We start from the raw sequence: 70,187 nt of genomic DNA, 5'->3' as shown, positions 1-70,187 counted from the left end.
TCAGCATTGAAGACAGGCCTGAAGATGATTAGGGGCAGGGTTAGACTGCTAACACCTGCTCTATTAGGTGACGTTAATTTGTAATCTTGTTTCCAGCTTTCCTTTGCATTTTAATCCTTCTTTGTCAAGAACAAATTTCAAGCTATCCTGTTTCCCAATGATCACGTTCGAAATGGGAGGTCTGGATTAATCTCCGACCAGCATTGGCCTATGTATCAGTGCTCAGCCGCTTGCTTTAACCAGGCTGTGTTGTCCTAGGCTTGCTCCTACAAATATGATGTGACTCAACACTCATGTCAGGCCCTGGGCTAGGCACCGAGGACACTCAAGACACAGTCCTTAGCCGGGCACAGTGGCTTACGCCTGTAATCCAGCACTTTGGGAGGCCAAGGGGGACGGATCACCTAAGGTCAGGAATTTGAGACTAGCCTGACCAACATGGAGAAACCCCGTCTCTACTAAAAATACAAAATTAGCTGGGTGTAGTGGCGCATGCCTATAATCCCAGCTTCTCCGGAAGGCTGAGGCAGAGAATCGCTTGAACCCAGGAGGTGGAGATTGCAGTGAGCCGAGATTGCTCAGTTGCACTCCAGCTTAGGCAACAAGAACGAAACTCTGTCTCAAACAAACAAACAGTCCTTGCTGTCTTGTAACCAGAGGCAGGAAGAGCCTATTTCTCAGGAGTGGCTTGTCATGGCCAAGGGATCCATCCTGGAAAGCTTCCTGGAGGAGGCGGTAGCTGAGTGGAGCCTTGCACATGGTAAGTGCTCACTAGTGTCAGCTGCTGTTGTTATTCCCAGTAGGAATAAGAGGGGAGAAGCTCTGATCACCATGCAAGTGGGAAGAGCATCTCCTTCAGAGGGAACAGCATTCGAGAAAAGGCAAGGAGTTCTCGCCCAGCCAATGGGGGGTGGGGCAGGGAGTTGGTGGTCAGCGATGGGAAGTGGGGGGAGGTGAAGAGGCTGGAAAGAGAAGCAGAGGGCTAACCCTGCTTTGGTTCTTAAAACAAAAGGTTTTTTTTTTCTTTTTTTTTTTTAGGTGGGGACAGGAGTTGTGCGCATTTGGGAAACCGCTCTGGCAGCGGCCCAGCCCCGGGGGAGGAGGCTGCAGTTAGGGAGGCCACTATTTGGGCAAGGGGAAGTGTGGCCATGGGGAGGGGAGGAGACCAGGCTGAATTACAGGGAAGGTTTTAGGAAGGACAGCCAGGACTTGTACATCTGCTGGCCCCAGGGCCCTGGCTCATGCTCAGGATGGACAGATGCAGAAGGGGTGCCCCAGGTCAGCCTTGGTTTGCGGCTGAGGCCCTGTGCAACTGGGCTTAGTGGGGTGGCCACTGGAATATCCTGCAGGACACTCCTATGCTGCTGTCACGGAGGGACCTGATGGTGGGAGGCTGCAGGGGGATCCTGGTAGTGGTTGCTTCATACGGGCATCCTGTTTCCCAGCAAAGATGGATCAAGGACTATGGAGCCCGCAATTGTGGGGCTGCCCTCCACACCAGAGTGAAGAGCCGGAGGGGCCTGGTGGAAATGTGCAGGGCATGTCACACCCACACCTAAGGAAAGGGCCCAGTCCTACAGCACCAGCAACCAAGCAGTTAAAAGTATTCTGTGGCTCCCAGGGTCACAGAGTGGAGCCTTCCCCAGAGTCAGGAGCCTGGATTCAGGGTCATTGTCCCTGCAGAGCTCAGAGCCCAGATTCTCCCTGCCCCACCTCACTCTCTTTGGGATTGATTGCTCAGCAAAGACAAAAAGGCGGCGGTCCTCCATGGACCAAAGCCCCTGAGCCAGGGCCCATCCCCCAACAGTGGTGTTCCTGCTATAACAGGTCCCTGCCGGGTAGGATAAGAAACAATCTGTTCGCTCTTCCTAGAGTACTGACCGGTAATACCATATTCAAAAGCCTTTAAAAAAGCAAATCCTCAGTGAAGTTACAATTATTCTCCTGGGAGTACACCAAGGGAATTATTAGAGATGTATGACAAAGATGTTCATAGCAGCAGGTGTGTAAATCACCTAGACAGCCAATCATCATGAGTGAGGTAAAGAAGTTACATATGGGACATCTGAACAACGGATTCTTCTGCAGTCATTTAAGTGTGATCTAGAAATATTTAAAGAGGAGGTGAGTGGTTTGCTGCATATTAGTGAAAGTGCAGAGAGTAAAACGTGACATATGACCACGGTGATTTCAAATATGTATTACAAAAAGACAAGAAAGGCTGGACAAATATCCACCTGAATGTCAGCTGTGTTTCTCTGAGCTGGGCTTCTATCTATTTGTTATGGTCTCAGAGATGCTTTCCCATGTTTGCAAATTTGCAGATGATGAACATATATCATCTATGTTTGCAAAAGGAATCAGTCGTGTGTGTGTGTATATGTGTGTGTGTATGTGTGTGTATCTCAATGGCACAGAAATAAAAGGCCAAGTTAAAGATGCATAATGACTCACTGCTTCCCCAAAGCAAGTTTTCTCTCTCCCAGCTTGGAAATTATTACGGAAAATGCCAGATGTGTGAGGCCTGGCTTGGTTGGACCCTGTTTGTCCAGAGCTGGGCTCCCCAGAAGGGCCATCCCCAACCACCTAGGCACAGTCACCTAGGAGGAGCTGGTTACGTGTGCAGGCCTTGTTCCATGCAAGCATTCTTGGGACCAGAATCTAAGAAATATCTTTTTTTTTTCCCCTCCAGAAATGTCTTTGTGTGTATGTAGCAAAACATACATAACAAAATTTACCATTTACCATTTCAGTAGCATTAAGTACATCCACATTGCTGGGCAACCATCACCATGATCTGTCTCCACAACTTTTTCATCATCCCAGACTGAAACTCCATACCTATTAAATAATAACCCCTCGGTCTCTGCTCTCCCCAGTGCCCAATAAGCACTGCTTTACTTCTGACTCTGTGAATTTGACTACTCTCGGGACGTCGTACAGGTGGAATCGTACACTACGTGCCCTTTCGTGTCTGGCTTACTTCACTGCACGTCATGTTTTCAAGGTTTATCCACGTCATATCATGTGTCACAACTTCATTCCTTTTGAAAGCTGCGTAATATCCCATTATATATAATAATTATAAATATTATATATATAATATATCACCTTTTCTTTCTCCATTCATCTACCTGTGGACACTGGGGCTGTTTCTACCTTTTGTCTATTATGCATAATGCTGCTTCTTTTTTGTACCAAAAGTGTACAAATATGTGTTAGTGTTCCTGTCTTCAATTATGGGGGTATATACTTAGGAGTGGAATTGCTGGGTCCTGTAGTAGTTCTGTGTTTACATTTTTGAGGAACTCTCATACTGTTTTCCACAGCAGGTGCACAATTTTACATTCACATTCCCACTAACAAAGCTAACATTTCCACCAACAGGGCTAATTTTTACATCTTTTGTAAAGACGAGTTCTCACTAAGTTGTCCAGGCTGATCTCCAGCTTGTTTTTTTTTGTTTGTTTGTTTGTTTAGATAGAGTTTCACTCTTATTGCCCAAGATGGAGTGTAATGGCACGATCTCGGCTCACTGCAACCTCTACCTCCCGAGTTTAAGCAATTCTTCTGCCTCAGCCTTCCGAGTAGCTGGGATTACAGGCGCCCGCCACCACGCCTGGCTAATTTTTGTATTTTTAGTAGAGACAGGGTTTCTCCATGTTGGCCAGGCTAGTCTCAAACTCCCGACCTCAGGTAGTCCGCCCGCCTCAGCCTTGGTCTTGAGCTCTTGAGCTCAAGCAATCCTCCTGCCTTGGCTTCTTAAAGTGTTGGAATTACAGGGGTGAACCACCACGCCCACCAGGAGTTCTTTATATATTCTGCAAATGAGAGATATTTTTTGTATATACAGTACTGGAGTTTAAACCAATTGTTAAAATACTAATTCATTACTTTTTAAATTTGGAAAACATAAAAAGGGAGGCACAAGAAGCATTCGTGTTTATATGCTTTGACTCAGCAGTTCCACATCTAGGGATTGGATATGCACAGATTTAGCTGCAAGAATGTTTATCGTAAAAGAAAGAAGTAAGGAAGAGATGAAACGGGAAATAACATCAATATCCAATAATCTCACATGGGTTAAATAGAATACAGCCCCGCTGTGTATGATCACAAACAATGCTGTGAATGAACACTAAATGATGTGTGACATTTAGAATGTAGCCACGGTTACAAAGACAAAGTTGCAAAGCAATATTTAGAGCATGATCCATTTTTTTTGTCTCAACAAATGCATAATTGCGTAAAAAGAAGGAATGTCAAATGTTAACAATGGTGATCTCGTGTGAGGGAATCTCAGGCTACTTTTTTTTCTTTGTATTTTTTGTTGTTGTTGTTTTTGAGACGGAGTATCGCTCTGCCGCCCAGGCTGGAGTGCAGTGGCCGAATCTCAGCTCACTGCAAGCTCCGCCTCCCAGGTTTACGCCATTCTCCTGCCTCAGCCTCCCGAGTAGCTGGGACTACAGGCGCCCGCCACCTCGCCCGGCTAGTTTTTTTTTTGTATTTTTAGCAGAGACGGGGTTTCACCGTGTTCGCCAGGATGGTCTCGATCTGCTGACCTTGTGATCCGCCCGTCTCGGCCTCCCAAAGTGCTGGGATTACAGGCTTGAGCCACCGCGCCCGGCCTTCTTTGTATTTTTTACCAATTTTCCAAATTTCATGCAATAAGCCACAAGCGTATATACAATGTTATCCCGATTATGTAAATATCTACATATTTAGATAAAAAGATACTCCAGGTCAATATTTTGCTTGGTGACTAGGAAAGGTTTCTCCTTTTCTTTCTTTGTACTCGCCTACGTTTTACAAATTCTCCACCGTCTGGTGGTTTTACCTCGTTTAGGGAGGGGAAAAATATAGGAAAAGTAGTTAAACTTTAAAGTGGAGATCCAATTTGCGCGAAAGCTCGGAATCAGCCCCGCGGCCAGCAGCCGCACGGAGGAACCGCCCAGACCCCGCCCCGGCCCAGCTAGGCCCCGCCCCACAGCCACGGCCAGCCTAGCCTTACCCTGAGCTTTCTGAGCGGGCCGCGCAGAGGCCCCGCCCAGGCCCCGCCCGCTCGACAGCCACGCAACATCCGCACAGCCCGCGGCCTGGGATCTAGGAGACGGCCACCCAGAGGCCCCGCCCTTGGCGCGTAGAGGCCCGGCCCCAGACTTGGCCCCGCCCCCTCGGCTGCGGCGCTACGTCAGCACGGCCCTCCGCACCCTCGCTTGGGCTTCCGGAACAGGCCGCGCCAAGGCCCCGCCCCGCGGCCGCACCAGGCCTCGCCCCTTTGGCTACGGCACTGCGTCCGCGCCGCACGTCGCGCCCTCGTCCTGGCTTCCGGGGCGGGACGGAAGAGCGGGCGGGACCTTCCAGTCCAAGGCGCCGCAGCTTCCGCCCGGGAGGGGCGCTGATCCCGAACGAGGTTGTGCGAGCTTCCTGCGATGGTTTTTTGCTGTCCCCGTTCAGCCCCAGGTGCGCGGGACGTCGAAGCCAGACAGCCGGGAGGCGGAGATGAAAGGGGCCGCGCGTGCCAGGCCCTGCTGCAGCCCCCGAGAGGTCGGAGGCGCGGAGCCAGGGCTGACCCTGTGCGCACTGGGTCGGGGGCCAGCCCGCGTCTCAGCCTGCGCTGGACGCACCACCCGGGCAGAAAAGTGACATCAGAACCTTAGGCTCCGTTGTCAACTACGGTTACTGATGTCACCCGTTTGCACAGGGAGGAAGGTGTGACCTAGCGAGGCGTCCTCTTGTCCTAGTCAGGGTCTGCTCTGGGTGGGAGGGATTGTAGGACCCTCTCTCTACTGGCTGTCACAGCCTAAGCTGGTGAACTGTTTCTAGCCAGAGTGCCTCTTCGGTGAAGTCTAAAGCCACGAGATGACAACGGCAGCTGCCGTGTATTGAAAAGCACGTGCCAGGCCATCCTGGACTTACCGGTAAATGTGTTATCTCAGTAATCCTGGCAGCTGTATTAACGTGCATGCCAGCCCCTTTCACAGATGAGGGGCTGAGGTCAGAGAAGCAGCTTGCCAGAGGCCCTGGAGGGCAAAGGGGCACAGCCTAGATTTGGACCCAGATCCCTGATTCTGAATCTCAGCGGTTAGCCTGTGCACGGACCCGGCATCCTGTGATAATAGTTTCCCTTCAATAGGTGTAGCTGCCTGTCAGCTCCGTTGGTTACCTTAGCTCACTGCTGCCTCCTCGAGTTGGAAGACCCGCTTACCCATAGCTAAGCCCCTCTCCCAACTCTGAAGGTGCTCAGCATCCCTGAGCTTGACCCAAGTTCCCTGGAAATTCCCACCCACCTGTTACCCCAGATCTCCCAATACTCTGCCTCCCTTTGCTTGAGGTGGGAAAGGATGCCCTCTGCCCAGGATCTGAATGGCCGGTGTGCAGCGCCAAGCCTGCTGGGCCTATGGTGGCAGGGCTGCAAGTACACGACAGAACACACCCAGGGTGCTCACAGTGTCAAGCCAGCCCCCAGAGTGCTCACATAGTGTCAAGCCAGCCCCCAGGGTGCCGAGGCTGCCTCTCCCCTCTGTACCCCGCCCTCCCTTGTAATGCAGAGGCCGAAAGTCTTGGCTTTCCAGGTAGGTAGATGCTGGACGTCAGCAGCAGACAGGGCACCCCAGCACAATGAGCCCGCAGCAGTCCAGACTTTCTAGCCTCCAAGTGTACCTCAGAGCGGAAGCTGCGCATTTGATTTTTTTTTTGGCTCCATATTAAAGAACAAAGCATGGGAACTGGACAGGCCCCTCTGTAAACAGAAAACACATGTTTTCTGAGAGAATGGGCACTTCCTCTCCTGGTTTCATCTCCCATGGACAGAGGTCTCCTTAGGCCTGCTGACTTCAAGACCAGGGAGGCTGCAGACAGAGGGCTGAGAGGAGGTGATTCTTCTTTGCTCAACTCGCCTTCTTGAATGGGGGCAAAGACAAGTGCTAGAGGTCTGCTTGGCAGTGGGGTGTGGTCTGAGGAGGGAGGCCCCTCAGAGACCTGAACAGGAAGTGGGGGTCTGGACCATTTGTGTCCTCCAAGCACACTGGAATCATTTAGGGTTCTACCCGAACTAGCTCCAGGTGAACGTGTGTTCTTTGGAGCCTGCTAGCCACAAATGGGCAGAGACCTCTAACTCAGATGAGAAGCCTGTGTCTGCAAAGAATGGGCATTCTGGGACTGAGTACCCACTGCTGTGTGGCCTTGGGCAAGTTTCTTAACCTCTCTGGGCCTCACATTTCTCATCTGTAAAAGCAGGATAACAGTAGTTATTTAGGATTAAATAAGATCATGGAAAATGCCCCATTGGACACATAACTAGGAGCTAATTAATAAGTGAGCAAAATCAAATATTGTCTCTGTTTCAATGCTGAGCTATTGTAGAGTGGCCCGAGAATCCTCTACAGACTCCCAGGGTGCCCGTACTCCAAAGAGCACCTCCTCTTCCCCTGCCTTCTGTTGAGCACAGCCACTCCCAGGCGGCTGTGACACCTTTCTGGAAGCAGCCATCTTGCGGACAGATCATCCCTTTGAATCTCCCCAGCAGCCTGAACTTTGTCCTTGAGGGGAGATTTGATTTGGGGAAATCATCAGACATCCTTTAAGAAAAGTCTGCTGGGCCGGGCGCGGTGGCTCAAGCCTGTAATCCCAGCACTTTGGGAGGCCGAGGCGGGTGGATCACGAGGTCAGGAGATCGAGACCATCCTGGCTAACATGGTGAAACCCCGTCTCTACTAAAAATACAAAAAACTAGCCGGGCGTGGTGGCGGGCGCCTGTAGTCCCAGCTACTCGGAGGCTGAGGCAGGAGAATGGCGTGAACCTGGGAGGCGGAGCTTGCAGTGAGCCGAGATCGCGCCACTGCACTCCAGCCTGGGTGACACAGCGCGAGACTCCGTCTCAAAAAAAAAAAAAAAAAAAAAAAAAAAAAGAAAAGTCTGCTGAATGGATGCTCAGAAGCCAAGCCAGGGCCTCCTGTCCGGGTCAGTCTGGCCTCATGTGCTGAAGGCAGTATATAAAGGATCTGGACTGGATCATCACCACTGGTTTTGGTGGGTGTGAGCAACGTGTCCGTGTGTGTGTGTGTGTGTGTGTATGAAAACAGAGATATTCACACACACTCCTGAGCTCAGTGGACGAACCAAACCAAAGCCTGCCTAATGAACATGAGGCTGCCTTTCATCTCTCAGCCCACAACTTGATTTTCATGGAAATTTCTCTGTGTGGGAAAATTACAAGCATTTCTGAATACAGGCAAGTGTGTGAGAGTGCGGCAGCATGTTGTCCTGGAATACTGGGATTTAGAGGTTGGGTTCCCCCAGTCTGTTCCTAACCAGCTGTGTGGCCTCTGGCTCCTTTCTTCACCCCCTAGCCCTTGGTTTCCGCATCTTAAGTGCTCCAGGAGGGAAACACACAGGCTGTGCCCACATGCGTGGGCATTCACAGCACGTGCTGGTGACATTGCTTATTAAAACACTGTAAACATTAATTGGCAGTCACAAAGTTCTAGTCACAATAGCAGACATTTTTAAAAATCAGAAACAGGCCAGGCACAGTGGCTCACGCCTGTAATCTCAGCACTTTGGGAGGCCGAGGTGGATCACTTGAGCCTGGGAGGCGGAGGTTGCAGTGAGCCAACCTTGCACCACTGCACTCCAGCCTGGGTGACAGTGAGACCCTGTCTGAAAAAACAAACAAAGAAACAACAGAAACAATTCAATTGTCCATCGGTAGATGAGTGGGTAAACAAATATCAATAGGCGTATGATAAAATATCACAAAGCAGTAAAAAGGAATGAGCCATTGATAGACGCAACAACATAGATATCAGGATCCCGAGCAAGAGTTCATACTCCATGAGTTTTAAATTTTTAAAAAAAATAAATTAAAACTGATCTACAGTGGTTGGATTCAGATTGCTGGCTGCCAGGGAGTCAGAGACTGCCTGCAAGGGGCTCCAGGGAACGTTTTGTGGTGATATTTCTTTCTTGATCTTGGATATGTAACACGGTTGCATACATTTGTCAAAACTCATCAAACAGTAGAGGTGAAAGGGATTTTGCTGCATGGAACTTAGACTTCAATAAGGTGCATTTCAAAAATTAACTGGTATTTATATTTTATTTTTCAAATCTTGTAGAAAATAATAGACATAAAATGCTCACAACATATTCAACAAAGACTGTAAAATAACCTATAGTATGATCTAATGATTATATATACATGAATATTTGTATTTATAACTTACGGTCCATTCATATAGATATGTGTACACACACACACACACGTATGCATGCGCACATATGCACACATACAGTTTGGAAAATATAGCAGAAGGACTTTCAAACAAATGCACTCAGTAATTACCTCATGGGTAATTGTTTTCTTTTTAGTTTTCAATTCTAAATATTCTCTTAGTTTTTTCTTAATTCTAAATACCCTTTTAGGGTGTTTTTTTTTTTTTCTGTAATGAACACTTTTTTTGTGGAAGAGGAGTCCTTTTTGCTTGCTATATTTTTCTTCTTTGTTAATTGACAAATAATTGTATATATTCAGGGGTATAATATGTATATGATAACACTTTTCTTTTTATAAACAAAGAAGAACACACATATCTCTTTTTTTTTTTTTTTTTTTTCCAGCTGCAGCAGGCCAGAGACATAAGACATGGGGCTGGGCCCCAGGACAGGGTGGTGAGGACCTCCCGGTTCCCACGAAAAGCAACCGCCTGGCAAGGCTGGAGCAGACAAAGAGGGAGTGAGGGGGTGTGGCTCACTCCCCAAGTTTTTTGGCTCAGCTTCAGTGCTGGGTCATTCTTGGGGACTGCTATACCCACTGGGCACTGCAGAACTTCTGGTGCTTGTGGCAAAGGGGAGTCAGGAGGAGCCCTGTCCCTGGACCAGACCTTCCTGTTTGGGGTACTGGGACCCAGTGGCCCTGTGCACCTTTCCTGAAGCTTCTGGGCCCCCAGTGATCGAATGCAGAGTGGGCTGGGGAGTCACAGACTCTGCTTCCTGCCTTCATCCTCCGTTCCAGGTTCCTGTGCATTCGTGGGCCCATCCACCTGGCTGGGCTTGGCTAGGCTGTGACCTTCTCTGAGGACAGGGCTCTGCCTGCATTTGGAGCTGCTGGGACCTCAGTGTCACCCCCCACTCTCGCCAGCTGGCCTCACAAAGGTGCCCAGGAGGAGACCTGATTGCCGGCTCCTTTCCCCTCCCTGGCTGAGCAGATTCTACAACAGCCTGTGGAAATTAAAATAAGAGCCTAAAACTGTCAAAAAAAATTTTTTAACCAAGTCACAAATGGGAAAGCTGAGGCGGCAGCAGGTTAAGGACACGTTGTGATGTAGCGTTCTCTCCCGGTGCTTTCGTACTGTAAACATCACAGTCCACGGTCCCTGTGAACAGGCAGCCACAGAGACTGGGTTTAGAGTTGCCGGGGGAAGGCTGCATCCAAAGTGTGGCCAGCTCAGAACTATTCCACCACATGGGGGGTCATTAGTTCTGCTCAGTTCTGTGGGGCCTCACTAGTGTTTCCATTTAAAAATAAGTCAAGGTAAAAGAAAAAGTTTTAAAATCTAACAGTCATGTATCTATTTCTGTAATTGTAAAGAAATACACTGTCCTGTGACGGCTGGAGGCTCTGGAGCAGAGGACCTAGGAGACAATGTTTTCTTTTTCCTTTTTTTTTTTTTCCTGAATTTTCCAAACCATCTATAACAGTGTGTATTGCTTTTATAATGGGAGGAGATAAAATAGACTTACATTAAAAATAAAGTGCACCTGAGCCTACATGTCAAATGTGATAATCAAAGGCACTTTCTATTTATCAAATACCTGGTTCATGCCACATCTCCTGCTAGGCCCTCCCAGCATGCTGGCTCCTCAGAACACCCTGCAGGTGGGAGCTGGCAGCCGGGTCGCCGAGGCAGCACTCAGCACCCACGTGGCAGAGCCAAGGCTGGACAGGGATGACTCCAACTCCCAGGATTGTATTATGCTTATAACGACTTCCTGCCTGTTTGTATTTAAGACAAGGTCTCTCACTGTAGCCTTGACCTCCCGGGCTTGAGCAGTCCTCCCACCTCAGCCTCTGGAGTAGCTGGGAGTTACAGGTGCACACCACCATGCTTGGCTAATTTTTGTATATTTTGCAGAGACAGGGTTTCACTGTGTTGCCCAGGCTGGTCTGGAATTCCTGGGCTCATGTGATCCACCAGCCTCAGCCTCCCAAAGTGCCAGGATTATAGGCGTGAGCCACAACATCCAGCCCCTGTCTCTTTTTTTTTTTTTTTTTTTTTTTTTTTGAGACGGAGTCTCGCTCTGTCGCCCAGGCTGGAGTGCAGTGGCCGGATCTCAGCTCACTGCAAGCTCCGCCTCCCGGGTTTACGCCATTCTCCTGCCTCAGCCTCCCGAGTAGCTGGGACTACAGGCGCCCGCCACCTCGCCCGGCTAGTTTTTTGTATTTTTTAGTAGAGGCGGGGTTTCACCGTGTTAGCCAGGATGGTCTCGATCTCCCGACCTCGTGATCCACCCGTCTCGGCCTCCCAAAGTGCTGGGATTACAGGCTTGAGCCACCGCGCCCGGCCCGGCCCCTGTCTCTTAAAGGTGAACATTTTCCCTAAATACAATGATGTTCAGTTCAAGTATTTGTATCTTACTTACATAGAATATGGAATTATTTCTGTAAACAGAATTTAGTAAAAAATATAAAAATCAGCCAGATGTGTTGGCTTACGCCTGTAATCCCAGCACTTTGGGAGGCCAAGGTGGGCGGATCACAAGGTCAGGAGATAGAGACCACCCTGGCCAACATGGTGAAACCCTGACTCTACTAAAAATATAAAAATTAACTGGGCATGGTGGTGTGCACCTGTAGTCCCAGCTACTTGGGACGCTGAGGCAGGAGAATCGCTTGAACCCGGGAGGCGGAGGTTGCAGTGAACCAAGATCGCGCCACTGCGTCACTGCACTCCATCCTGGTGACAGAGTGAGACTCTGTCTTAAAAAAAAAAAAATATATATATATATATATATATATAAAACTCATAGATTTTTACCTTATTTTACCTTATGACACTGTTGACCAACAGCCAAAGTCAGGATTGGTTATGTAATTCTCAGAGCCCAGAACAAAATGAAAATATGGGTTCCCTTGTTCAAGAATGACTGAGAATTTTAAGATCGGGGACAGCCAAACATTGAGTGTAGGGCCCTTCTGCACACGGACCCTCTACCACGGGGTAGGCCACAAGGCCCACAAAGTCAGCCCTGGACAAGTTATTGATGGTGTATGATAGAACTAAGGTGACAGTTCCCTTTGAGACACACTCTAATCATCAGTGACCACCAGTCAGAAAACAAATGGGCTTAAGCTGCAGGAAGATGAGCCATTCCCAAGGCATTTTCCAATCTGAAAAATAGCGGTCGCAGCTCAGGAATGGAGTTCCGGGTGAGGATGCAGCGGGAGACACAGCCAGGCTTCCCTCCCCAGGAAAGGGCCAGGCCCTGCATAGGAGCTTTCGTGAAAAACCAGGGAGGCTGCAGATTCTCTGGAAATATCAACACGCTGGTGCCACACCTCGATAGAGCTTCCGTCACTCTGCCGTGGAGGGTGCGAGGCTGACCGTCCTAGGCCTTGGGGAGAAATCATGACAGCTGATGCCAGTGCTTGTTACTAGGAAAACACAGTAAGAACCTTCATCCCTAAATGTTTATACCTACTATGTACTCACAAAAATTTTAAAAAAGGATTTACTATGAAAATGTAAAGTATCTCATTAATCTTTATCTTGATCATATGTTGAACTGATAATATTTTGGATATATTGGTTTAAATAAAATATATTAATTTAAAAAAAAAACAAAAAAAAGACAAGGAAAAAAAAAAAGACTTCATCCTGCTGCCTCTGGGAAAGGATCTTGGGTTCATTGGCAGGTAAACGTTCCCCCAAAGGAGGTCCGCTATGAATGCTGGAAACGAACCGTCAGCTGACAAGCATCTGCAGCTCTGAAAACAAGGGCTCCACGCATTGTCCCCGCCAGTGCCCCACCAGCCCACCCCCATCACCTCTATGTCCTCAGCCCCACGTCAGGTTCTGGAAGTTTCCAGGGGAGTGGGCAGTACCCTCAGGGGCTCTTGGGGTGAGGCCTCTTCCATGAATCACATGTGGAAGCCCGGGACCAACCTCAGAGAGGATCATGTCTGAGAAGTCGTCTGAGGGGAAAATATCCACTTAAGAGAGTGGTTCTCCAGGCCTTTGGGGACAAAGGACAAATATTCCTCCCACCCCAATCCCCAACAGGCTCCTTGTTCATTTTTCTTTAAAAAACAAGAAAACAAATCCCCATTCTCCCCAGCCTGAAACAGTGCTCTGGAGGAGCTGCCCTGGCCCCGAGTGTCTTCTCCATAAACACGTCTGGCGAGGAAGGACGGACAACGGCCTCAGGCCCAGCTGGCAGCCAGAAGATCTATGCCTCCCAGCGCCTCCAGGGCCCTTGCAGTCTCGAGAGAGGTGGCTTGGCCACTTTTGCAGATTCCCAGGCCTGGGGCCACTCAGTTGCCTCCCCCAGCCCAGGTGTGCCACAGGACCCTGGCCTCGGAGAGTCTGAAGCCAGGCAGGGAGAAGAGGGTAGAAAATGGTGGTGCTGGGGAGCTGGGCTGTGGGAGTTGGGCTGTGGGAGCTGGGCCAGGCCAGCAAATCATCCCCGAAGGTGGAGAACTGCCGGCTGAGGGCACCGTGGGCCTGGGTCCAGGGCCCAGCGTGGAACCCCTTCTCCTGGAGCACCAGGGGTCACAACAGTCCCTCCACTCCACGATCACGGGTGACCCACGGCCGGGTGCTTTCGGGACGAGACAAAGACAGCGTGTTCCTCCAAGCCCCTGCCTGCTGCTCCGTCACTGGCCATGGTCTGCGTGCCAACAACCTTTTAGGAAGCATCTTGTGCCCACCCTCACCACCCCGCAAAAAACCTGTGTCCAAACACTTGGCAGTGGGCTTCAAACACTCAGGTGCCCCGAGGAGGCGCCGGGAGATGAGCCCAGAGCGCTGACTGGCGAAGGCCCCAGCAGGACTGGGCCGTGGGACTTGCTTGTTTACCTCTTAAGAGAAAAACACAACGAAAAAAGCTTCTGGGTAGAATTGGAAGTTCTGGGGCTCTCGGCGCCTCGGCCTCCGCGCGGTTCTCTTCCTCCCCTCCCCGGCCTGCTTTTCCTCCTTCTTTCCCTCTTTGTTGCCAACCTCAGAGCCGCGGCTGAAACCCAGCCCAGCGTCCGCGAAGCCCGGAAACTTCCAGCTCCGCGACTGTGCAGAAAGTTGGGGGGCGCGGCCGGGGTGACAGCAGCGTCTCGGGAGCGGCCGCGGCGGCCACCCGGGACCTCGGCCTCCTGCGCCTCCCGCTGCCCCAGCCGCGACCGGGGACCTCGGGCAGCCCGCGGGCCGGACGTGAACTTGACCGTCGCTGTGCCCGCCTGGACCGCGGCGCGCTCGGGACGATCTGGTAAGCGCTACCCCTCCCGCCCTCGCCCGGCGGCGCTGGGGTCCGGGTCGGGGTCCGTGGCTCGACCACGAGGGCGTGTCCGGGGCGGCGGGCGCCAGGGCTCCTCGGCCGCTGCACGGGAGCGCACGGCTGAGCCCGAGGCCCGGCCCGGTGAAGTCAGCCCCCAGCCTTCCAAACAAAGACTCGGAAAGTTGGGAAGGGAATCGTTCCCGACATTTTCCCTCCCCTCGGGCTCTGGGTTGCGGCCATCAGGGCTCCTAAAAGGGAAAGGAGAGCTCTCTGGTTTTCTCCTGGTGTTTTCTTCCCTGCGCTTTGCCCCCAACCTTTGGCTGGAGGGAAGGAGGAGGGGGCATGGACGCCCCTCGGGTCCTCAGGTGTTGACCCTCCAAGGTCAAGCTGCCCAGGGACACCACAGGAGGTAAGGGCCTGTGGGATGAGGGACCCCCGACAGCACAAGGAGGCAAGCCCCTCACGGCTGCAATGCTTGGGTCCTGGGGCTCAGATAGAAGTTGCTCCTGATCCCCCCCACCCTCCGTACCATTCTGAGTGACTTCTCTTAGCCGTCCTGGGTGACCCTTCTGAGCAAGACACCCTGGTCACCAACTGTCCTGTTGGCTCTGCTTGGGGCAACCACAGTGCCAAGTGAGCCTGGCAGGTGCTGGGTCACAGGACAGCCATGGATAGGGCCTGGGGAGGAGGAGAAGCCGGGGCCCTGTAGGGCCTGTTCCTTGGGGAGCAGGTGGGGGACTCTGCTGCCGCCCCAATTCCTGCCTGCGACAGGCCCAGCCCATACCTCCAGCTAGCTTCTCTGCATGCCCCTCTGTCTGCCTGAGACAAGGCCTCTGTCCCCGTGAGGGTTCTGATCCCTGGGGGGCACTCCTGGAGTAGAAACCTACCCCACCAGTGGGCGGTGGCAAAGCCCTGGAAACTCACAGAGCTGTCCTGGGCCTGGGCCTCCACAAGCCTCCCAGTTTGATCAGGTGCCCCCAACCACAGCAGGGACCACCTATCAGGTCTTGCTACCCGCGGTGGCCAGGTCCTCAGCCTTCCAGAGACCGTTGCTAACTTGCCTCCATCCCCGGGTGCCTACGCTCCCAAAGTCCTCCTTAGGGGAGCACTCAAGCCAAGAGGGCTGGCCAACCAGAGCCTGAGCGGGTCACCCCACCGTGTCCCTGGACTCTCTGGCAGGGCTGTCACAGGGCAGCCTGCAGGCGTCAGCTGGGGCACAGAGGGGGTTTGCAGTGATGGCAGGGGACGGAGTGCTCAGTCAGCTCCAGCCTGTTGCTACCATGAGGATAAGGGCTGGGGCTGTCCGAGCTTCTGACTTCGGAAGAAATCCAGATTTGTACATGAAATGTCCAAAATTTGAACACATTGCAGGACAGCGGAAACACTGTCGGATCGAACCCAACCCATGCCCCCACCCCAAGTTTGCAACTCCTGTGGATGCCTGAACTGGTTAGTATTCAAAGGAAGGCAGATTTCTTAGTGACCCTGGCCCCAGCCTGAGATTTGAGCAGGAGGCCCCGTGGATCTGGGGAGCAGGGAGGCAGGAGAGTTTGTATCTTACAGATCCAGCACCATGGGGAGGGTCGGCCTCCACAGGCATGAGCTGTCCAGGTAACTAACCCTTGCTTGAGCCCATTTAAAGTTAAAATCTCCCTGAAATGAGGAACCTGACCTGCTCCATCCCCAAACCCTTTGGGGGAGCTTTTATGTCCATTCAATCAGGGTATAATGAAGGAAAGACAGGATGCAGAGAGTGAACTTGAACTTGGACTTTCTTCATGTCCCAGGCAGTGGAGCCGCAGCATGTCGAAAAGCCTGGGCTTATAGGGCAGTTCTGCACTGAGGCAGGCCTGCCTCCGCCTGCCAGCGCTACCTCATTCTAGCTGGGTAACCTCACCTCTCTAGGCCTCAGTTTCCTCATTCATAAAAGGAGCTTAATAAGAGCCGGCAGAACTCACACCTGTAACCCCAGCACTTTGGGAGGCCAAGGCAGACAGATCATGAGGTCAGGAGTTCGAGACCAGCCTGGCCAACATGGTGAAACCCCGTCTCTACTAAAACTACAACAATTAGCCAGGTGTGGTGGCACACACCTGTAGTCCCAGCTACTCAGAAGCCTGAGGCAGGAGAATCGCTTGAACCCGGGAGGCGGAGGTTGCAGTGAGCCGAGGTTGTGCCACTGCACTCCAGCCTGGGTGACAGAGCAAGACTCTGTCTAAAAAAAAAAAAAAAAAGAGTAAAAAAAGAGTTCTATCTCAGTCGCATTGTTGGGAGAATGGTGACAATCCCTGTGAACATGGAGCACTCCGCTAGCACACGGCAGGCACTCAGCATCAGTGGCTGCTGGCTTCTCTCACACATCACCTACTTCTGGGCAGCTCAGGAATTTCTCTCCTGCATCTCATGTCAACTTTGCATCGCTTGCCTCACCACCTTCTGGTGCTTGTTTCCATACCCTAAAGGAAACACTCACTGAACACCTCCCCCACACCTATACTCCTGTATGGAGTACTAGGCACAGAGAGGTAAGATGACAAGGTCCTGCCTTAGAAGCTGCCAGATGCCCTGTGCAGTGACACCCTCAGGTGAGCTTCTCTAGGCTAATGCCAGAGAAGGTGTTTCCTGTGCAGCCTTTGTTGAATGCCTCCAGAGACAGGCAGCTCACCACCTATCTGGCAGTGTGGCTGTAGAAGCTGTAGGACAGGGTCACCCAGGCATCCTTGAGCCTTAACTGGTAGAAAGAGATGCAGGGCAGGTCCACAGACAGTGCCCCTGAGTCAGAGGCACCTGGTTTTACTGGAGAAAACACATACCTCATAAGAAATTTCTGAAAATTTGGTGAGGTGTACAGAAAGATTTCAGTCTCCAGAAAAAGCACTGCAAATGCTCATGCATGTTTTTACAGAACAGAGCCCTGTTTCCTCTTTTTGCCGACAGCCCATTTAGCAATGCCAGGGCTGTGCTGGTGACCACACCCACTTCCTAACAAGGCAGCCACTGTCCCAGGGGACAGCCAATATATGCTTTGATTTTCCGAGGTTAGTGTCCTTGGGCCCCTGATTTTGGAAAGCCTGGACAAAATATAAGGAGTCACTGCATGGAAAATAAACCTACTCCAGAGAGCTGGCTGCTGTATTCAGGAAACTGGAGAGAAAGGTCAAGGTGTTCTGAGGCCCCAGGGTTCCTCGCCAGGATCGGCTATAGAGTTTGCAGGAGCCGGGTAAGGTGAGAATGTGGCGCCCTGGTTTGAAAATGCCTGAGAGTTACAAGATGGTGACGATGGTGCGCATTAAAATGAGCTTGGGGCCCTTCCGAGTGCAGGGCCTTCCTAAGCTCAGGGCCCCGTGCAGTGGTACGGGTCACAAACCCACAAAGCCAGCCCTGCCCCTCACACGTGTTCGTGCCACATGCTGAGGCCCAGGGAGGGACCAAAGGCAGCTTCAGTGAAGGAGTACAACTCCTCGTCTTTGCCATTCTTTTTTTTTTTTTTTTTTTGCCATCATTGATGTTCCACGCTAATTTTAGAACACTTTGAGTCCTCACAAAAGAAAAACATTTTTCAATCACCTATGAAACCACACTCAGAGATAGCCACTGGAAAGGCCTCACCCAGATTCTGCCAAAACTTTTTTTTTTTTTTTTTTTTTTTTGAGATGGAGTCTCGTTCTGTCGCCCAGACTGGAGTGCAGTGGTGCAATCTCGGCTCACTGCAACCTCTCCTTCCTGGGTTCAAGCGATTCTCCTGACTCAGTCTCCCAGGTGGCTGGGACTACAGGCGCCCACCATCACGCCTGGCTAATTTTGGTATTTTTAGTAGAGATGGGGTTTCACTATGTTGGCCAGACTGGTCTCGAATTCCTGACCTCAGGTGATCCACCTGCCTCAGCTTTCCACAGTACTGGGATTACAGATGTGAGCCACTGCACCTAGTCTGTCAAAACATATTTTAAGCAAAATTAGCATCTTATTAGGTGTATCATTTTATCTTCTGCTTGTTTCATTAATACTTTATCACAATATTTTCCTAAGTCAGAAGATACAGTCCTGCAAATGAATTTTGATGACTATTTAGCATTCCACTGGACAGAAGTCCTTAACTAACCCTTATTATCAGGCCGTTGGGTTCTTCCCAGTTATTTCCAGTTTTCCCCATTATAGGCAACACTTCCAGAACATTTGTCTGCACTTTGCTGATTACCTCCAGCTTTAGTGGTGGGACTCCCAGTTAAGTCATTAGGGGTGACATTTTGGCTCCAGAACCCTCTTGGGGTGGTCTCTGAAGACCAAGTACCTCAGCCCCCATGCCTCATGCAGTGATGATCCCACACCACAGCCCTGGCATCTTTCTTTTTCTTTCTTTTTTTTTTCTTTTTTTTTTGAGATAGAGTCTTACTGTCATCCAGGGCTGGAGTGCAGTGGCACTACCTCAGCTCACTGCAACCTCTGCCTCCCGGGTTCAAGTGATTCTCCTGCCTCAGCCTCCGAAGTAGCTGGGACTGCAGGCACGTGCCACCATGCCCGGCTAATTTTTTGTATTTTTAGTAGAGACACGTTTTACCATGTTAGCCAGGATAGTCTCGATCTCCTGACCTTGTGATCTATCCACCTCAGCCTCCCAAAGTGCTGGGATTACAGGCATGAGCCACCGCACCCGGCCCTGACTTTCAAGAGAAAAACCTGACTTTTCCCACAACTGACTTGACTGGCAGCGTAGGCAAAGACTCGAAGTGAGTCTGGAGCGCTGACTGCCTGCCCTGCACTGGCTGTGTTGATCGCCATCTGTGAGGTGCTACCTTCATCCCCAGGTACAGACAAGGACCCCAGGCTCAATGGGCTGAGGCACTGGCCCAGGGAAACTCCCTGCCGCCCTTATTGTGAGGAGGACACATTTGTGACTCTGAAGCAGAAAGGACCCTTTGTCCTGCCAAACCATGGGCAGGATTCGGGGGTCCACATGTGGCTGCTCGGGTGGCCTGACCACTGAGCCTGTCAGGCCGGGGTTGGGAGGAGGACACTAGCCTGGTGCCTGCTCACAGGGAGCACTCAACAAACAGCAGCAGGAGGAAGAGGAGAGGACGGGGCAGCAGCAGCAGGAGGGGAGGCTCTGCGGGCATCTCCCAGCTGGCGAAGGCTCCTGAGAGCAGGGATCAGGTCTGCGGCCCCAGGGCCAGCCCAGCAGGGGAGCAAGGTGTGTGAACACATCGACGAGGGCTGTGTCCTTCTTCCCCTTCACAGGCAGCTGGGCATGTCCGGGCCAGAGGGGAGGGCCTGTTAGTTTCCTGTGGCAGCCATGTAACAACTTCTGGCTGACTTAGTGGCTTAAGCAACACACATTTATTACCTTACAGTCAAGGGGGTCAGATGTCTGAGGTGGGGCTCCCAGGGCTAAAATCCAGGTGTTGGCAGGGCTAGTTCCTCCTGGAACTCCAGGGGAAAAATCCATACCTTGCCTTTTCTGGCCTCTGGCGGCACCTGCTCCTTGGCTCCTCCTCCCTTCTTCCATCTTTAAAGCCAGCAGCGTCCCCTCGTTCTGTCTCTGACCACAGCAGGGAAGGAGTCTCTGCTTTTAAGGTTTCGTGTGACTAGACTGGGTGCACGTGGCTAATCCAGGCTACCCTCCCACTGCAGATTTTTAACTCAATCACACACCTGCAAAGTCCCTTTGGTCTAGTGCGGTAACACTTTCCCAGGTTCCAGGGATTAGGGCTCGGACATCTTGGGGACATTATTCTGCCCAGCAAAGGTGGTATCAGGGAGTCTGAGCATCTGAACCTCCCCAGGGGACTGAAGGAATGCCTGCAGTGTCCTCTTCCCCGTCCTCAGCAGCTGTGAGTCCAGAACAGAGGCCATCTACAAGGTCACACCTGGAGAGATCCAGGGAAACTGAGGTCACAGAGGTCTTGCCCAGGACCCCAGGCCAAGTCCTGTGTTGTCTTCCACAGATGTCCCCCTTCCCCACCACCCTGTAATGCACTGGCCAGGGGGTGGCAGCGTTTTGGCCTGGAGGGACACCAGCCTGAGGACTCTGCGGAGCTCTGGGCCTAGGGGGAAGGCGGGAGGGACTGTCATCTATTGGGTGACTTCCCCACACCAGGGGCCGCTTTACGGAGGTTACCTTTTCACCCCCCAAGTCCCATGGGAAGTACAGATTTGTTTCCTCAGTGCAGATTTGTTTCCTCATCTCATAGGTAAGGAAGTTGAGGCCCTCAAAGGGTCAGTGGCTTGTCCGTGGAGAAGAGTCTGGTCCTCCCAAGAAGCCTGTGGCTGGTGGAGAAGCGGGTGTGAATGGGCTGTCCTATGAGCAGGAGGGTGGGTGTGCGGTGATGTCGGCGTGGTCCCTGTGGAGCCCTGTGCACAGGCCTGTGCATCCGCTGACAGGCAGCCGAGAAGACCTGCAGTCACATCGCTGATGGTAAAGCTGTAGCAACAGGCTCAGAGAGGTGTGTTAGTTTTCCCAGAGACACACAGCTCTCTGGAAGAGTGCCATCCTCTGAGCTCCTTTGCCTGGTGTTTTGCATCCCTTGCCCCATGGGCACATGTAGGAGCAGAGTTCCTTGGGGTTCGATCTGTGGGGTGGTTTGTGAGGGGGACTGTGTCATCCATTGTGGAACAGACTTAGCTGCCTCTCTGTAAAACATTTTTGCCTGACGTGAATTCTCTCCCTTGACTGGGGGCCAGCACAGTGCATAGTAGGGTGGTTAAGAGCCCTGGGTTTGGGCTGAGTACAGTAGCTCATACCTGTAATTCCAGCACACTGGGAGACCGAGGCAGGAAGACATGAGCCCAGGAGTTTGAGACCAACCTGAGCAACAAAAGTTAAACAAAAAAGAAATTAGCTGGGCGTGGTGGCACATGCCTGTAGTCCCAGCTACTTAGGTGGCTGAGGCAGGAGGATAACTTGAGCCTGAGAGGTTGAGGCTGCAGTGAGCTATGATCATACCACTGCACTCCAGCAGGGGCAACAGAGCAAGACCCCATCTCAAAAAAAAAGAAAAGAAAAGCCTTGGGACGGGCGCTGGGTTGCTCTTAAATCCCAGGGCCCCCACTTTGGTGTGATCTCAGGTATGCTCCTGACCGCTCTGTGCCCGAGTTCCCCCAGCTGTAAAGGGGGGTGATAATAATGCTGCCCAGACCCCAGAGGACACCGAGGAGGCTCTTGCTGGGCAACTGGTCCTGCCCCAGAGCCCTTCCACTCCACGCACCCCTGCGTACACTCAAGGGCAGATGGGCCCCCCACAACCAAGCCAGGCCTGGTGGCCCTAGGACACTCTTGGTCACAAGATTTCAGATTATTTTCTCAGCAAATTTCTGACCACTGTCCTGGGGCCTCAGCAGGGGCAGAGCTGCATGGTCCTGGGTCTATCTGGACTTGTTCTGGCTCCAACTTCAGCCCACCACAAGGACAAGGGTTCTGGGAACTCAGGCAGGCTCTCTGCCAACCAGGAGCCACTCTTGCTCGCCTGGACCCCACGGGGCAGGAATAGTGGGCATTCATATCATTCCCATTTTGCAGCCAGGCAGACCGAGACCCAGAGAGGCCAGATAACCTGCCTCAGGTCACACAGTTGGCAAAGGATAGGGCCAAACCTTGGTGATGGCCAGACTCTAAATCCAGGGCCACTTCTTGCCTTAGGAATATAGTCTTCCCTGGCACTCACTTAGCCAAGAATCTTTCTAGAAGGGGGGCAGGCCTTCCTGCCCCATTCCCGGAACAGGCCGGCTGCTTTCAGGGCCAGAAGAGCCATGGAACAGCCCTTTGGAGGAGGAGGCTTGTGAGAATGTGTAGGGGTCGCAGAGCCTCCCCAGGCAGGGCAGCACTGCAGCTTGCATGTGGCAGGGGTGTGGGGTGAAGCTGTGCAGGGCAAAGGACAAGTCAGTCGCCACTGGAAGTGCCCTACTCGGGGGCCTCGGTGTGTCTCTTTCCCCAGCACTGGCATGGCACATTTTGACCTGAGCAATGGTGAGCTGCCCGGAATATGAACAGGAGGAAGACAACCTTCCCCAGGCAGCATGTGAGGCTGGGGTGGCACTCGACACAGGATGGCAGCAAAGGGCATGCCGCCCTCCAGGCCGAGGGTCTCGGGAGCCTCCCTTCCCAACCCCTGCTGTGGCCTCTCCCTCAGGCCTGGCATGGGAGGAGTTAAGCAGCCGCGGGCACCTTGGCACATTACGCTGCCCAGAGTGTCCGGCTCCCCACCCCCACTGCTTTTCTTCCTTTTTGCCTTTTTCCTTCTTAATTAATCATACGCTGCTGCCCAATTTAAATATGGAAATGCCCAGGCCGAGGCGATGCAATTATTCATGAGGGCCGGGCGGCTGTCCGGGGCTCTCGGGCTGTGGGGAGTACCGTGGCATCGCCTCGGTTCTGATGTGTGTGAAATTATGTGCACAAAAGGCGCCTCCTTATCTGGGTGTGTGAACTAAATAAATAAATAAGGGCTTTTGTTTGTTTGCCGGCTCCTGCACATGGCTGCTGGGACTCAAGCGCTCATGTTGTCTGCGCCTCTGTGGGACTCGGGAGACAGGAGGCAGGGGAGGCCCCCGCAGGCCGGCCTGGGGCTGGGGGCTGGGGGCCGGGGGCCGGCCACCAGGCACCTGGGGCCCTCTCCCTCCCCTGGCACCACCCTCACCCCGCAGCCACCCCCCCATACACACCCTCGCCGGAAAGTTCGCCCTGCCCGGGCTGGGCTCCCAGGCAGCCTGGCACGGTGCCAGGCTCGCCGCCGAGCTCGGGCAGCAGGGTGGGGCGAACGCAGAGCACGGAGGACGGGGCCGGGCGACCTGGGCACCAGCAGGACCTGAGGCCAGGAGCCGGGGGCCCAGAAGGTGAGGGCACCCCAAGTGGGCGCAGGGTGGGAGCTCTGCGGGCAGCAGGCCCTGCGGCCGGGCCCAGGAGCAGGCCTCGTGGGGGTGGGGGGTTGGAGCGGAGGCTGGCAGAGGAGGCAGGCACAAAGGAGGGCAGTGCCAGGCAGCTGCGGCCGACGCGGGCATCGCTGCCTGCCTGCCCCCAGCCGGCTGGGGCTGGCCTGGGCTCCGAGCGGAGGACGCGTGTGCAGGGGGCCAGGCAGGAGCGGCAGATACCGAGCCGAGCCGTGGCCACAGGGCCAGCCGCGCGCAGTCGGAGGAAGGGCCGGAGCGAGGCGGGGCCCGGGGCTGTCAAGGAGAAAAACATCCCAAGGCCTGCAAATTGCTGCTCTCAGCTTTTTTCCCCCCTCCTCCTGCTTCGGGGGTGGGGGTGGGGGGCGAAAAAAAAGCAGCGCTTCCTCTGGAGGCGGATGCAAAAAGGATGCAGAATTTTAACCATCTCCTGCACCGGCCCTCCTTCCTGAGCAGGGTTTGGGCCCTGGCCTGGCGCCGAGGCACCCTGGGAAGGGAAAGGCCAGAGCAGCCGATACCGGTTCTGGGGGACGCCGGAAAGCCCAGCCTCCTCTGCACCTCCATCCAGAACGGGAGGCCCCACAGCACCTGCAGCAGGGGTGGAGGATGGGAGGCGGAAGGGGCCTGGTGCCTTCGGAGGCTGCACCTCACGGTACCAGTCACTACCCAGGGCAGCACGCCTGTTTGCTGGCCTCCTCTTGGTGTTAAACTTGGTGTCCAAGTCCCTGATTGGAGACCCCAGCCCTGTACTGGGTGGGGGTCTTGGGGCCCCCTGACTTGGGGGCCCACTGACTTGGGGCCTTCAACCACACTGGCATCCCAGGCCTTCTTCTTGACTAATTTCTGTTTTAAAAATAATGTGGAACGTTTTCTGGCATCTGGTGAGGACTTCACACACTGTACATTCAAGGCAGGACTTAAGGAATGAGTTCACAAGGTATCTGGTCACTGGACAAATGGCGGGCAAGCCCCGTGTGCTCCTCACTGGGTGAGACTCAGGGGCATGGGTTCAGGCAAGGGATCTCAGAGGGATGGTCTGGGCCCACATGCCCACAAGGCACAGAGCCTAGGGTCCATGAAATGTTTTCATTTTAATTTCTTTTAAAATCATAAGAAAAAAACGACTATAAAAATAATGAATATATGATAATGAATTCGACCTGGTTATATTAGTCTTTAATCTGATGCAGTCATAAAATAGAATTTTTAGTATTCTTGGAGGAAGGGAACCAGGAAGCCGAAAGTGCCCTGGCCCATGAAAGGCAGGTGTGGCCTGGGTTGGTCCTGTCTGTCCCAGGACAAAGGGTCGGATGTCTGGGTCCAGGGGTGGGGTTAGGAGCATCTGGGTGCCCTGTGAATCTGGCCTCCATGAAGGCTAGCCGGGACAGGTTGCTCCAGCCTGCGGCGGACAGGAGCCAGGGCTGTGTGTGTCTGTACGTGTCCATGTATGTGCATGTGGGTGTGCAGGCATACTCGTGTGCATGCCAGTGTTTGACAAAGGATTCCCAGACACCTGCGTGTGTAAGTCCCAATTCTCAAAACAGGGGAATGCAAGGCCAGGGTCAGGAGACAGTGTGGCTGCGAGGGCCTTGTATTCCTGACAATGATGGGTGGGGAGTGCCATTGTCTCCCTAGGAGAAGGCAGCCTTCAAGGTCCCAGTGCCCCCAAACCCATGAGCTCACACAAAACAACGCGAGCCACAAATGCGAGCCACATCTGTAATTTAACATCTTCTAATAGCCACATTTTTGGAAAGTGAAAATAAGCAGGTGAGATTCACTTTAGTACTAAAATTCATTTTAATCTAACATAAATTTCCAAAATCCTATTTCAATGTGTTGCTTGTATGAAACTGTGAATGGGATATTTTGCCATTTTTTCCATATTCGATTTGGCCTCTCCCCATTTCAATGGCTCAGTTGCTGCATGTGGAGAAGGGGCTGCCATGGCAGGCATGCAGGTTTAGTAGGTCCCTGTGCCCCCCACTTCCCCACCCAGAGTAGGGGAGACTGGTTTTCTGCCTCTTTTTTTGCTGGTGGCCCTTCCTGGCCAGGGAAGGGGATGCTTCCACTGGTTCATCGGCCCCCAGCAACCCTGAGAGCTGAAAGAATGGATGTTGGGGCTGCAGGTTCCAGAATGAGGGGGGCTGCTGGAAAGGGTTCTTCGGCTGTGCTCCCAGACGCCAGGGGACGACACAAAGGGCTGACTTCAGACTCACAATAGTGGGGCGGTTAGTCACAGTGCCAGGGCAGCGGGCAGGCAGACAGAGCCCCCTGTGTCTGCGCCTGGTCGGGCTGGGCCCTGCAGCCCCCATTTCCCCAGCTGGCTTCCCACCCCACCCCTGCCCGCTCCCCACATTAACCCCCTGCCGCCTGCTGCCTACCTGGCAGCCTGGCCGGGGCTCCCTTGGCCAGGCTCTGGTTTCCACCAGCCACCCTGGCCAGAGGCGTGCTCCTTCTAGAAGCCGGGCTCAAGCCTGTATTATTTCACGGGCCTGTCTCAGGAAGCAGGCGTTGGAACAGCTCCGTCACCGTGGCTGGGCAGCGTCCATGCAGCCTGAGAAAGGAGGTTTTCATATTAGTTAGAGGCTCCCCACTTAAAGATTTCATCAGCATTTGCAAGTATTCGCCATTCAAGGACTGTGCATTTCTGGAAACAATGAAAAGCCAAAACTGTGAAAAATTAAGGAGTGGCCCTGAAGCTGGTGTCTGTAACTACACATTTTAAAGTGAACAGACTGATATAAATATTTTAATCCTGTGCCTAGATAGATGGATAAGATAAAATAAATTAGTCATGTTCTGGCCCAGTCTGGAGACTATCTGAAAGCAAGACAAATGTCAGCATTTGCTGTTTAGGGTTACAATTAAAATCTCTCCTAGATTGAGCTTCTAGAGCCTCAGAGATGGAATTCGCTGTTTTGCCGCGATTTGACATTAAATTATTGACCGATGGGGAGGAGGGTAACTTCCCCTGAAAAGGTATAAAATGAAGTTGTCAGTCTCTCTTTTTAATTAAAAAAAAATCTCTGCAAAGATTCTGCATTCTGGCTTTTCTTTGCGAAATTAAAGTGGCATGTGTTTTTATTTTAGAAGGCAGAGATGTTTTGCTGTGCCCGGTGTGAGGAAGCGAAGGAAAAGAAAGATCTTTTGAAAATGTGTGCATCTACTTGCAGCTTAGAAATTCCAAGTGCCAGACATTTTTCTTGGAGGAAATAAATGTCTCAATTTATTAATCTTACCTGTTGATTATGTTCTGGAATGATTTATTTCATAATTTAATCCTTGTCTAGAACTGAGGCCATCTTTGGAAAGTAAAAGACCTAGGTCTCGTTGGTCCAGGAGACATTGTGGCCTTCTGTTAAAATCATTGACTGCCAGGATCAGGGTCCAGGCGGCTCTCGGACGGAACCGGTCTGTGCTAGGCAGCCCGGCCCACTCGGCCTTCAAAAAACAAGGGATGGGAGACATATGCTCTGCTCACATCATTTTGTTTTGATTTATTTTAAACTGCTTAAGATGATTTTAGCACAAAGAGTGGTGTATCTCACTTGCATTCTGAGAGCCACTGGATTTTCAAGCTAGAGTACAATTTTTTTTTTAATCCAAATTTAGAAATTGCCTTTTAGAGTAGACAACAGCATGCTAGTTTGCCTTTTAACTCACTTTTAAAGAAAGATACTTAAGATCAAGTACATTGAATTTGGAGATTGGTCCCCCTCCGTTATTAGGGGCTGGAAATGGCCCAGTTTTCAAAAATAAGGTCAGAAAAGGGGTGTTTCTGGCCTAAGAGTTCTTCCAGGCTGGGCTCGTACCACAGAGATTCTTCCACACACATGTCCTGAGTTCTTGCCCTATACATAATTTTTTCTTCCAAGGAGGAGTGTGACATTCAGTTCCAATGTCATCGTGTGGAAAAGAGTCCCTGCCTGGCTGAGAAACTGTCACAGGCAGCCGGGCCACCTCCCAGCATGACCTACAAGCCCGATGGTGCCCCTCGAGTGGTTTAGGACCCGCACAAATACCATTCTTTTAAAGCAAGCCAACACATTCTTCATGAATTACAGTTCCACCCTGGCTGCTGGTACTACCTCTAATAGTGGAAAAAAATTTAAAAGATTGGGGACAACAGGAAACACATTGGATCCCCAAGGGAAACGGCCTGGAAGCTACAGTAGGGACATGGGTGACCCAAGGGCTCTGGTCAAGTCCTGGGGCTGTTCCCTTTATTCCTCCAAGCCTCAGCTCCCCGGATTTAAAGTGAGAACAGCACCCAGCCCAGCCCACTGTCAAGGGCTGTTGCAGGAATATGACAACAGCCACCAATATTTGCATAGCAGAGATGCCCAGTTTCATTTTCTATTTGAAAGTTTCTCTGAAGGGGGATGTGCTAGAGACACAAGAACAACTGCTACCATCTTAATAACTTTTCTGGCAATACACGACGATGGTTGTTTATATTAATCTCATAACTATTAACAATAATTCATTTCATTCTCATAATGAATTATATCTATTTGACTTATAATATATATAATCATATCAGTAATATAGTCCTTTTCCAATCATGAAAGCAACATATGCTCACTATAGAAAATTTGGAAAATACAGAAAAATGCACATAAGGGAAAAATTATTCATCCTTTCTCCCACGCAGAGACAAGCTCTGGTCACATTTTCCTGTGTTTCCTTCCAGGCTCTGCTCTCTGCCGAGCAGCTTTCATCAATTCTCCTAGCATCTATTTTCAGATAACTCCATGGGCTTTTGTGATTGGTCCCTCCTTGTCACCTTGGCCTTTCTGGTCCTCAGTGGCAGTTCTTTCTCTCTGACTGCCTCCTTCAGGAGGGCCTGGCTCAAGGTCTGGGTGTTCAGGGAGAAGACCTCGTGCTCCACGGCACCCAGCCTCCTTGTCCTGCCGTGCTGGGAGCCCTGTTGGGGCAGTCCAGACACACGGCCAGCACAGCCCCACGGCAAAGCCAGGCCTGCAGGTGGGCTTAGGGCGTCAGGGAGCCGGAGCGAGTGGTATGAAACCCATTATCTCGCAGGGCCCGAGCTGTGGAGGTGAGCACGCTAGGTCTTCCCGTGCAGGAGAGGGCTGGGAGGTGGGAAGATGCAGGCAGGCCGTCCCCGACAGAAAACCCAGGAACACTGCAGCATGGATTGCGGGGAGCAGGGGAGAGCGTATAAAAAGCAGCTTCGATGCTTGAATTCTCAGCAAAGAAAGATGCTCGGGCCAAATCAAACAAACCACTTCTTAGACATGCAAAGTTTCATCGGAACTGTTAGGATAACGTTTCCAAGGTGTTCAGCTTTATGGCCCTGACTTACACCCGCTGCGTGGTTGGGGGTTAGTGCCAAGTGGTTTGGTAGGCAGAAATCCACCAGAACTTCAGTGCAAGGGCACAGTCCCCCAATACCATGTCACAGTCATGCACGTGCCTTGGCCGACCCCACAAGTCCATCAGGAAAAAGTTCCACAGAACCAGGCCTCTGGAGGGGGAACCACACAGACCTCCCTATTGCCTTCTGAGTAACTGATCCAAAGGCATTTCTAGAATAGCCGGGTACATTCGTGATAGGAGAAATGAAGTCTATGGGGTCTACCTTAACCCCCTTAGAATAATGCAGTGGCCTCAACGTCTTAACAATAGATCATTCGAGATTTATTAATAACCCAAGTTGCAGACAAACTTCACAGGCGAGATCATAGGTTGCAGTGTTCATTACAGTATAGACCTATTAGGGGGACATGACAGTAAATTATCCCATAGCGAAATAATGGAACATTGTGTCACCCTTAAAACGGTGTTGACATTTTGGGAGACCAAGGCGGGTGGATCACTTGAGGTCAGGAGTCCGAGACCAGTCTGACCAACATGGTGAAACCCTGTCTCTACTAGAAATACAAAAATTAGCTGGGTGTGGTGGCTTATGCCTGTAATCCCAGCTAGTCAGGAGGCTGAGGCAGGAAAATTGCTTGAACTTGGGAGGCGGAGGTTGCAGTGAGCCGAGCTCACACCATTGCACTCCAGCCTGGGTGACAAGAGTGAAACTCCATCTCAATAAATAAATAAATAAATAATAAAATGGTGTTGACAAAAAGTTTGGAATGGCATGGCTGTGTATGGGATACATTACCTTCCTACAGTATATACATATGTAAGATATGTCTGTGTATGCATATGTGTGCTGAACAATAGTTGGGAGGGAATTACAACAGAATATTATTTCTGGATCATGGCATGTAGGTGAATTTTCCTTTTTTTGTGTATACTTAACTCATATTTTTTATTTACTACTGAAATTATCTGTATCTCAAATATCTATCTTTATATTTTATTCTTAAGTTGCACATAATTTACACTTTCCTGTGCCTTCCTTAAACACGTGGCATTTTTATAATCAGGGAAAAACTATTTTTAAAGACTCATTATAGAAAGATAGACAAACAGAGACAAATGGCATGTTTTCTTTCAGTCATTGGGGATGGATGATACACGTAGCAGAAGTATTCGTTAGACCAACAAATAGGAATAGTAAGTCAATATTGTTCTTTCTTTCATAAAAGATTTATATGTTGGTAGCTTATTAATCAAATACTACGTGAGTTTTCTAAGCAAACACATATACTTGTACACCAGGGCAGAAAAATCTCAATTAAGATTTTGTGTGGACTCGAGAAGTGTTTTTGTTCCCTAAACAATAGCATTAAGAAGGGAGGAAAAAGGCCCGACATCTTCTTGGATCCTTGGTTGGATGACAACCCTCCCGTGGTGAGACGTGGGGCCTGATTTTCAGTTTGAGTTTTCTGCTTCCCTTGTTTGGTTTTTTAAAGATAATTTAAAAGATTCTGAAAGTTTATTACTGGAGAAGTCCATAGATCCTGAATTTATAGTGTCAGATTAATAAATTGTGGTCTTTGAGTGGGAATCTTAGTGGTTTATTTAGACTCATCAGTTGCCTTATTATTTTTCTAAAAGAAAGAAAACATTTTTTTTTTTTAAGCTTATATTGCCCTTAAAATATTTCTCTGCACTCTTAGGTCACCTGTCTATTCACGCCAGGAGCACATCGCTTGTGTTACAAGACTAGAATTTTCTTCCTTAACCATAATGTGCCAGGATTTTGTTATATGGAAAAATCTGTCCATGTTTCCAACTAATATTTCTTAGCCTTCAGGCAAGTGCGACTTGCTTCCCTGTAAAATGAATTCCCAGGACCTACGGTATCGGGACAGGCAGAATTCTTTAAAATGCAGGGCCCGGGGCGACCCCACCACGTCCCGGTTGGCTCCGGACGGTCCCGGGCTGCCCGCCGGCCGCACAGCCCCCTCTCCCGGGCCCGGCCGGCCGCAGCCTCAGTTTCCCCGTCAGAGCGGGGCGGAGGCGAGGCTGGGGGCGCCCGGGCGGCGGGGACGGGGCTGACTCGGCCAGGCGCACCCGGCTGGGAGGTCGCGCGGGCCCGGGAGCCTCCAGCAGCCCGCCCGGGCCTCCAGGGCGCGACCCCCTAATCCGCTTTAGTCAATATATTGTGAGCTCCGCTCGGGCAAAGTAAACAGGCGCCGAACAAAGCGGCGGCCGCCGCCGGCGACTCCTGACCCCGGGGTCGCGCCCTTTGTTCGCCCTCAATAGGGCAGCCCCGCCGCCCGGCCCGCGGCTAATTGGGGCGCGTGCCGTCGCCTCTGCCCGGACGCGCCCTCGGACGCAGGGCCCGGACCCGCCCGCCGACTCCGACCCGACCCGGGCCTCGGACCCCGGCTCGAACCCTCGTCCCTGCCGAGGCGGACCGCGGGCCCAGACTCCGACTCCAGGCCTCGTTTCGAACCCGGGGGACCCGCCGGGACCCGCCCCGCCCCGCCCCGCCCCGCCCCGCCCCGCTGCAGACCGAACTCCCCGCCCGCCGCGGACCCGGAGCCTCAGGCCTGGTGCCGGACTGGGCCCTGCCTCGCGTGCCAGCCCTGGGGCTGCCTGGAGGAGGCGCACCGAGGCCTCCCCGCCTTCAGAGCCGCGGCGGGCCTAGGCCCTGTGCCCCGCCAGGCCCGGAGCTGGCCGGCTGAGACTGGCCCGCGCCTCCCGCCCCGGGGCCGGGTGCTCCTGGTCTGCGCAAGGTCCCCACGCACTCCCGCGGCCACGTGGGTGCCTGTCGCCTGGAGCGGGGTTGGGGGAGGCCGCAGCGACACTGCTCCCCGGGTCCCGGGGCTCGTGGTCCGCCTGTGCAGGCCCCGTAAGGACCTCAGACAGCCGGGATGCAGAGGAGACGTGTATTAGTTCCTGTTTTCCTTTTTCTGCTCTTTATTTCTGTTAGGAAGCCTGTCACACGGAAAAAAAAAAGACGCTCCATCTATGCGAACCCCACTCCCCTGGTGAGGGGAAGATGGAACCCTTCAGACCCTCAGCACGTGGGCCCCCTCCCCCCCACAACTTCTTTTTCCTCCACATCATAACCTTTCCAGCACCTGGGAACGGTTCTAGGCCAGAGGAGGATGCTAACGCCATGAATGCATCCGTTGACACGAAATTCAGGCCTTGACCATTTTACCTCTTTCTTCGTTTTTTCCTCAAATGTTGGACAAGGTTATAATTTTTATCCTAAGAAGCTTTTGAGACTTAACACTTGTAATTTTCATAAGGGTTCTGTTTGATTTTTAAGAAGGTACTTTCTTTTGTAATTAGGTGCAAAAAGGAAAGAAGAGAAAGGACTCTTCTTGAAAGCCTTTGCCTCCCAAGACGAGCGGAATGGCTTCCAGTTCCTGGCCCGGCCAGGCAAGGAAGGCCCTCTGCCTGACTCTCACTGATTTCAGTTTTGTTCATTCATCAGCTGTAAATATTGCCAGACTTTGCCAGGAAGACTTTTTTTTTTTTTTTTTTTTTTTGAGCTTGTTGATTGCACGGTGGAATATTCTAATGTGGAATTTGGCTTTGGGAAGACTTGGTGGTCAGGAGTTGTTGGATATGCCCTGCTGTTGTGAGGATGGAGCTGAGTAGGGGTCCTGCCGTGGGCCATGAGTTGGGGGAGGCAGGTGTGGCCATCACCTTCTCGGTGTGCGGTGCAAATCTCCACCTGGGAAGGAAAGCCCCTGGGAGGCATGGCTTATAATTCTTGCCTTTCATAGAACGACTGCCAAATAGCCCGGTGCCTCTTTACCGGCCTGCCTCATTTCCGTGCATTTCTCCCAAAGCCACCACTTCTACGTAGCCTTTCTCCTTTCTGAGGAGCAATAATCCAATCTGATCAGCGAAAGTTTGCCTCCGTGGAATGCTGATGCCCAGGCTGGGGACCCCGCCACCCCTCTCTCAGCAGTGCTTGCAGACGTGAGATGGTGAGGGTTCTCCCCAGGCTGTCCTCAACACTGATTGGCCTTTGATATTGAGACCATGGGGCAGGTGCCTGCCAGGTTCACAGAGGGCTGTAAGCAGGGATGAAGCTTGAGTGGGGCTTGGAACCACCCCGGGTGCCTGGCCAGGGAGGCTCTGGTTGCAGGGGCTGGCAGCCTGGCAGACGAGGACAGAGGATGGGGTTATTGTGATTCTTCAGCTCAGGCAAAGCAGCTTTGTGACAAGGACTCTGGTGGGGCTATTGTGTCTGTGATTTTATACCCAAGGTCTATTCGCCCCAGTCTAGTTTTAGGGGCTGATCAGAATGCACCTGGCAGGGAAAGGTGGGCACCTCGGACGATGGAAGCCACTGCAGGGGAGATGGGGGGAGAGTTCCCAAAGCCGGACCAGCTTAAGGCAGTTCTGGGACCTAAATATCAATGGGGCTCTGTTTTGCATGGAAACTGTTCATAAAATAAGCCTATGTGTGTATGAGTGTGAAGGGGTGGATGGTGATGTTTTCCTTAAAAAAACAAAAATGACAAAAGTGCGTGTGTGTACACAGCAGTCAGGGTCCCAAGTCTGTGTAGTATCAGGCCTAGTCACCACTCCATTCACCTGGGCCTCAGTTTCCCCAGTCTTGAAAGAGCTAAGAGAGTTCTTGTTCTGTCTGCCACACGGGCCAGGAGAGTCACGTGAGGCGAGGTGAGAACACGTTGTGTAAATGATGAAGTGCTTGCTCTGCACACGTGAGGTGCTGTCCTTACTACCTTAGGAAAAACCCTCTACTCCGAGGCTGCTGTTTTAGGACTCAAATGGTTAGTGATTCCCATGGTGCCGGGCACTTACTAACTGATCAGGATGATTTTGTTGACTTGAACCGTGGTGTCAAAACCCTCTGCACTGGCTATAAGAAAGAGGTGGGCTGAGCACGGTGAGAAATGGAGTTGAAACAGAGAGCACTGCAGGCCTCTGAAGGCCTTTGAACATGACAGCGAGATGGCCCCCACTTTGGGGGATTGGAGTGGACGGTTTGGAGATCCCCCTGGGATATACGCCTCAGAGCCCTACGTGTTTCTCCCGGGGTCCAAGCCTGTCGTCTGTAGTCCTCCACTGCTCTGCCCAGCTTGGACTGCGTAAGCGTCTACTGGGCCCAAACCCCAGCCCAGTCCACACACTTGGGCCGTCTCTCCTGGGGGACGGGACTGTGCGGCCTCCAGAGCTGCCTGGCAGGGGGCACACCTTCTCGGTGCCCTGGTGCCGCACTGTGCCACGCTCCCAAGACCGGCTTGCTTATGCTTTGTCCTGATGATGATGAATGAGGTCAGCCTGGCTTACCATTCACAAAATAATTCTTTATTGCAGAGAAAGCTTTTCTCTATCTGAGATCTGCCCTTGTTATCTACAGCAGTTATGCTTTCCCTGGCTTTTGGTGTTTGTGTACGTGTAATGAGGAAGGGAGTAACCCAGGGAGAACGCAGGTAGGGCCTGCTCCTTCCTCTGGGCTAGGGACGTTCCACCAGGCCCTCGATCAGCCCCCAGGCGGTAAAGGCAACAGAACATTTATCACTACACACACGCCTATGTATATACATTTATGCACACGAATACATATGTGTACACACACATATCCCAGGATACTGTCCTCGTGGAGCTAACATTTGATATACTAAGTATTAAAGTTTGAGGCACCAACAGGCTGTCTTAAAAGGCTCATTCAGCCTGTCTGCCTTGGAGCTATTTTATTTATAATTCTTCTTGTCACGTCAAAGAACTCTGTGTTTCTTGCAGACTGTGTTCGGTGGTTGAGTGTTTGGTTTTTGGCTACAGCCGGTTACTTTTTCCGAATCTGTAGGTCCAGGTGTGCGTTGACAAGGTTTTTCCCAACTCGAGAAGTTTCTCAGGGAGCCTTGGAGTCCTTCTATACATTTCCGGCATTCTGTGTGTGAGAGACTTCCAGTTTTGGAGAAGTCGAGAGAGTGAGGGAAGGAGCGTGCGGTTCTGGGTCCGCTGCCTCCTCTCAGACAGAAAGTCAATGGGCAAGGAGCGCTTGGGAAGCAGCATCTTGCAGTATATTTAGAATGCGGAGTTGAAAAATTGATGGATAAGATATTAGCGAAGATGCAAACCTTTGATGATATTCAAAAACCCCTGCCTCTGTGCATCATTGAAAACCAAGCAAAATAGGAGTGAAAATACCTATCCACATCTCAGGTTACTTTGAAATCAATTTTAAAAATATATATTCATCATGTAAATATTATATAGACATTTACTTTCAAGGTCAGTGTCCCTTCTTATCTGGTTGCTTACATTACCACCTTTTTGGGAGTTAAAAAAATGAACTTCCATGTTCTTTTAAAATTAGGAACTATACCAGAAGTTGCCCTATAAAATAACAAGAAACAAAAAAGCACTGGTTTTCTTCTTCTTTTTTTTTTTTTTTTTTTTTGCAGCAATTAAATATTGTCTTGTAGTGATAAGTTTAGTTAAAACACTTCTTTTCTTTCTGTAGAAAGGGTTCCTATGAAAAATCTGACCTTAACCTTGAAGTTAGCCAGATCTAAAAGATAGGATACTTGGACATAGTCAGGAAAATGAAACTGTTTTTATATATAAATTAGTCACCTGCGTTGTGTGAAGTCACATTTGATTTTTTAAAAATAAAATGAGAGTCTCTCAATAAATAAGACCAGTGTGGTCAAATTCCAAACAACTTGTAATTGACAGTCCCCCAAAACCAAATCCCAATTTCAGTATGAGTTCCACTTGTGGGCAGCTTAAGTTTGTTGTAGTAATTTTAAAGAAGTAATCTGTGAAATCTTGATTTTAGTAAAAATTCCTGCAGTCCCTTGCAACTTAACAACCAACTATTTGATTTCGAAATCAGATTTTTCTCCTTTCTTTTCTTTTTCTGTTTATTCTAGAGGAATTTACCTAGCCCACTGAAGAGCTGTACGATAAAATTATAAGTAGCACATAAACTTTTTAGAAAAATGTTAATTTCCCAATTTCTGATTATTCAATTTTAGAAATTATAGACGTGATCGACTAAAATTAATTCAGCACTCACTTCTGGAATGGTAATTTTTATTTTTAAAAAATTTAGTTTGGTGCCTTTTCTCATTCCTCATTTAAAGTCAAGAATCTGGCTTTGGCATTTGATAGATGCGTATATAATCAGAGATACTGGCCCGTCATCCTTAATACATATTTTCAGATTTTTGTTGTTACTTCTTTGGAATGGAAAACATTAATCGTAATTCCTCATTCCTAAGGGGAAATTTTTCATACTAGCATGTGTTTATTAATATTATGTACAATATATTCTTATATGATTGAACACACGCCTGTCGTAGACTTCTAGTTGTTTTATGCGGTCCTTTTAATTGAAAAGTAATAATTAACCCTTTAAGAATGCTTTCGGGGTCGTTAGACTTCTTTTTGAGATACATACGCAGGCGCCGCAACATGAAACATGAATGTGGAGACTTCCAAAGCACGTTAAAGGCGGCAAAGCGCTGCTTACACAGGTTAAGAACCAGACATGTGATTGCACGCGTGTGGAGCTGGCACCATCAAAGCACGATGTGCATGACTCACAGACGCAGGCACACTTAAGTATGTTCTTTACATTGAAAAGGAAAGGAAATAAGATAGGAAAAAAATGGTGCCAGCATGCTGGGCTTTTTTTGTTTGCTATTTTGGGGTGGGGTGCACTAGTGCAGTGTCCGGCGTATGCTTTTGTCCTTAAACAGGCTTGTTCCCTGGTCAGAGTTTCATTATTGTTGCTGGTAAACAAATGCCAAGTTTGACAAAAAACAGTGAAATAAAGCAAAAGATTTTGAAAAATGCTTCATCATGTCAGAAGGAAAGAATCCTTTTCACGGGTGCCTGCTCACATTTCCTTGTCCAGCCTGAGATCCTATTGACTTTGAATTATCTTTTGCTGTTTTATTTCTATGAAAATTATAAACGCATGTTTGTCCAAGGCGGATTGATGCTTAGAGGTTGCGTATAAATAACTGAGAGTGAAAATAAACCCATCATGCAGTAAGAGCGTATGTTATTATGAAACAGGCCTATCAAAATGGACTCTCAAACCTGCAAACTACTTTGAAACAAAGGCAAAAGAAAAAAAAATCATAAGCCTGGTTTGCCTTTATCCAGAGTCCCCAAAGCTGCTGAGCAACTCCTCAAAAGGCACATTGTCTAGGATGATCGAAGTGGCATCTTATCCAGGAGCCATGGAAAACTTGCAATCTCAAGTTTATTGGGCTGGCTTTAAAAACATAATTATTCTTGGATGTGCAACTAAGTGTTCAGAACCCGAGTGAAAACGTGATTTTTCACTCACACTCGTTGTCCTTGCTTTAATTAGATTAAATGCATCTGTTTACTAAGTCCTCCTAACGTCTTGGATACTGAAAAATTTAAACTATTAAATATCGATCCGTTGAGAAAAAAGAAACTAAACCGAAGCACCCCCCTCAGCCTTCTAAGGCTGGACTGTGGGCTAGGGGCTGGCGGAGAAAGCAAGGCAGCAGGAAGTTGCCGGCTCCATTCCCATTAGGCAGATCTGGGGAGAAATCAGGAAAAAAATAACTGTATAAAGCTGATACTGTAAACATCCTAGTACAGCAACAGCCTTCCTAGAGCTTATTTTCAAACATCTGACCTCAGGCATGGCTGTGGCCCACAGGCAAAAACCAAGTTTTTCTTCCTGGAAACTTGTCCATCATAGTGCTCAACGACAATGTAAATTTTCCAGGTTTTCTTGTTGATAATTTGAGCATACTTTAAAAAATATTATTTACTTTGAATAATATGATAGCAAATAGACAAAAACAAGCTAACCTGAATATTACCCAGTGGAATTACCTGAGTGCTATGATTTTTGCTGAATAAAGCAGCATTTGATTTCTGCATTTGCAACCAAATTATATGTAAATCCTTGCCAAGTACAGGGGGAAATTTTTTTTAAAGAGTGTGTGTTCTTGAATATTGTTCTGACTTATCTGATTTCTTGCTTTACCAAATAAAAACTGTAAGTGGAAAAAAGGCATTAAATTAACTTATTACGGTGCGAGAGAAAGAAAAAAAAATCAGTTAATAAAAAGAAGGTTAGCAAGCCAGTATGATTATACAATGATTTCAGGTGAAAATTACAAAGCTAATATCCTGGCATTTAGTCACTGCGTTCAGTAATGATATAGTTGTCAAATCTGTATTTGTGCCAATGGAACAAAAGTTGTAAGTGGCATAATAGAAGATAATCTCTTTTTCTTTGTGGCTTTTTAAATTCAATGTTTTAATCCACCCATTTAATCACAAAACATATATCACATTAGTTATAATATTTATAGTGTTTAGGAACGTGATTATAAATAGATTATAGTGTGGTTGTTGGATGCGGTCTTTTTTTTCCTTTTTTCCCTTGAACGTGTATCTCCAAGGTATGCATCATTTCTAGAGATTGCCCTTGAGAACAGTTTTATTGAGAATAGTAACCATATATTTATGTTCAGAATCCCCATTTGGTCGTTACCGGGTGTGCTCATTATTTTGGAAAAACAAGATTCCATATTAAAAGGCCTGGTGCTTATGATGTTTAGATCTCTGCATTCATCTCAGTTTCTAAAGCATTTTTGTTCTTCTGGAGTCCCTAAACTTGCTAAACCACAAAATATCTGTAGTATGTTTTTTAAAGTAGTTGAACCATACAGTAACGATGGGGTACAGGAGGAGTTTATAGAGCAGTTAGTGGTTGAGTTCTGCCTTGGTGTGGCCGGGTTAGGAGGGGCTACAGGGGCATATGTGGAGCTTTGGGCGCTGCTGGGCACAGACTCATCCTGTGGGAATGTGTGCTTTTACCCCACACTTCCTATCTGGGGCTGAAATTTTTAATAGTGAAGAAAGAAAATTATAAAGCACAGTGCTAGACAGGATTGATTTCCCCTGCTGTATTGCTAGAAGGTAGACACTGCATGTCTGAGACTCAGGCTGCGGAGAGAGCAGTGCCCTTTTCTGGGGAAGCACAGAGCTCCTGAGCTTCCAGTTCTGGGCCCCACAGCCCTTGGAGCTGGGGGGTGAGGGGGAGACACAAGACCTTCCTCAGGAAAAGAGGGCGACCCACGCAATAGTGAAGCCACCAGGCAGCTGTGGAAAGGGAAAGTCGGTCCGGATTCCAATGAAAAGATTAATTGGAAAACATTTCTACTCCATTTTCTAAAACTGAGTTTTCCCATAGCAAAAAATAAATAAATAAAGCTATCCCTAGAATTCCTTCAGCTTCTAGAAAGAAGATGCTATACTAAGATTCCAGTCCCCACCGCCCCAACTCCCAGGAAAGCAACTGGGAAGGTTTCTTAACATACCCTGAGTTCTTCCTTCCCTCCCCCAAAATTTTCTGTGTCATGGGGTGGAGGCAGTGGTGTGTATATCAGGGTGGCTGGCACAATTCACAGCCACAATCATGGGGGTCTAGCGAGCTGTGGAAGGCAGCTCAGTGGGCAGCGAGGCCCTGACAGAGTTGCCCGGCTGCCCCAGCCCAGCGTTGCCCTCCTGGGCAGTCTAATCCAACGTGAAATGAAGTTTCCTGGGAAGCAGGGCACACGAGGAACTTTTGAATTTACCAATGGCATAAAAAGTATATATATTTTTATGACAACGGGCAAGTTTCAATTGGTTGGCAGAAATGGCGAGATGTGACGTCAAGGGACACTGGTTAGAATGCCAAGGCCGGCGGCGGGGGGTTGGGGGGAGACAAGCACAGAGAGACATTGGGACGGGACCCGGGAGGCCTTGTTTCTCTCGGGCCCTGGTCGCCAACGGGCCGTCGCAGGCGTCTGGGGACAGCCAGCTCCATGCGGCTCTGAGCCAGGGCATGCTTGGGCAGGGGGACCGGGTCTGCGAATATTGACTCTGTGTCCGAATAGTGACTCTGTGTCCGCGTGCGTCCCCGAGAGCCGGAGGCCCAGGCCGGCCCCTCTGCGGTTTGGGAACCACTCGGGCGCCTCTGTGGAGCGGGCGGGAAAAGACGCCGCGGCCTCCTTGGCATTCTAACCCGTGTCCGGACCCTAGAGGCCAGCCGGTCCCGACCACCCGGAGGGCCTGGGAAGGAATCGTGTGGCCCGGGGCCAGCAGTGTCGCCATCGGGCTCCGAGAGAGCAAAGCTGCGGCCTTGAACTTCTCCCCACAGCTCCTGTGCCCTGAGTCGGGGAAGCAGGAAGTTGTTTCCACTGGGAAGGAAGAGAGCGCGCTCGGAGCTAGGCAGCGGCTCCGGGCACCGCGTCCCCACCCATCCCACGCCTCCCGGGGCACCGTGAACAACCCCCCAACCCAACTCCTCCAGGCACCTTGCGCGCCCCTCTTACATCTCCCGGCACTGTGCGCTGACCCCTGCCTCCGCAGGCCGGCTCCCGTGTGCCGGGTCCCGACTCCCACCCCTCTGGGCACCCCTCGCTCCGAGGAGCCCGCAGTGTCCTGGAAGCCACCGCGGGGTCGCCCATGCGCGAACTCCGCCCTGGGGGAAGCCCGTTGCCACTGTCGGCCCCGAGCGCTGTCCCGGGGCCGCGTCGAGAGGTCCGCAGCGCACACTGTTCCCCGCGGGGACGAGCCTGGAGAGCCTGGCCGCTGTCCGCGACGCGCTCGGGGCTGCGGGCACCAGGCTGCGGGGATTGCAGGGACCGTCGGTCAGCCACGGGTCCCCGAGCCGGGCCCGAGCGTGCGCGCGCGTCCCGCTGCCCGCAATCATGGCAGCCGGCGCCTTGGAGCGCAGCCGCCGAGCGCGCCCCAGCAGCCGCCTCGGTGCCAGGGCGGCAGGGGCGGGCCGGGCCGGGCGCTCGCGCCCGCCCGCCTTGGCCGCGCGGGCCCCGGGGCGCGAAACGGAAAGCCGCTGGGTCCCCGCGGCGCGGTGCCCCTGCCCGGGGCGGGCGGCGGGAGGGGCTGCGGGGCGGGGACGCGCTGGCGAGGAGCGCCCGGGGCGGCGTGCCCGCGGGGACGCGCACGCGGGGCTGCGGGGCGAGACGCGGGGCCGGGCGGCGAATCCGCTGCTCGCGCCGCCTGCCCCGCCCGCGCGCGCCGTCCCGGGGTAGGGGGCGGTGGAGGGGGGAACCCAGGAGGGGCGGCGCCCGGTCCTCACCCGCAGCGGGCACGGAGGGGGCCGCGGGCGGCCTCGTTGGTATTCCGGGCGCGGTTGCAGCCCCGATCTCCCCTCAGAACAGGGGTGCCCGGGCGCGCGGGCACGGCCGCCGCTCTCGGGCGGTCTCCGCGGGCTGCGGGGCCCGCAGGCGCCTTGCTTTCCCCGTCCCCTCCTCCCTGGGTCCCCAGTACTCCCTCCCCCGCTCCGATCCGGCGGCGAAGGGGTGGGCAGGGAAACGCGCTCTCTGGGACAGGTGCCAACTCCGAGACAAAAGACATAAAATAGGCGGCAACGGGGGAAGCGCGGCCGGCGCGCTCGGGCGGGGACGGCGCCGCCGCGGGGGCCGCATCCTCGGTGCGGACCCGGGAAAGTTTGGGAAGTCGCCGCGGCGGCTTCGCAGCGGCGGGGGACGCGCGGCCCGGGTCGCCCTCCGCGCCGCGCTAGCCCTCTCCGCGCCGCTGCTGAATAATTCATGGCGCGGCCGCCGGCCATTAGCATGCACCGGGCGCGCGGCGCGTCTGTGCCAAGCCGCCGCCGCATTCGGCGCCCGGGCAGCGCGAGACGAGCGGCCGCGCGGCGGCCGGGCCCACGCTGTCCCCGCGCTCGCCTGCCCGGTGGCGCCCATTGTGCCCCGACCCGCCCCGCGGGGCTGTCCCCAAGCCCGCCTGCATCCCGCCGCCCGCCCGACGGCCCGGCTCTGCAAGTCCTGGCCCGCGACGCCCGCCCCGGAATGCACGTGAACTTGGAGAAAGTCGCGGGGCGCGCCGGCCGGGCTCTCCGCGGCAGGGCGTGGGCGTCCCCGGGACGGCGCGCTTTCGTTTTCGTCTGGGACAAAGGTCCCTTGCGGCGCGCGGACGCCGTGACCGGGTCCTGCGGGCCACTCTCTGGCGCAGTCGGGTCGCTAAGCGCAGGGAAGCCGGAGCCCGAAGGCAAGGACCGACGCGGCGCGGGGCCGGAGAAGTGGGGCCTGGGCCGTGCGCTTCGCCGGCGGCCGTCCAGAGCAGTCCCACCCTGCGGAGTTGCGGGAACTGGCCCCGCTCTGTCGTCCGCCGCTTCAACGCGTGAAGAGGGTGAGCATTTGGAACCCAGGACTCAGACCGCTAGCTGAGGGCCTGTGCCGCTCTGGGCACGCGAGCGCGGCGCCGGCGGCGGCCAGGCGCGGTCCTCCCGCAAGGGCAGGGCTGTCGACCTGTGCGCCCCAGGTCACGATCGGGTTCACGGCGACTCCCGAGGACGGTAAGTGCATTTCTCACTTTCGCTACTTAGTGAATATTTAAATATTAATGAAGAGATCACTAAGAGGGACACTTCCGTAGGGCAGGCCTTCCACAGACCAGGGAACGCACCGAGGAGGTTGCTCTTGAACCTGAAGCCGCACCAGCTTGCGAAAACTCCACTCGGCATTAATCTGGATCTTGGAATTTGTGAAGCACAGCTTCTAATCTGAGGTGTGCAGGCTATTTGCCAGAGAGAATCTTGTTGAACACGTAAAATAAGCGTTAGCAGACATCTTAAACACAATGGGAAGAAAAAAGAAAACATCTGTTTTTAGAATTTATTTTTATTATTATTTTTTTTTGTTAGATGTGTTTGGAAAGGTTATTGGGAAGCTACACCTCTTTCCTGGAAAATTGAAATATTCCATTTAATTTCTAAACCCACACTGCTGATTTTTTCCTCCTGGTCAGACACTTGGGGAGAGCTGATTCAAGGGGGGATCCTCGGTTCGGCGTTGGCGGCATTTGGGCCGGTTCAGTGAAAGGCCCTTGTGTGGAAGCTGCTGTTTATAGTGGTGTAAAACGAAAAACAACTCATAACTTTTTGTAATAAATGCCCCTTTATAGGTGCCTTACACACAGGCCCAGCCAGTGGCCCTGGGGAGTTTGTGAGGAGCAAGAAAGGGGTGAAGGAATGCTTGCTTGCTATGATTATAGGGTTTCAAGGTAACATGGAGATTAATTTTTTCGTAGTTGGGTTTCAAAAGCCAAGGCAGCCTGCAGGCCAGCAATAGCTTCATTTTATTTTAGTTCATTGGTTCTAGCTCTTTGGGGTTTAAAATATGTTTGTCCGTGTGTACGGAGCTGGGGTTAAAATGAAACCCCAAACAGTGGGGGATTGAGCCTGCTTTTTAATATGATTGTGCCACAGGTGCAATTTCCCCCCTGCCCTCCCCACCTTACTGAGGTGGTTTGGATAACCTTGCTGGGTGCTTTCACCACAAAATAATGGGGGGCCTGTTTCCATAACACCCCAGGGCTATGAGCTGGCTCTTGGAGGCTGTGTTTCTGGGAACATGGACAGAGGCCTGGGTAGTCCAGGCTTGCCTCACGCCTCCCTCCCCCTCAGCTGCCTAGTGCCCTCCCCAAGAACCCCACGGACTGAGGGGACCATTTCAGTGGGGTCCAGCCAGTCACGGCCGGAGGTGGGAAGTTTACCTCTGTGCTGGAGGAACTAACCTTGGCCGTCTTTTTTGTTGGGCTGCCTCCCCCGCTGCCCCGTCGCCCCATTTTGAGTTTTTATTTATCACTTTATGAGATGCAGTTAGCAGACGTGAAACCTGGGGTGGGACATTCTGGGGCGATCTCAGAATCGGGGTGCAGCTGCGGAAGGCATGCCATGATAGCCGGGAGCTTCTGCTTGGCATGGCGTTGGCAGTGACGAGGTTGGTAATTAGAAGAAGCTCAAGTTCCACCCGGGCCTTGCCTATAAAATGCTGGAGACGTTTACCCGGAGGCCACAGCAGACGGAACATAGCACGGAGGACAGGAATGGTGTGGTGCTCTGCTGAGGCTGCAGGGCGTCCCTCCGGATTAAAACAGATCCCGAAACAAGGGGCATCCAGCTCCTCTGCTCGACAGGCCAGACCCGGGGCGAGCCAGGCAAAGGTCTCCAGGGCTGCTGAGTGAGGACTGCTATTCGTCAAAGCTCCAGAGCCCCGTCTCCTGCCACACAGTGTGCCCCTCGCCCATGAAATGGGATGAGGTCAAGATTCTGCAGCCAACAGTTGGGGCCAGCGCTGGGCACAGAGGCCCTGGCGAGGCCCCGTCCTGCCTTTGTCCATGTTCCTTCGAGCCAGCTCAGCCTGACAGAGTCTCAGGGTCCCACCAGGGGCTTCCCAGTGGTGGTGGAATCTCCCATCCCGGCACAATTCATTTTTGAGGGCGCACACACACAAGAGAAGGCTCTGAAAATGAAACTGGCACTTGTCTGTTTTTTAAATCACTTCTGGATTTAACATCAAGAATGTGGAAAGCAGGGGGCGAGGGCCACATGCACTATGGTGTGGGCTGGTGGAAGGATGGGCCCTGGTTTTTCTGGTTTTGTTTTAAACCAGGGCCTACCCCAGGATAGTCCCTCGCCTGTGCTGGGGCCTCACCAGGCTCCAGCCCCTCCTGGGTGAGAAGGGTCTCCAGGGTGCTGGTGGGGACGAGCTGGGCTCCACTTGGGCAGTGCCCCTCCGCCATGGTGAGGTCTCATGCCTGAGCAGGTGCAGGCTAGCAGTTTGCCTTGCTCCACAGGAACAGCATGGTGCTTTGCAGCAGGGTTACTTTTTATGTGGTTTGCACCTGGCTGGGTCAGGCTGTCTGTGTGAACCTTTCTCACTCCCTCCGACCCCTTAAAGGGCACTGGGGCCTGTCCCAGCCCAGCATGGATGGGGCGTGACTGGAAGGCAGGCCGTGTGGCCCAGGAGGAACTGGGAAGAGCTCTGCCCACCCAGATCACCCAGATGGGCACCCTGCCTGGGCAGGTGCTGCCTCGTGTCTGGTGCAATGTCCTCTCGTGCAGTGTAGACGCATGCCTGTGCTGAAGGGTGGCCTCTAGGAAGGGAGGGGTCCTTCCAGGCCAGGCAAGAAACACCATAAAGCCACCGTGCTTCCTTGGGGTGTTGGGTTTTGAGGGTTCTTTGCACGTTTGGGGAGAGAGGAGAATGCTCTTGCCGAAATTGCAGCAAGCTGGAGTCAGCACCCTGGGCTTCAGTCTGCCCCTGCCTCTGCCTGGGTGACCGTGGAGTCAGCACGCTGGGCTTCAGTCTGCCCCTGCCTCTGCCTGGGTGACCGTGGAGTCAGCACGCTGGGCTTCAGTCTGCCCCTGCCTCTGCCTGGGTGACCGTGGCACATTTGAGTTCCCCCCTGAGCCTGGATTCTGAGCTCTAAAGCGGGAAGAGTGTTAACCCACCTCAGAGACCTCAGACATTATTTCCATAAAGCACCATTCCAGGCACGTTGTTGGGGAGGGGCGGGACATAAATGGCTACTGCTATTGTCACTTATTGTTGTCAACAATAATCACTGTTTTTGCTTAATATTTATTTTATTTACCACTACTATTATTTTATATATTGCATGATGTTATATTCTAAGTAACAGATAACCCAACTTCAGTCTCACCAGAAAATGAACCAAGAAGTTCGCTCTCCTGACCCCACAAGTGGGAGCAAAAGTGGACCTTGATGGTGTCTCTCAGGTGGACTGGCAGGAGCTCACAGAGCCCGCACGTTCCTCATCACAGGGACTTGGTGTGAATGTGGCTTCCAGATGCATCTTGCACCTCACCTTGGGTACACAAGATGAGACCAGGGTCTCCTTGGGGACCTGGGAAGTGCTGACGGAGGAGGCACCCCTTCCCAGGGGCAGGACGGAAAGCACACGTGGGTGCTGGCCTTGGGTCTGACCTTTGTTCTCCCACTCACTTCAGGGGCAGGAAAGAACGGGGTAGGACGTCCTGGTGCAGGGTCCCAGAGCGGCCACACCAGCCACCAGTGTCCTCGCTGGAAATGCAGATGGTGATTTGGTGGGAGGATTTCACCACTCTGACGAGCTAATTGTTCTTTGGCCTGGTACGTTAACCAAAATGCTTGCTTTGGAGTTTTCCCTCCTAGCTGGTCGTTCAGGAAGACCCAGCAAGATCGTCCTTGCTGAAAACATCTTGTCGGAATAAGAGAGAGCCCTAAATGGCATTGGTCATGGTTTCTGATGTTATAGAACTGAGCAGAGAGAAAAAGCAACAATTGTCTCCAAGCAGAGACAATGGATCTTTCATATGAAATATTTATTTTCAGAGCTGCCCAGTGTTCCCTGGGCTGGGACAGTCTGTGGAGCTCGAGCGTCCGGGAATGGCAGGCCCTAAACGTGTAGTTGGAGACAGAGATTTAGAGAAGAAAAAAGAAGGTCTCCTGACCCGTGGTTCTTGAACAATTTCAGTGGGCACGTCTGGCTTTCTTTGTTGAGTGGAGGCTAAGCTTGCACGAGTTAATTTTGTTTTCTTCCATGATTTCTTTTTAAAAGCCGCAGGGCTTCACTTGCGAGTGCTAGAACGATGGCCAGGTTTGGGATCGTGGGCCGGATGGGGCCTCCCTCAGCCAGGCCCAGTTGGCCTTAGCCGGCTGGGTCACAAAATGGAAGTGTGAGGAAAAATAGAGCCCAGAAGAGGAAGGGTCTGTCCCCAAAGGGCTAAGGGAGAGGCCATCGAGAGGGCGATTTGGGCCAATATTTGTGGTTTACCAGTGTCTACTCCTCCCCAAATTCCATTCTCAGATGAACCTGGGAGTGGCCCGTAGGTTGTGGGAGAGTCCAGCCTGACTTGGTGAAGCCACGCACAAGCAAACACCCTTCCGGGCTAGAAAGGGTGTTTTTGTAACTCTGACAAATGCGGCCCAGAGTTAGGGCTCCGTGAATATTTTCTGAATTGATAGAATGAAGAGGCCTACACACGAGCCATCCCTCGGCCCCTTCTCCGAGGTGTGGGAGGAGCTGCCCCGGGGAAGCCAGGCCAGAGCCCAGGCTCGCCTTAGCAGATTTGGGAGGAGTGGGCCGTGCTGGGGCTGTAGTGAAGCATTCCTGTGGTGCCAGGGGAGCGCTGGGAAGGCTGAGGTGGCCCATCGGCCGGGGACACCCAGCACGTTAGGGGGACCTGTCTGGACACCCCAGCGAGGCCTTGAAGGAGGACAGATGAGGGAGTGGCCCTGATCAGGTGGGGGACCAGGGTCACCCAAGCAGTGTTCTTGGCCAAGTATAATATTTGGCTTCAGAAATGAGGGGTTTTTTTTTTTTGGTCAATCGGCTGTCACATGTTTTATTTTGCTTTCAATGCCAGAGCTTCTCAGTTTGGCCCCTGTAGCCCTTTACGTCAGCCTACTCAGAAAAGAGCTCTCTTTCCGGGTGTCCAGGAGCCTCTGATGCTATAGGCAGAATTGGTATAATGGAAATCATGAAAAAGAATGAAATCTTGTGACAATGGGCAAAAAAAAAAAAAAAAAAAAAAACAGGTGTCTAGTCACTTTTTTTGTGCATGGTGGGAGGCAGTTTGAAAGTAAAACGAAAATTGGGGATGGGAAGCTTCTTGGTGGGGTCTGGACTGGGGAGTCTCATCTTTCTGACCACCCAGGAGCCTGTGTGGAGAGAGTGGCTGGGCCCACTGTCCAGCCAGCGCCGAGAGGATTTCTGAGTAGAGATGTGACCGCAGGGTCACCGGTTAGTGTCGTAAAATAAGACCGGTGGTTGTGGTTACTAAATGTGTGCATGAGATCTACATGGTAAAAAGGCCAAACAATTTTTTTTAAGCAGTGATAGAATTTTCCCTCCAGATTTAAAAAGAATCATCCCCGATGCTTTTGGTTTTCTAAAACCAGGGCTTTTTTTTTTTTTTTTTTTTTTTTTGCCTGTGGAACGCCCTTTCCTTAATTCTGGCATTTCAGATGGCAGGAAGAGCATTTAGCTGAAATCTTTACCTGCTGATTTGGGGCTCTTAAATTTAGAATCCCCTTTCATGTGTTTAAGAGAGATATTTACATTCAAATCAGCCTTTTATAATTACATTTTAAATTATAATAAAATGATGGTGCCGGCGCTCCAGTTTTCCATGTATTTTAACTGTAAGAGAAGCTGTCGTGAATTGAATGGGGGCTGCCCATCACCCAGAACCCCCCCCCCCCCCCGCCCACTGTGTGGGTTCTGGCCTGCAGGGCACACGTGTGTCCTGAGCATGGCGGCTGCATGGGTGTTACCTGTGGAGCCCTCCCTCCACTGCCAGGAGAAGGGCCTGACGGGGATTCTGGCCCCACACAGTGCGATGGTTGCCCGGCTTCACCACCTGCAGCTCCATCTGAGAAGGTCCTGATACGGGCTGGGGTCCAGGCCCACTGCCTTCGTGTCCTGAGCCCCACAGTGGCCTGTAGGCCTGCTTTGGAAGCCATTATCTCCTGGGCGGCCAGCCGGGCACAGCAGTGGACGTTTCTGGTCGAAGCGGTTCTGCGGGTAGGGGGACAGTCATCTCCTCCTGCAACCGTAACCCAGGCCCTGCCTCCCCTGCCATGCCCCTGTGGGTCCCACTGTTGCCATCTCGTCCTCAGTGGCTTCCCGATGTTGCTTGCTGGCAGAACAGGCCCCGCACCGTGGAGCATGGGGGACCCTTCCCCTCCCAGGGCCAGACTCTTGGCAGCCAGGCCAAGCCGCTGCTGGAATGGAATTCCCGGCGTTCCTGTTGGGGCGCATGGCATCAGAGTCCTACCTGCTTTGTCTCTGGCATCAGCTGGCGAGCCAGTCACGTGGCCGTGTGCGTGAGACCAGAGCCCAGGACTGAGGGCTCCTCCCGGGCAGCTTCCTCCTCGCTCACTCACCCCCACCCCCTTTTTTTTGGCTTTCAGCAGGACCAGCTCTGAGCAGGCGTAAAACAGTGTTAAAACAGAATCCAGGCAGCAGGGAGCTCCTGTCCACTGCGGCAGGCTCTCACAGTCCACTCGGGCTCTCGTGGTCCACCTAGACCACCCTTTACCTCGAGTCCTTATGGACAGAAAGGCCCTGATGTGTCCCGTACACCCAGGAGTCAGGCCCAGAACAAGGCAATGGTCACTCATGCCATTCCCTCTGGTGCAGAGCTGGCCCTGCCTGCCCCTAGACGGCCATGGGGTGGGTGGCACCGCTTCCTGGGGAACCCCTTCCCACACTTCCAGCCTTATTGCTCACTTGCACAAGGACACCCCAATGGTCACTGCTGCAGCTCCCGGTCACATAGAGGGTGAGAAGGGAGAGCTGGACAAACAGGTGACCCAGCAGACCCAGCCTGATGCCCGCAGGAGAGAGCAATGGGGCCTGATATTTTGTCTCCAAATGAAAGAGCCACAGTGAAACCCCAGGCCTGCCAACCCCAGTTGTAGGGCCAGAGAACGGGGATGTTTCCCTGAGGTAGTGGTGAGGTTTGATTTTGGTGAAAGGCAAGGATTTGTGAGGGTCTGAGAGGGGAGGGTGATGGGCCTGGACTCCACCCCGATGCCCTGTCCACCGCAGCTGCCTGGCCACTCTCGGACCCCTTGGCGTCGAGCGCTGACTGGGTGCGTGCATGGAGCTTCGGGCTCTGTGCATGTTAATTCTGCCACTCCAGCAGCCCTGAGTGGGAGGAGCCATTACCCCCTTTCTATAGATGGGGAAACTGAGGCAGGCTTGCTCATGGTGAAGGGTCCAGTCGGACACAGGGCCAGATTCAAACCTGCAGCCTGGGTTCCCGGCTACAACAGCGCCAGCCTCCGCAGGCGTTAGAAGGGGGCTCACTGCCAGGGCCCCGGCCAGGGCAGCTTTCAGGGTGGGGTCTTTGGCCTCACCCTGGAGAAACGGGCAGGGTGCTGGCTGCCTCCTGCTGAGCCTGGCGTGGGAACAATGTGGCCTCTATCTCTGGAGTGAGCCAGGCCGCCCGGACGCCCAGCCCCTCAGAGCAGCCCGGTCAGGCAGGCGCCCACAGCATGGCGCCCAGGCCACGCTGCCCGTCCACAGGGTGCGGGCGCCTTGGCCAGGCCCAGGCGGCCGCTCCCCATGTCCTCCCTGGCCGGCCACTGAGTGGCCAGACGCCGGCTTCCTCCTCCCTCTCCCGCCCGGCCAGCCTCCTCCTTTTTGGTGGTGGGTTTGGGGGCCCGGCCCACCCGCCACTGCCACGTCTGCCATCCTCCCGCACCCACGAGCATCTTTCAAAAATTCCCGGTGGGCGGGGCCGAGCTGCAGCGGCCGCCTCTGCCCCCCCTCCCCGGGCAGCCAGTGCCAGATGAGAGCAGGAGACAAAAGTAGCATTTTCCTCGTACTCCGGGGCTGGCAGCAGGGCCTTCCCCCAGCACCACATGGCTCCTGGCAGCCCTGCCCCCTGTGCCGGGGTGGCCGAGGCCCAGCCGGGCCCACTGGACCGAGGGACGGTGACGGCCAGAGACCGGGGGCCCACAGGCCCGTGGCCGGGGCTGGCACCGGGCAGCCGGCTGGCCGGCAGGACCTGCCCTCCTCCCCCGCCCGGGTGACCGGCCGGGCCCATGGACGTCATTTTCACTTCCTGGCTTTGGAGAAGGCGCCTCCATCCTCCGGCACCTCGGGTAAGTCACCTTCTTTCCTTCTGTCGTGAAGACGAGCCGAGGGTGCTGCCATCTTGTGCCCCGGTGCCTGTTACGTGTCCTCCCTCTAATTGGTTCTCCAAACTCGGAATTCTATTTCAGAGCCCTCCATCTTCCGTGCAGGAAGCCCTGCCAAAAACTGCAGGGAAAATGCAGAAGCCAAGCCCATTTACTTTCAAGATCCAAAGCTACAGGCTTTAGAAATCACAATAAAAATGAATGTTTATTATTTCACAGTAGCTGCGTCTTCCATTATAATGGGAACAAATGCTTTGAGAGTATTAATAACCATGGCCTACTCCTGCCTGCCTGGTTGTGGCAGTTTGTGCGTGGGGTCTCATTGTGATTATTATTATTATTGTCTTAATTTTTGGTGGCACCAGGAGTGGCAAAGGGAAAACCACCAGGACCGTCCACAGCTCCTCCCAGCAAACTCATCGGCAGGCAGGGCCAGGCCGGCACCCGGGAGGGAGGACTTTGCATCTAGAAACAGAGTCCCTTTTATTTTGTCCGGCATCTTTAATGCTACCATGTCCACAGTTTAGGGATCTAGTTCTTTCTCCCTTTCGTTTTATTTTTTGGAAAAAAAAAAAAAAAGAAAGCTCCTTTTGGCTCTCAGCTCAGCGTGGGGAAAAATATTTTAGGTTGTTTTGGGCTTTGTTTTTGAGCACTTATTTCAACTTGGGGGTTCCGCCTGAAAGTGCTGTGCCTGTCTTGTCACCGCCCTGCCCGCAGACTGTGTGTGGGGTGCGCCTGGGCATTGTCCACTATACAGCCCCTTGGGGATGTCCTGAGTGGCCTCATGGGCTGCCCGTGTCCTGGCCCACCCCAGTTCCTCACCTGCAGAGCTGTTGAGGGGAGACACCCAGGTCGTCCAGGGCCTGAAACGTGGCCGGCAGGGCTGGAAGTCCCTCAAAGGCCTTTGAGTCCCCCCGCCTTGCCACTGCTGTCCCGGAGTTGGGTTCAGTGGCTGCCTGGGTGTCCCTGTTGGTCCCTGGCCCTCCAGAAGTGCTGACCCTTTTGATTCAGAGGTGGGCTTTGCAGAGCGCAGCCCATGCCCACCTCCACACTCTGGCAGGCTGACAAAAGCGTCCTGGGATGTGGCCTGGTTCCCCACCCTTGAGGGGAGCCAGGGTCTTGATTTATAGAAAATGGAAGAATCAGACCCGGAAAGTTCTAAACAGCACTGAGAGGAAAACTCCCATGGAAATCCATCTTTGTTTTCCCAGTTCGGAGGCGCGTGGGCCCTGCGTGCGCGGGCCTCGGTCTGAGCGGCCGGCCTCGGCAGACAGCACCAAATCTGTAAACGGAGCTCAGCTCACGCGAGGACTCTCGGTGGCTGCTTTTGTTCGTAGATGAGCCAGCAGTCGATACTGGAGGGTCTGGGGCTGCAGAAACAGGCATATATAGCAGAGATAATTAAAACATTTCATGATTGTGACAGCCACATTCTGCTGCTGCAAGCTGGAGGATTCATGCCACCCAAATATTTAGCAAGCATCAAATAAAACACTGGTGGCAAAATAAAAGTAATAGAAAAAAACAAAAAAACAAAAACAGCGCGTAATATATTTCAAAGGCAAGAGTCAAGGAGATAGGGAATGGGCCGGGGGGAAAGTGGGGAGAGTTCAGCATTTTAAAAGAATTTCCGTGTTTAACAGCTGGACACTCATTTTTTTTTTTTTTTGGTATAATTAATGTAGGCAAATAGACCCTTAATCCTAAATCCTAGAATGAAAGATGGTCAAATTTCCTGATCATTAATTTATCGTTTTTGTTTTTTGTTTTTTTGGACAGGGTAGGGGGCAAGTAGCAGAAAAATCAATTAATTCACATAAGGAAACATTTTCGTTCTAAATTAATATTGCCACTGCAGTTACATTTATCTAGTATTTTTAACATGTATGGATAACACACTTTCCTGTGTATACCTTGGATACCTGGGACCATTGTATGTGATCAACTATCATCTTAGTTTTTTAGCTTGGCTAACACTTGACCCCTCCCTGCCACCTCAAAATCAGTAAAATGCTGTGGATTCTGCTTTTTAAAAAATCAGGCTAAAATCTCAGCATTCTCCATGGCTCCCAGTGCTTCTCGGCAGTTTTTTTTTTTTTTTTTTTTTTTTTTGAAGAAAGTACCACGCAAAGCACTTTTCACATCATCGCTTCTATATAAATTCCACTATAGACTGAAATTATACATTCTCGCAGCACAGATGGGCTGGTCTGTCATTACGGCTGCTGGGTACTTGTTGGAACACACAGCATATTTCAATTGTGGAGTCGACAATTTCGAAGAACTGGGGTCAAAATAAACAAGTTGCATTTGTGTATAGAAACAGACTTATTCAATGATCTTCTCATCCCCTGGAAAGTTCGGCAGAGGAACAATCATCACCTTCATTAAACTTTAATTTAATTTTTGGTCTTCATCTTTTAAGACCCCACGTGCCCTGTGTCAAAGACCCATCAATGTTTTAACTAATTACCCATTTTTCTCTTGTGCTGCAACGTCAGCAGCGGGACACAAGATTTAAATTCAAACTCCTGGGTGTGGCTTTTAATATCTTTTGACTGCAATTTTAACATCTTAATAATTTTATTATCTTTTTAATCTCTATAGGGAAGGTGTTAAATTTCTAACTGTTCTGTGTTGAGTTGCATATTATTTTGAGGCCTTTATGAAAAATCAGATGATGAATATTTAGGATGGTCTAAAGACACATTTAAATCCAAACACCATCCACAAAAAATTCAGCAGGTAAAATACGTAAAGTAGCCATAAACTTTAAAAAAAAAAATTATCTCACCTAGATAGCGAAGTGCAGAATTTATTGGTTTGTATGAACCTCCTTGAGGGCAGAGCAGTTTTTACAGCCACAGTAATTTGCAAATGATGATAACTGTTTATTTTGCAAATATGCTCATATTATGATGTAATCAGTGGAGGCTTCTTTCTTTTCCCATATGTGTAACTGTTTGCCTCTGTGTTTCTAAATTCTGAATTCAGGCTCTGCAGTTTCTCACCGGCTGAGACCACGTTCCCACGTTCCTGCCTCAGTGGCAGTGGCCGGGAGGAGGGAAGGGCGCACCCCCCTGTATTCCCTCCTGCGAGCTCCAGCCGCCACATCCATTTGTTCACAGAAGTACTTTGTTGTGGCTTGTTTATTTGAAGGGATGGACCTGTTGGCGGAGATGTTAGCAAATAATAGGAAAAGTAAAAGTTGATGAAATTCGCCAGAGCTGCTTGGGAGCCAGCTCTGCTGTCTGGTAGTTTTAACAACGTCATCCCTTCCAATTCTGGTCTTTTAACCTATTGACTCCTGCCCTCGTAGCAAGAGGAATATGGCCCTGGTCTGGGCGCTCTAAAAGATGAGGCAAAGTGAAACGGCCGCAGCTTTTAGGTCTGAGAGCCTCTTAGCAGCGGTGGGCGTGGCCATGGTGGTAATAGTAGCAATAGCACTCTCTGCTGCTCTTCACAGGCGCCCGCTGGGTGCGGTGGCTCCTGCATTCAGAAAAGCACCAACTCTGGGACCCAAGGTCTGGGTTCAGATTGAGTCGTCTTTGTTTCCGGGCCGTTTTGATCGGGGGCAAGTCATTTCACCTCTCCAGCTTCATTTCCTTGTCTGTAAAATGGAGGCAGTAAATGTCAACTTTCTGAACATATGGAAAGCTGGGTTCATGGTGAGCACCCCGTAAATGCTATTGCTTCCTTGCCGGATTTCTGAGGCTCAGACTGTGCCTGCAAGGGGCATTTTTATCACCTCCATTCCACCAGGGGAGGCAGCGAACCTCGGACAGGCTAAGTGGGTTCCCCGAGGTTCAACCAGCTGATAAGGGTTTGGCCAGGACTTGAACCCAGCCCTGCCATCCTCCAAAGCCCATGTGCTGCCATAGCATTCACTGACGAGTGTTGCTGTACCTGTGTGTGTGGGGCCCCGGGTGTGGACAGCATGCCTGTACACAGAGGTGTGTGCGTGTAATGTTTGCACATGTGCACAGGTGTCCTCTTGTTTCTCCATTGCATGAGGTTCCTGGTAGGTCGGCAGTTTCCAAAGAGGTGAACTGGTGTTTGGAGGTGCATTTGTTTGAGTGGGCCGCACAGTCCTCAGACCGCCCCTGGGGATGACTGGGCCGTGGGCTCTCCACTGCCCCAGGGATGCCTGTGTGAAGAAGGGTGTTTCTCCCCAGCCCAGGGCTAGCCAAAGCCGGCAGTGGGTGGACTGGGTATCCAGGCGTGGGCTTCTCGTAGGTGCTCAGCACTGCTGAGGGAGGCCCTGGCTGAGTGGCCTGCATGCTGGGCCTTGGCCAGACGCGCTGCTGCCTCCTTATGTGGACAGGCGGTTCTGGGCGCCGGCCATTTGCAGACTGGGAGGAGTGGATGTGAGGCCTGCAGGCCCTGGAGAGGAAATGGCGGCGTGGGCAGGCCCAGAACAGGACCGGGAAGGCGGGCCGAGGGAGGGAGCGGCCTGGAAGGCCTCTGTCGGCAGGTCAGCGTGCTAGCGGCCTTTCTCCAAGAAGCGGCCAGCTGGCCGGGCCTTCCCGGGCAGGTCTGTGTGTCTGCCCACATGCACACACGTGTAGCTGCGTGCCAGGGCACAGGGAGGTTTAGCGGCCTTATTTCCTAATAGGGAACATAGCAGGGCCTGGGGTTTGATGAGACGGTGTAAACGCCCAGCACACCTTCAGACAAAAGAGACCGTGATAAAAACGATTCTTACTACAAGGCCCCGGCTTCTGTCTTTAAAATGGGGCTTCCAGCCTCCGCCTCAGTAGACGGCTGGAGGTACCACATGAGACCCTGGTCTGGGGAGCCCCTGGTCTGTGGAGACCCTGGTTCGTTGGTGTTCCCCTTGCCGTGGCCTATAAGACGGGACAGGAGGCCCAGGCTCTGCGGTGGGCTCGTCTCAGCCCATTTCAGACCCTACCCACCGGCTTCCCAAGACCTTAACAGGATGGTATTACCCAGCACTCGCCCAGATGCCAGGGTGGCGCCGGGTGAGTGGCAGTTTCAGGTGGTCCTGGAGAAGGGTCCCGGCATCAGCTGATATGAGTCTCTGGGTTCCAGAGCTTCAAGGCGGGCTGGATTCAGGGTGTGGGCTGGGCCAGCCGTTCTGGCAAAACCCCAGAAGGAATCCACAGGAGGCGGGGACCGGGAAGGCAGCTGGGTTGCGCCAGTGCCTGTAAGGGAACCTCTGGCCCCATTTCCTGGGAGCCTGACCCCGCCCTAGGATTCCTGGAGTGGGTGTGCCCACGCTTCCGGCCCAGACGTGGGTGGAGGGATCCCACCCTGCCAGGCCTCCCGCCTGCGCGGCTTCTTTCAACTCGACGGGAGGAGGACTCCTCCTGGGCCTGGTGCTTCGAGGTCACAGACGCTGGCACCTGTGACCTCACAGCGAACGCCCTTCAGAGTCCGCGTGGCCGCATTTGGAAGCCTGGGCGGCGTGGAGACGGCGCCCTCAGCTCGAGATAGTAAGTTGCTCAATGCCTGCACCTGTGGAGACGCTCAGCACCTGGTGGGTGGGCCGCAGGGGGCTCGGGCCTCCATATTGGGTCTCCAGCACCAGGGGTGAGGTCTGTCCTGTGACGGACTCAAATGACTCAAACCCACTGGGCTCGGCCCGAGGTATCTGCGCTATGGAAGCAGCTTGCAAATGGGCTCTCCTGGGGCCAAGCAATGTGGCAGGCCACGCCGGCCCGCGGCGGCCACAGCCTCGGCCAGGTGCCGTGGAGGAAAAGATGAGGCCGCTGTGGCCGGGACGACGGGTGCTAGCAGGGCAGGAGCAGCGGGGAACTCTGGGTGGTAGAAATCCCCTGCCTTGGTCCAGGGGAGAAAGCTGGGGGCCGCATTCGGCACCCCCAGGGCAGTGTTGGAGCTTGTTGGATGTTAGACTCAGCCCCACAGGGCAAGGGGTATTGAGCTTTGTTGAGCACCTACTAAGTGCCAGACCCCAGGCCAGGTGCTTTCCGTCCATTTTTATAAACATCCATTTTTAAATTTAATCTGCCAATTCTATTTCACTGCCACATCCATTTGGAGCCAGCATGTAGCAGTGCTGTTCTCAGGCCAGAATACGGAGTAAACGGGACAGACAGGGTCCCCGTCTGGGTGGAAGTTCCAGTCTCGTGACGTGTGGGTGCTAACAGTTTTCTATATGAGGAGGCCAAGGTTCAGGGAGCCTGAGGGATCTCCCCAGAGTCACGGGGCCAGCAGGTACCAGAGCCTTCTCCCTAACCCAGGTCCTCCCCACAACTGTGCCTGCACAGAACCACACAGGATCCCTGTTTATCTTCAGATCTTCAGCCTCTCTTGGATGCTAGTCTTGTCCGGTTCTCTCCAGATACCAAGCACTAGGAAGGACCATTCCGTCGGCTTGGAGTTCTTCTGCCCCAGGGAAAGCCGGAATTGTCCTGGGGGCATGGGTCACTCTGGCTCTGAGGCCCTGAGACCATTATGGCTGGGTGGCCATTGCGCTAGCATTCAGAGCGTGATGGTTTGGGCTGTACAGGGCTCCAGGGCACCCTGCCACTCGGGCTCTGTGCCCAGGCTGGTGTGCTGGCAGGTGCGAGACTGCACGCAGTGTGGCAGCAGGCGGTGGGAAGGAGGGAGCTGCGGTCGTCCTTGTTCTTGGTGTTCCTACGGCCCAGAGGTGGGAACCATATGAGACTGTACACCCAGACGCCATGTGCCAGACCAGGATGGGCTCACAAGACACCAGCCCTGCATGGGCAGATGGGGACCACGTCAGGTCAGGGGGCACAAGAACCTTCTGGAGACCCCACCCCATCCGTCAGCATGGTTCACACTCCTGGATGACCAGTCATCTCTGAGCGCTGTGGCACTCGTGGTCCTGAGTCCACGGCTCTTCTCATGTTTCAGAGCAGTTCTGAGCTCACTTCATTCTGCAGAGCACTGGCTCAGAGAGGTTATGGAACCCGTCAAGTGCCAGACCCCGGGATGGCCACGGGAAGAGGCCCGAGAATGCCATTGAGTGATGGGATCCAGCAGACCTGGTGGAGCACTGGGACCTTGGCCAGAGGGGCTGGAGCCCTAGACCCACATTCTAAGCCCTGCACTGCCTGCGCCTGGCCCACAGGCATGGCGGCCTCACTGAGAGGCAGGCTGCGTGTCCTCAGCAAACACGGGCACCAAATGGAGACCAGTCAGAGGCCAGTACCAGGTGGGGCTGAGAAGTTAGCTTGGAGCATCTTAGGAAGCCAGGAAGCCTTCCAGAGGTGGCAGCTCTGCAGCCCCCGGCTCCTTCCCAAAGCTGACCTCCAAGTGCAGCTGCAAGGCCCCTGCGTCCAGCCCTTGGGCCTGCCACGTCCCAGGGCCCCACTGCCAGGCACCGCCCCGTGCCGGCCCTGTACAGGCCACATCTGCTGCAGCAGCCATGCCAGAGCTCCGCCTCCCGGGCTCCGTCCCCATGGAAACCACGGGGTGGGGGGGCGGGCTCCTGCTGCATTTGGCCCGCTGACTGGTTTCCATTAGAGCCGGCCTGCTTTCCTTAAGCTCTGCCCCTGCAGTTCAAGGCTTCCCCTGGGGGTTTCTTCCCACATTTACTGAGCACCAGCCGTTCCGTGCCAGGGAACCCAGCGGTCTGGGCCCTGCCCACCCTGGCCGACACCCACCAGCAGTGCCTGATGCGCAGCACCGTGGCTGCTCCCCTGTCCTTTCTTATTGAAGGCCAGCTGCGGCTGGGTCCTGGTGTTGTGGACTCAGCCCTGGATCTGAGTCAGGGCACTGGGCTCTCATCCTGGCTGGGCAGTAGAATCACTGGTGGGCCCTTGAATAAGCCCCTTCCTCTCTCTGGGCCTCAGTTTACCTATCTGTAAAATGAGAGCCTCTGTCTATGTCTTGAGTTCCTTGCAATGCCGAGAAAGAAAGACAAAGAGAAAATGAAGCCACAGTACGCTGGTGTGCCGGGATCTCAGAACTTGGATTTTTGTTTGCTTTCAAAGAGGGTTTTATTTGAGGGAAGGAGTCATGGAATTTGACCAGAGGTGATTGTTTGAGGGGCCAAGAGCTAGCCAGAGCCCACGGACACGCAGCATGGAAGGTGCAGCCAGAAGCCTGGGCAGCGGTGCCCACTAGCCCGCCTTGGCATCTGCTTAGCACCCAGTGACCTGTCTGTGAACACAGTGAGTGGAGGCAGGAAGCGTGCCTGCGCCGGAATCCGGAGGGCTCTGGAAAACTCCCCAAGAGGTTTCCGGAGGTCAGAAATGTGGGCAGAAAATGAGATCCAGCTTTTAAAAACCTGGCCGACTCATCCCCAGAGAGCCTAGGGAAGCCTGGGAAGGTGCCTCCATCACCACGTGGCTGAGTTGCAAGAAGAGCTCGCCGGGCCGGACCTGGGGGTGCTGGGCTGTTAGGGTCAGCAGCAAGGTGGCCCCAGCCCAGACTACGTCCCGGCGGTGTTTTCCTCCTCCGGCTCCTGGGAGTTGGGAGGCTCCAGCGGGGAGGTGATGATGGCGCTGGGGCCTTTTGCCTGGCCTGCCAGTGGCCAGCTTGGCTCTCCCCACGGGACCTCACACGGGACCTCCTGCTGCCCGGGGTGGTGGTGCGTGTTGGCCTCCCCTGGACCCTGTGGGTGCTGGCGCTGGCCTGGGAACACGTTTCCAGCTCACAGACGAACAAAGCCTGGGAGGTGGGGGACCTTCTTGGCAGCAGGGAGTGAATGGCCCAGTGGGGTGAGCAACTTGCTTAGCCTCCCCCCAGCCTCAGTATCCTCATCTGTAAAATGGGGCTAGTAACCCTGACCTCCTGGTTAGGGTGAGAGTTCGACGAGACGAGAAGCGGGATCAGAGCTGGATAAATGGCAGGAGACGGCATCGGAACTGTGCCCAACCAGCATCCTTGTCGTGAGCAAGACCGACCACATGTCCCAGAGAGCCCAGCTCCATGATGGGAGAACAGGGCCAGGCTGACGGTGGCCACCTGGAGTGGCTGCTGGCAGGCTCCAGGGTGACAGCCACCGTGCCCTGGTGGCTCAGGTAGCCTGAAAGTTGTCGTTTCCTCTTCCTCCATCTCAGCCAAGAGGCTGAGTCAATTCCCCACTCAGCTTCTGCCCCTGCCTCCTGCCTGAGGCCACCCGGCTTTGCTGACTGGTCCCAGTGATAGGGGACATTGTCACTGTGGCTCAAAGGGCAGGCTTGGTGGCATTTTCAGTTTTCTGTCCTGGGAAGGAATGAAACCTTGGTTCGAGTGACTGCATCTGGGTGGCCACAGCCTTTGCATCCCCTGCCTTTGCGTACCCCACCCCAGCCTCCCGATAAAAGTAGGCCGAGGACATCAGCACAGAGCGGCTGCCGCGGTCCTGGCCAGGGCTTGATTTAGACATTCGGGGAGGCTGGGATAATGTAGGAAATGAAGGAAATTTCCCCAGGGAAAGGGGAAGAGAAGACAGAGGAGCTTAAGTGCCCACATGATTATTAAGCGTGGTTGGTGATTTACGGCCGGGCAGGCGGCTCCTGGCGGCTCCCTGCCCCTTCCCTCCCAGTGCCCTGTACCCTGGAGAGTGGCCATGGGGAAGATGGAGGCCACCAGGTGGGCCCAGCACCAGAGCTCCGCCTTAATCTCCTGGTTCTAGGCTCTCGGCAGTCCCTGGGCAGGTGGCACAGCACAGGGGACACAGCTCCTCCATGTGCTGGGCACTGACATCTGTCATCACGGCCACCTCACAGAACCCTGAAGGATCACCGGCCCTCTCTTACAGGCTAGGAAGCCCAGGTGTGAGAGGTCAAGCCTCGTGTGGCCCTCTAAACGGTGGAGCCTGAGCCAGTCTGGCCACCGGCCCAAACCCTAGGCCTTTCTACCACGGCCACGTTCAGTGGCCTTGGGTGGGAAGGGCTGGAGAGACCCTTGTCCCTCCTTAGAACAAGGGATGCAGGTGGAGTGGCAGTGGTGGTGGTTGCAAAGCAGGCCTCTGCCCATGCTGCCCTGTCTCCTGCCTTTCAGGGTGCCTGTCCTTCTCCTGGCGGAATTCCAGTCTCCTCTTCAGGGGACTCTTGAGACCCTCAACAGCCAGCCCTGACCCCCTCCATGGCCCCATCCTTGACCTCTCTAAACTATGGCCTAGTGTCACCTCCTCCTGGAAGCCCTCCCTGCTCTCCACTCACCCATTGCCCTGCTGTGGGCCCTGGGACCTAGTCATTGCCTGTCTAGGGACAGGGAAGTGTTCCTCTGGGAAACATTTTATGAGTGAATGAATCAGAAGAGAAAGCCATGACCTGCCTACCTGTGCTCAGTGCCACATCAGAAGCCACCAAGGTGTGGCATTGCCCCGGCAAGTTTATTTTTCCACGTCCACTAAGTAAGTTCCCCTTCAGGACTGATCCGAGAGGTTGTGAAGCCACACGTCATCAAAAGCAGCATCTTTGCACTCAGTAGGCAGGCTGGTACAGCCTGTGGTGGGGGACCATTCCGCCGGCTGTGGGGTAAGGACGGCTGTGTGCGTCAGGCTACAGGGAAGCCGAGGTTGCTGCTTGGGGGTTTCACTGGGGAACATTAACAAACAGAGGTGGCCCAGAAGGGTCATGGAGCCTTTTCTTCCTAGACTGCTGGGTATGGAAGGCAGGGACCCATTGACCCGTCAGGTGTCACTGGTGGGTGGTGATGCATTCTGTTAATTTAGGTCAGAGAATTTAGGTTCAGTTTACAGATTTCCTGCACAGTCCCTCGTCTGCATCATTGCTCACGAACATCCTCTTCCTCCAGGAAGCCCTCACACGCTGCTGGGCCCTCTCTCCTGGCTGCTCTTGGCAGCTGGGTCCTTGGCCAATCTGGTCCCTCCGGAAGGAACCGTCGCAGTCACCATGGCCTTGTCTTTCCACGTTCCACCTTCTCAGGTGCAATGAACAAGGGTGTAGATGCCACACACCCTCCTGGGGCCTGGCATCTTTGCCCAGAGGACCAGAGGCAGCTCGGGGAAGGCCTTTCAAGTGCGTCTTGGGGAGCTCACGGCTGGCCAGCGAGCAGGGCCTGGGTCCCACTCAGCTGTGGGATCTTGGACCAGCCCCTCCCCGGCTCTGAACCCCAGCTTCCCGCAATCTCTCTGACCCCCACTTCTGACAGATGATGGATCTCTAGAGGGTTCTGAGGGTCCAGGTATGGAATGGCTGCCTCAGGCATGGAAACATTCCTGGGCTTCAACCCGGGATCCCCACTTGGAGGACAGAAGAGAGATTTATTGCAGAGATGTTCATGCCTCTTTAAATGTGGAAAGCTCGACACACCAGCTGTGCTCCTGGGGTTGGGCGTTTGAACTGAGGGGTTGTGATAACATGACCTGCTGGACTCTCGTGTGGCCGTTCACAATGAGAGAAGCCTCTGTGGGCGGGTGGAGGCAGCCCACGTCCACACGCACACGGGAGCCCCTGCGAGCCAGGGTGCCGCGTGCCGGGCCTGGCATGGGGTTGTCAGTGTTTGCTGCAGCGTTCTCTCTCTCAGTTTTCCGGAACTTTGTTGAATGAGCACCCATTCCTTTTGCAATGTGCAAAAAATGTTTAAGTTACAAAACTTATCATCTGGCCAGAGTGACACTAACCTGGCTAAATTATCGCAACATGTTCTCCCCCAAAAGAGAGACATTTGCAAATGCTCAGGAGGTCATGGGGCGGCAGCACCCATCTGCCAGGCACATTTTCTTTCCTCCATTTAAAAGGAGCAGAGCCGACTGAAGGGGAAGGAAGGGGTGCTCTGGAGATTTGGGCGCACAGGGGTGCTGCAAGGCCGCCTTCCCCCACATCTGGCATGGTTGATGAGAGCAACTTTGCTGCTGCTTCTGGGGCAGAATCCGTCCTTGTATAGCCTTGGGCACGTGGTTAGAATGCTGCGAGTGTGATGTCTGGAAATAATACCTGTAAAGAAAGCAGGACTCAGTTCTCTCATCTAGAACCAGTGGCCTGTCGTTTTGCCATTACAGATACTAGCAGTGTTTGTGACAAACCCTCGTCAAACAGAAGCTCCCGGTGGGTGTGTGAATGGCCACGTGTCTGGCCGTGGCTTGCTTTTCCAGAACCAACTTGGTGGTTAGCAGTCGTTGCCAGCTGCCTCGTGTGAGCACCCACTGTGTGCCAGGCAAGCCGCTGGGAATTTCACGTCTGTTCATTTTCTCTTTCCTGTGGTGTCAGATCACAGAGTAGGTGTAAATAGTTGCCTTTAGGATACAAAGCTGGGGCTCAGAGAGGAGAGTCCGGCTTCTTGAAGACTGAAGAGCCTAGAAGATTCTGTGCAACCTGTGTGTGGCCCGAGAGCCCGTGCTTCTCCCGGGGTGACAGCTCCACCACTAGATGCCGTGTCCTTGGAGATTTGAACTCCCCCTGTGCCCTGACCCCACTAGCTGCCGTGGTAGCTGTCAGACGTCCCGACTGGAGCCATTTTGGCCCAAGAGAAGTGGCTGAGATGAGGATACAGCCCTGGTTTGTGCAAACTCAGGGACACTAGGGGACATGACCGCCTGCAACTTTGCCATGTGTTTTTGACCTCTGCCGACCGCCGGGGGTTTTTTGTTTTTTTGTTTTTTTGTTTTTGAGACTGTCTCACTCTGTCGCCCAGGCTGGAATGTGGTGGCGTGATCTTGGCTCACTGTTACGGCTGCCTCCCAGGTTCAAGCAATTCTCCTGCCTCAGCGTCCTGAGTAGTTGGGATTACAGACATGCACCACCACGCCCGGCTAATTTTTATATTTTTAGTAGAGATGGGGTTTCGCTGTGTTGGCCATGCTGGTCTCGAACTCCCGACCTCAGGTGATACGCCCACCTTGGCCTCCCAAAGTGCTGGGATTATAGGCGTGAATCACTGTGCCTGGCCTGCTTGGGGTTCTTTGGAGGCCTTGGGCATCTGACAGCGTTACCCAGGGCTGGATTTCAATCCTTTCCGCAGCATCTTCACACATCAATTGAGGGGCGCTTGGTGTAACTGACCTGTGCGTGGAGGATGTTTCTCCTACATGTGACCTTGGAGAGGAACCAAGTTCAGTGCTGAAGATAAGACGAGAGTGAGTCCCTGGCTAGTCCTGGCCCCTGGACCTAGGCCCTGCAGCTTGGCCAACGTCAGGGTTCCTGCAGGGTACTCAGAGCCTCCTGGGCTGCCTCCAGAAGTGTCTGCTCAGGTCCTGCCGGCCACATTTATTGCCACATCTCCCAGCCAGCCCCTGCAACCTCCTCCCAGGCCCCTCCTACCACAGGCCCAGACTACAGCTGGCAGTCAGTTGTATGAAAAGAGGCGGGGGAGGAATTTCTCCAGGCACTGAGCCTGGAGTGGCGTCTCCCGTGTACTCAAAGCCCCCTGGGGGATTAGCAGCGGGTGCTGCCGTCCACTGAGTCCCACCATGCCCAGGCAAGGAACATCGTCTCTGACGTATGTGTAAATCCAAGAAGGTGGGTGTCATTTTCCCCATCTTACAGGGAGACTGGGTCCCAGAAAGGCAAAGGAGCTTGTTCAGGGTGACCAGGGGCAGAGCTGAGATGGGAACAGACCCTGCGGATGGACCTAGGGGTGCTTGTGGGCAGGGGCAGGGAGGGGGCAGGGATGGGACTGGCGATCGGCCTCTGGGGCAGTTTTCCCAGCCCAGTGTTGACTCTAACAGGTTTAGCACCAGCCTCAGTGGGCCACGATCTGTGAAAATGGTCTAAGCTGGCCCTGTGCTGCAAGTAAGCACACCTTGGGGTGTGGGCTCAGAGGAGGGACAGCCTTGGGAGGCTCAGGCAGCCCCCAGGGAGCAGGGCATTTTCAGATTTTTAAAAGTCTCCGTGGGCAGGTAAAGCAGCATTTGTCCAACTCAAGAACCCAGTGACGAAAACCAGGCAGAGAGGAGGGGAGGTCGCTGGGGTGAGTGGTGGTGGGCAGACTGCGGGAGCTGGTGCTGCTCGATGGGGCTCCTGTGTCTCCAAGCGGGGGAGCTGAAGCTCCCAGGACCACACCTGCCCCAAAGCTGGTGCCCACTCACCTGTGAGGGTAGAAATCCCACACACCTCTGGCACATCCAGGGCAGACGGGAGGTGGGCTGTAGGGCTGCCCACTGTCTCTCTCCACTTGCCACTGGGGGAACGGGCTTGTCCCATCTCCCCTCCCCTCCCTTGGCTCCTGTAAGCTGGAATTCTGACGTCTGATGCTAATCTGGGTTCGAGATACATTAAATTAGGCTAGCTACAAAAAAGTAGGCCTCTGCGGCTGGGCCTGCCCGGGTGGCAGCCCTGTGAACCTGAGCAGGGCATGCCATGCCAGCCCCCATGCTGTTTGGGGAGCTCCAGTCTGTGGTACTTTTCCTGGGGGGCCCCAGAACTCCTGTCCTGTCTGCTCCAGGTGAGGGCATTGGGGTGACGCCAGCCCAGGGCAGCAGGTGAGGGTGGGTCACGTGGGATTCCTTAACCAGCTTGCAGGGGGGCATCTCCGTGGGTGGCAGGCAGGGGGACCCAGGGTTATTAGAGTGGATATCAGGGCACGCAGGGCCCCAGGGTGGGGGCTTTTATTTTGGCCCAGGCTGCTGGTGGGAGAGTGGAGAGGGAGCCCCGGCCATCCCGATGATGGGCTCTGTGGCCTCAGCGCAGCCTCCTAAGGGTTAGGACAGCATATGCAGCACAGCGCCTCCTGCAGGCTCTGTCCAAGAGGCAGGAGCAGTGGGCCTGCGCCGACTTCCCCTTGCTGTCTACCACCTGCAGCTTCTGTGGGACCCCGGACCCCTCCCAGCCCTCAGTGGGCATGGAGATTGTCACCGTGGACCTGTTCCCATTTTCAGAGATGGGCTGATTGTGGCACAGCCTCTGTGGGATGGGAAGAGGGTCGGGGTGGGGGTGCTGGCTGCAGGCTCTGCCCAGCGTGTGGCCAAGCACATCTGTGGGATGCCACCAGCAGGTCTCCCAGCCTCGGAGGCCTCATGAAACCAACTCGAGGCCAGGAGTGTTGCTGAGAAGACGCCCCCTTAGCTCGTTAGCGGTGACCGGGGCGACTCCTGGCCCTACCCCATCCCTGACCCAGCACCACTTACTCTCAGCTGTCAAAGAGGAGAGTTGCCCCAGTCCTCAGGTGACACGGTTTCAGTGCGGCCACACTAGGCCACCCAGCCGGCCAAGCATTCTTGCAACCCGGGGTCCATAGGAGCTGGGAAGCCTGGGTCTGGGGAGGGTTCCAGGAAGTGTGAGAGAGAAAACAGTCTCCGTGGGCCTCAGTGCCCGAGGTGTGCAGCCGTACAGGGCTGTGCAGTGCCCTCCTGCCTCAGGACCTGGACCCTACCTTCCTCCTACCCCCACTCAGGGCTCAGCACCCCACCTGAGTCTGGCCTGAGGCCCAGCAGAACCCCAGCCATGGTGCATCAGACTTGGCCTGGGTTTGCCCTCAAATCCTCACCAATAGCAAGTGGTGCCCGCCTGCCAGCCTGAGTTGAGGCAGGATGGGGAGGGTACGGAGCGGGCCTCTGGGTCACCCCAGGCGAATGCCAGCTGCTGGGCCTTGGTGTTCTCCTGCAGTCAGTCTTAGGGTGTCTCCCTCCGTGGCTCACAGTGACCACTTGAGTCACCTCTTGGGAAAGAACCAAAGTCCTATTTGGACCTTGTAAGTCCCAGATATTGGGTATCATTCCAGGAGTGATGGGGGATAAGTGGGGCACTTCCCAACATCCCGGGTGCCAGGCACTATGTGCCGTACCCAGGGACAAAGCCACGTAAGACATGGTCCCTGCTGTGGAGCTACCAGGCCTGGGGAGATGTGGGCATTGCAAGTATCTGTGAGCTGATTTCAAGGGACCCCCAGTTTACTGCTAGAGCTAGGGAGATCCCTGACTCAGGAGGGCTCCCTGGAGGAGGTGACCTAAAGAATGGATAGGAATGGGGCCTTTGATGGTGGGAGAACACTCCAGCCCTCGGAACAGTGGGTGCGAAGGCAGGGCTGAGCGAGGCGGGCAGGAGCTTCTTTGAGCACTGAGGTGGAGAGACGGCGCTCCGCTGTGAGCCAGCACCCTGAGCCCCACTGGCCCCTCCTCTGCGGACCCTAGAGGACACCCAGGTCCACAGTTGGCTGTGCAAGAGCCAGTGGGTGGGGTTTGCTTTTGGGCGTGCGCATCAGGCAGGAGCAGAGGCAAAGACAGAGGCTGTCCTCACAGCCCTTTGCCTCCCAGGAAAGTTCACCTCAGGGCTGGCTGGGTTGGGCCCACCTGCAGGAGGTTGTGAGGGATCCTTGAGGGGTGGAGGGAGGGGCCACCTTCACTCCCTCCCCAGTCTTCAGCCACCAGACCTCCTAAAGTGACTTCCTGGTCTCCTTGTGTCTTGCAGAACGTGGCCCCATCCCAGAGCGCCACCCGAGACATCAGGAGCACATTGCGGGCTTGGGAAGACCCTCCGGGACCTCACGGCCCAGGTAGCTGCATCTTTCCCCTCAGCCTGGGCGGGGAGGGACTTACTCCAGTCACAGGCAGCCTGGAGATGGGTGATCTGGCGGAGAAGGGGAAACCCCGGCACCAGCCCGGCTCCCAGGCCTACCTTGCAGCCCGGTCTGCCCGGCCCAGGATCCTCGAGGGGCTCAGCCTGACCCTGACAGCTAGAAGAGACCCCACTCCAGGCCTGGGAGTGAGGGATTAGAACAAAGGGTCCCTGGCCTACTATGTGACCACTGCCCGCAGCCCTGCCCAATGGGACAGGGACCCCCCCACTGCCTCCTCACCATCCAGGTGGCCTGGGGGCACCCAAAGCTTCAGGCAGCCCCTGAGCTGGGCCCAGGCCTCATGGCGGTCTCAGGGCAGGCAGGGCCAGAGCCGACAGGGAACAGATGAGGGAAGAGTGCCGCACACACTCGGGGGTTCCACCATAAGACTTCCTCAGCGTTTCTCTTTCCTTCCAGGTCTTCCACCCTTGGCCACCTCCCCAGTGATGCCTGAAGCTCAAGGGACTGTGTCTATCCTCAGGTCAGTACAGTTTGTGAACGTTGATGAAAATCGGGGCTCCCCAGACCTCTCCCTCCTGGCTCCACCCTCCGCCGGGTGTGCCTAAAACTGGATACACACACACACACCATGCATGTGTACTGCACCAGCCCCAGAGCTCTGGGGGCCAAGGAGCCAGGCAGGTGCTTGCTGCACATTGGCATGGGCTCAGCTGGGGCTGGCCTGGCCTCCACCCTCCTCGCCCCTACCAGCCTCTTTCTGCAGCTGAGGAACCGGGGCTCCAAGAAGCCAGATTTGGTCCAGGTCTGGCCCTGTTTTTTGGGCTCCCTCCTGCCTGAGTTGGGTGCCGCTTCTGTTTGCAAGGATCCAGCTGTCTCAAGGGCCCTGGGAGGGGAGGCCAAGGGCAGCCTAGGGGACCAGTGACTATGGGGCAATTTGCAGTATCTGCTGGGGGCTCAGCAGGTAAGATGGCCCCTGCCTGCTGCTGTCTGTCATGGCTGTCTTGAGGCCATGGCCGGGGACAGGCCTGTCATGCTGGGAACTGCTCAGAGGCTGCAGCCAGCCTGGGGCCCCTCGCCCTGGCGAGCCAGCCCCCGAGTGCAGACTGTCGCCGATGATTCTTTCCTCCTGGGGCATCGGTGCGGCCATGTGGGTTGGGCAGGACTGGCATTCTCCCCTCCCTGCTGTTGCCATGGCCAGGGGCAGGCCCCCCTCCCGAGGCTGTGCGGAGAGGACCCCAGGCCGCTGCATGTCAGCAGAGCAGCCGGCGTCTGGCCCGGACCCCTCTGCCATCTGGGGCCCGGCGTGTTTACAGGTCGGCCTTGCCCGCCAGACTCTGCAGACGCTGCTGCCCCGGGGCCTTTGTGTCTGCATGCAGGGCTGGGCCACCAGCCGAGCAGAGAGTGGGGAGGGACACAGGTGGGTAGTGGGGGGAGGCCCCTGGGGGAATCAGGGAGGAGGGGCAGGACAGAGGAGAAAGAGGATAGAGGGTAACAGAGGAAGGAGAACAGCGTGGGGGCAGGAGAGGGGCAGGGACTGGGGAAGAGGAGACACAGGGCAGAGCAGGCAGCCCTTGGAACTACGGGGCTGTCACAGGGATACCAGCCTGGGGGAGCAGCTGACCCCAGGTATCTGACGGGGACCTAGTGGGTCTTGGCCAAGGTGATCTGGTCCATGGAGCCGGGGTTTTCCTGGCACCCACCATAAGCCCAGGCCTGCCTGTGGGACCTCATCCCACCTGCACCCAGCCCTCCCTGTATACACAGCTGGCCACCATCTAGTGTAATCCCCCTGATATCCCATGGCAGCAGTGGTGGCCTCCAGGTTCCAAATGAAACAGACCCCACAGGCGTGTCCCTCACACAGGATTGGGCATGGAATGTGCCCCTCCCTGAGTCTCTGACTCCCAAGCCTGGACAGACATGTCCAGGGAGGCTGCGAGGGTGTGCCCCCTGGATCATGGGCAGGGGGGCACCCGTGTGCAGCAGCAGAGGCTCAGGACGTGTGGGAAAGGGCCTGGAGTGGAGGAGAAGAGGCCTGCAGGGGAGAGTGGACAGTCCAGGGCTGGGACCAGCACCCCAATATGCATGACCCGTGGAAGATGAGGCTGGGTGTACACAGTAGGTGCTTACTCAGTGCTCATCAGATGCCAGATGCTGGCGTAATCACCACAGGGGTCACACACCCTCTGTTAGGACCACCAGCAAGACAGGGCTACTGTCCCACACTGTTCTTGCAGAGACGGAGCCTGGGGACCAGGAGCCTGGCCCTACTCTGGCCTGCAGCCTTGGGGGCTGCTGGGGCTGTGGAGGGCCTCTGGGGTGCTGACTTGGACTGGGGGAGCCATTGAAGGTCCGTGGGGACAGGGACTCCCTCAGCAGCGTTTGTTTTTTAGCTAAGTCAAAACTGCTTCCCTTGGAGTCCTTGGCCCAGGACGGGGAAACCTCAGCCAGGCAGGTCCCTCGGCCTTGCCTGCCTCTCATGGGCTGTTCAGGCCTCACACTCAGGAGGTGGCATCCTGCTGGCCACACCGTGGCAGTGGCCCAGTGCCTAACCCACACTCAGCAGACAACAGGAGCTACAGCCCCAACCAGAGCCGGCAGCCACGTGGCCCCCTTGATACCCGGCACTGGCTGGTTTTCTGAAGGAACTTGTTCCTTTTCTGGGTACCCTGGGTTCTGGCTGATGGAGAGGCCGCCCCATCCTTCAGGAATGGGTGCAGATGTGAGATAGGTGATGGCCTGTCACCCCATGGCAGAGCCATGCTGAGAAGCCACATCAGCCGGCTCCAAGACTGCCTAGTGGACCTGGTATCCACAGCCTGAGAATGGGCCCCGGCGGACCATGATGTGACTTCAGCAGCCCCTGCAGACGGTGGAGTGGCACTTTCTCTTCTCCCCAGAGGCTGAAGGGCGTGAGCCACGGCCCCAGGTTGCCTCTGCATGCAGGTCGAGGGGACAGAAGTTTGTTCTCATGTCAAATATCCAGATGCCTTTTTTTTTTTTTTAGATGGAGTCTCGCTCTGTCACCCAGGCTGAAGTGCAGTGGCATGATCTCAGCTTACTGCAAGCTTCGCCTCCCGGGTTCAAGTGATTCTCCTGCCTCAGCCTCCCAAGTAGCTGGGACTACAGGTGCCCGCCACCACGCCTGGCTAATTTTTTTGTATTTTTAGTAGGGACAGGGTTTCACTGTTAGCCAGGATGGTCTCGATCTCCTGACCTTGTGATCCACCCTCCTCGGCCTCCCAAAGTGCTGGGATGACAGGCGTGAGCCACCACGTCCAGCAACCCAGATGCCTTTTTTAATTTTTTAAAATGTTTTTATTTTTTATTTTTTTGGACACAGGAGTCTCACTCTGTTGCCCAGGCTGGAGTGCCTTGGTATGATCTTGGATCACTGCAACCTCTGCCTCCCAGGTTCAAGTGATTATCCTGCCTCAGCCTTCAGAGTAGCTGGGATTACAGGTGCCTGCCCCACACCAGGCTATTTCTAGTAGAGACGGGATTTCACCGTGTTGGCCAGACTGGTCTCGAGCTCCTGACCTCAGCTGGTCTGCCCGCCTCAGCCTAAAGTGCTGGGATTACAGGTGTGAGCCACTGCGACCGGCCCCAGATGCCTTTTTATACTCA

General features: G+C 53.7%; 1 protein-coding gene, 2 long non-coding RNA genes and 1 pseudogene across 3 annotated transcripts; 2 read left to right on the top strand and 2 right to left on the bottom strand.

The window, feature by feature from the left end:
• Positions 1-20,210: 20,210 nt before the first annotated feature.
• On the bottom strand, positions 20,211-23,478 carry PRR34 (proline rich 34). The gene is given in 3 exon segments (XM_025399944.1): positions 20,211-21,289; positions 23,143-23,406; positions 23,408-23,478. Coding segments are annotated over 3 exon segments (405 nt in total). The 3' UTR covers positions 20,211-21,219.
• Positions 23,239-27,913, top strand: LOC112633358. Its single transcript, XR_003121513.1, has 3 exons — positions 23,239-23,313; positions 26,248-26,346; positions 26,458-27,913. It is a non-coding gene; the product is annotated as an uncharacterized LOC112633358 (long non-coding RNA).
• Positions 27,914-34,013: 6,100 nt separating this feature from the next.
• LOC112633518 lies at positions 34,014-40,438 on the bottom strand. Its single transcript, XR_003121539.1, has 2 exons — positions 40,056-40,438; positions 34,014-37,258 (listed from the first exon to the last, which is right to left on the bottom strand). It is a non-coding gene; the product is annotated as an uncharacterized LOC112633518 (long non-coding RNA).
• Positions 40,439-64,057: 23,619 nt separating this feature from the next.
• Positions 64,058-70,187, top strand: part of LOC112633174 — a 14,651-nt pseudogene continuing 8,521 nt past the window's right edge.

This window comes from Theropithecus gelada, chromosome 10 (genome assembly GCF_003255815.1).
Source record: "Theropithecus gelada isolate Dixy chromosome 10, Tgel_1.0, whole genome shotgun sequence".
NCBI classification, from domain to species: Eukaryota; Metazoa; Chordata; class Mammalia; order Primates; family Cercopithecidae; genus Theropithecus; species Theropithecus gelada.
The sequence above is the reverse complement of the archived record's forward strand: the minus strand, read 5'-3'. Positions and strand labels throughout refer to the sequence as shown.